General features: G+C 42.9%; 1 protein-coding gene across 1 annotated transcript; it reads left to right on the forward strand.

Annotated features, from left to right (window-relative positions):
- The first annotated feature begins 4514 nt into the window (after positions 1 to 4514).
- On the forward strand, positions 4515 to 49249 carry LOC115137197 (ATP-binding cassette sub-family G member 1-like). The gene is made up of 15 exons (XM_029673343.2): positions 4515 to 4853; positions 7262 to 7505; positions 27999 to 28116; positions 28583 to 28715; positions 30550 to 30600; positions 31184 to 31329; positions 40365 to 40488; positions 40917 to 41031; positions 41303 to 41448; positions 41637 to 41738; positions 42166 to 42334; positions 42507 to 42607; positions 43378 to 43536; positions 44128 to 44246; positions 46007 to 49249. Exons 1-15 carry the CDS (start codon positions 4791 to 4793, stop codon positions 46233 to 46235), a joined length of 2019 nt encoding a protein of 672 aa, XP_029529203.1. The 5' UTR covers positions 4515 to 4790; the 3' UTR covers positions 46236 to 49249.
- The last annotated feature ends 22840 nt before the right edge of the window (positions 49250 to 72089 follow it).

Genomic DNA, 72089 nt, shown 5'->3' on the forward strand with positions numbered 1-72089 from the left:
GAACATCTAGCTGAACTGTAACTAGTTGAAATTGTTCCATGTTGTGTTTAGATTTTTGTTTAGTATAGTTGCAGTCCCTGGTATAAATATTCATGAACACTAGGCAAACATGACTGATGCAATGGTTGTTTGCACAACTATCCACAAGAGGGAGTGTTAAGATTTTACTGTCCTCGATTCTAAACCTGTTGACTGACCTGGGAGCCCTGTTCCCCATATAAACATTTTTGTCCATGAAAAATATATTCTATAGCCTATCACAAGAGAACACAAGATGAATGTTGCCTATAATCTTAGGATGATCCTTTCCTATGTAATATTTAATGGGAATATCATCAAAACTATAATTGATATGTTTTTAGAACAATTTTGCTTCCCATTTTTATGGAGTTTCCTTAGTAGCTGAGGAATGTTCAATTCCGTTCTTTTGAGACAGAGTTTAGTAGACCTATTGATAATTGGTTGAGGGATTTGATAGCAACAACATTGAGTGGCCATCTGTTGATTGGCCTACCCCACTGGGCAGTTTGTTCCAATTTGGTTCAAAGTAATTTCATTCAAATGAAGTGGTAACAACGTTTATTCAACCAGTGTGCACCCAGTGGGTAGACCTACTTGTAAAAATGGCAATTCTGAAAACGCTTACCTGTAGCCTAACTATGTATGTCCTGTAGGGTACTAGGGGGTAACTGCCCCCCCATAATTCACATTAAGAATACCAGATGTCACCAAATTATTTCTCAAAACACTTTCTCTGGCTACCAATGCTATCTCATTACAACTTTAGGAAAAATATTTTATGGTACGTTTATCAATTTTTTTAAGTTTTGAAAAAGTTTAGATATATTCCAATGAAGATATAGAGTGACTTGCAAAAGTGTTAATCACCCTGGTGTTTTTCCTATTTTGTTGCATTACAACCTGTTATTAAATTGATTTTTATTTTAATTTCATGTAATGGACATACACAAAATTGTCCAAATTGGTGAAGTGAAATAAAAACAATTACTTGTTTTTAAAAATTCAACAAAAAAAAAACAGAAAAGTGCGTGCATATGTATTCACCCCTTTGCTATGAAGCCCCTAAATAAGATCTGGTGCGACCAATTACCTTCAGAAGTGACATAAATGGACATTTCCACCTGACCTAATTAAAGCGCCCCTGGCCCAGCTGAGCAAGTGGCCATAAATTAAAGGATTCTTCCACCAACTCCATGGGTCTTTTCTACAGCCACCCCGGAAATGTGTTAAATTCCACACTCCTCAAAAAGGCACATTGCTCCCCGTCCTCTGTCATCTCAGGTAGAGGAGTTAGTTGAGCAACTGGCCGGATATATGTCTGGTTCTTTAACTGGATCTCCAATGATCTAACACGACCATCGGTCCCAGGCATGCTCTTAGTGATATGGCCCACCGGCTAGGAGGCTCGAGGCAGCTGAGGGTCCACTATAATTACAACTTGGCCAGTTTCCAGGCTGGCCGTTTCTTTCTGCCATTTCCCTCTGTGCTGTAGGCTTGGTAGGTAATCCCGAATTAATCGGGCCCAGAAATGGTCAGCCAAGAGTTGGCTGTGTCGCCACCAGCGTCTGCCAAACAAGGTTGGTATCAGAATACATGGTTTGAGGAAGTGATGCATCTCGGCGTCCCATCAAGAACATATTCGGTGTAACCGGATTGGGGCCAGCGATGTCTGCAAAGAGATATGCCAAGGGTTTGGAGTTCAGTATCCCTTCCACCTTTATCAGGACGGTCCGCAAGACAGTTTCAGTGACAGTTTGATCCCCCAGGACGACTCGCAAGACCGTCTTTACAGATTTGATCTCTCGCTCCAATGTTCCTCCAAAATGAGGAGCTCCTGGAGGGTTACATTTGAATGAGATTTGTTGGTCCATCAGCTGATCCTGGAGGCTGGGTTCCATGGCTTGGAAGGCTTCCTCCAACCTGGCTTCTCCTGCCTTGAAGTTTGTGCCCCTGTCAGCCAGGATCTCGTAGGGTTTCCCCCATCGGGAGATAAACCGCCGTAGGGCCATGAGGAAGGCTTCAGTATCCAAACTCTCCAGTAGGTTCAGGTGGACACATGTAGTTGTCAAACACTTGAAAAGATTGCCCCAGCGCTTTTCCACTCAACGACCTAGCTTGATCGTCAAGGGGCCAAAACGAATCTACTCATTTACCAGAAGGGTGGTTTGAGGAGGCGCAAGCGAGCAGGGGGTAAATCTGCCATTTTGGGCACAGTGGCTCTGGCCCGCCATCTCTGACATTCCACGCAGGCGTATGGGTGCTTATGAATGGCTCCTCGTCCTCCAAGTATCCAGTACTTCCGCCTCATCTCCCCATAGACTCTCTCTGGCCCTGGGTGGAGAAGCCTCTCATCATAACTCTTGATGAGGAGGCTGGTAATAAGGTGTCTGGAGTCAAGGATAATTGGGTGGATAGCATTGGGATACAAGATTTCTGCTTGGCGCAGCATCCCTCCGACTCTGATCACTCTGAGGATTTGGTCATATTCTGGGGCAAGAGAGAGAAGCCGGCTGTCCTTAGCCACTTCTCTACCGGCTTTCAGAGCTTTTAGCTCCTCAGGGAAACTAACTGCTTGTGCATGCTGGAGGAGTAGTGTCTCTGCCGCGAGGGAGGTGAGTATGGAAGCCACCCCATCTGAGGTCTGGTTTGTGGCGGCGATCAGATCTGGCAGTGTTTGTGCTGGATTGTGCTAGGTCGGGGAGAGCTGTTGTTGGTTCCGTTGAGATGCTGTAGCATTGGGCGGACATCCTTAACTCATGAGCTTCAGTTGGTTGCGGAGGGGCCGTGCGACTGGGGGCTATCGGCCACTCGTTCTCTGGTTGGGACAAGAATGGTGGTCCCAAGCTCCAGCGATGGGGTTGAGCCAGTTCCCTAAGGGTCTTCACGAGTAATGTCATCAGCAGGATTGTTTACACTGTCAACATACCTCCATTCCTGGACTTCTGTTAGGTCTTGGATTTCCGCAATGCGAGTTCTGACGAACACTTTATACAGTTGAAGTCAGAAGTTTACATACACCTTAATCAAATACATTTAAACTCAGTTTTTCACAATTCCTGACATTAATTTAATCCTAGTCAAAAATTCCCTGTCTTAGGTCAGTTAGGATCACCACTTTATTTTAAGAAAGTGAAATGTCAGAATAATAGTTGAGGAATGATTTATTTCAGCTTTTATTTCATTCATCACATTCCCAGTGGGTCAGAAGTTTACATACACTCAATTAGTATTTGGTAGCATTGCCTTTAAATTTATTAACTTGGGTCAAATGTTTTGGGTAGTCTTCCACAAGGTTCCCACAATAAATTGGCCCATTCCTCCTGACAGAGCTGGTGCAACTGAGTCAGGTTAGTTGGCCTACTTGCTCGCACACACTTTTTCAGTTCTGCCCACACATTTTCTATAGGCTTGAGGTCAGGGCTTTGTGATGGCCACTCCAACATCTTGACTTTGTCCATTTGGAAGACCCTTTTGCGACCAAGCTTTAACTGATGTCTTGAGATGTTGCTTCAATATATCCACATAATTTTCCTGCCTCATGATGCCATTTATTTTGTGAAGTGCACCAGTCCCTCCTGCAGCAAAGGACCCCCACAACATGATGCTGCCACCCCATGTGCTTCACGGTTGGGATGGTGATCTTCGGCTTGCAAGCCTTCAGCATCTTCACAAGGTCCTTTGCTATTGTTCTGGGATTAAGTTGCACTTTTCGCACCAAAATACGTTCATCTCTAGGAGACAGAACACATCTCCTTGCTGAGCGGTATGACATCTGCGTTGTCCTATGGTGTTTATACTTGCGTACTATTGTTTGTACAGATGAATGTGGTGCCCTCAGGCATTTGGAAATTGCTCCCAAGGATGAACCAGACTTGTAGAAGTTCACCATTTGTTTCTGAGGTATTGGCTGATTTCTTTTGTTTTTCCCCATGATGTCAAGCAAAGATGCACTGATTTTGAAGGTAGGCCTTGAAATACATCCACAGGGGCAACTCCAATTGACTCAAATGATGTCAATTAGCCTATCAGAAGCTTCTAAAGCCATGACAACATTTTCTGGAATTTTCCAAGCTGTTTAAAGGCACAGTCAACATAGTGTATGTAAACTTTTGACCCACTGGAATTGTAATACAGTGATTTGGAAATGAAATAATCTGTCTGTAAACAATTGTAGGAAAATTACTTGTGTCATGCACAAAGTAGATGTCCTAAACGACTTGCCAAAACTATAGTTTGTTAACAAGAAATTTGTGGAGTGGTTGAAAAACGAGTTTTAATGACTCCAACCTGCAGGACTCTGTCTTGAGCAAGGTCGAATCACTCCAGTAGTTCTCAACTCCGTCTCGGTATAAAATAACGAAATTGAGTTTAGTAGCCTATAATACGTTTTGTATTGTAGGCCTACACCGTGACCGGCAAGCTGGTGCGTATTGACATGCGTATTGTGCAATTCCACAAGCATTTACCTAGAGACAGGCGATAATTTTTGTGCGGGTTTGCTCCTTCCACCCGTAGACCTCCAGTCGCCGTCGGTCCGGTGTGTGACGTCACATTTTAAACACGTTGGCTGGTTGTGCGCTTGTAAACAACAGGCTACTGATTTCGTCCTGGGCACAGGGCAGGTAAGACACGCGGGAGAGAACGTAACTAGGAAGAGTGAACACCTTTTTTAGGTGCTCAGCGCATACCAAGCGGCGATGCAACAGATTTGTGCAGGTTTTTAGGTGGAATATTTTTGTCCATTTATTGGATCCATTTTTGGAGGGGGAATGGCATGTCTTATGGCAGCATTTTCTGTGAATAACGCCACTGTCACTAACTCCATCCTAATGGTAAGAAAACGCTCTTATTCATTAAAAATGAAAATGTGATTGTGTCAATGTGTTGTGATAATATTGATGGTATTTTCTTTAATGACATATTTTTTTATCCTTTTATTTATCCTTTATTTTTTAACCAGGCAAGTTGATTAAGAAAAAATGCTTATTTACAACGAAGGGCTGGCAAGTTGTGCATTTCTTTAAATGAAAATGTTTGATCAGCATTTTGCTATCAGTTCTTCTTGTTCATCATAATGTCCAAAACTGTTCATCATAATAGGCAGCTTTGATGAGAATATGAACTGTAATATCCCCTCGCCAAATGATTGAAATGCATTATGATCAGTGGTATAAAGTATTTAAGTAAAAATACTTTAAAGTGCTACTTCAGTAGTTTTTGTGGTATCTGTACTTTACTATTTCGATTTTTGACAACTTTTACTTTTACTACATTCCTAAAGAAAGTTATGTACTTCTTACTCCATACATTTTCACTGACACCCAAAAGTACTCATTACATTTTGAATGCTTAGCAGGACAGAAATGAACGATTTCACGCACTTATCAAGAGAACATCCCTGGTCATCTCTACCAGTCTCTGATCTGGTGACTCACTAAACACATTGCTTTGTTTTCTAAAGTATGTCTGAGTATTGGAGTGTGCCCCTGGCTATCCGTAAAAAAACAAAAACATGAACAATTGTGCCATCTGGTTCGCTTAATATTAGGAATTTGAAATGATTTATACTTTTACATTTGATACTTAAGTTCATTTTTGCAATTACATTTAGTTTTGATACTTGAGTATATTTAAAACCAAATACTTTTAGACTTTTACTTAAGTATTATGTTACTGGGTGACTTTCACTTTATTTCTTGAGTCATTTCCTATTTCCTTTTACTCATGTATGACTATTGGGTACTTTTTCCACCACTGATTATGATTGTATTAATACTATGTGGGAAATACTTTAATATATGTTTTGCGTTTTCAAATCATGATAATTACAAGAACGATAACAGTATTTGCTCATTATTAGGCAACATATATCAATCTGCAAGTTTTTCATTTAATCAGTTTTGTTTAACCTGGTGGCAATAAATGCTGGGTTAAAAACAATCCAATTTGGGTCATTTGGTAACCCAGCACTGGGTAAATATTGGATAAAACACATGCTGGGTTATTTTGACCAGCCAGTTGGGTATCTTTTACTTTCATGCTTGGTTGACCTAGCATCTGGGTATTTTTTTATGTAATTCCTAGGTTATTTTCAGGAGGTGTGGCTTTCAGATATAACTTATTAATGGCAACCCGTGAGAGTAAATGTCATTCCTGTTCACCATGTTAAGTTTACATATTGCAAATAAAATGTTTTCTAAAAATGAATATTAGGAATACTTATTACATATTATAATAAAGTGGTATCTATCCCAACAGTGTGATTTGTATAGGCTTTTAGGGAACTCATACACTTCTGTAAGCCTCATGGAATACCAAAACCCCCTACCAAAACTACATATAGTACACATTTTAATAACCCAGCATCAACAACCTAACTGTGCTCTTTTTAAAGAAAACAATCCAACTATGTGACCTAATGCCTGCAACCCGGCAGTTGGGTCAACCAAACAACCCAACATTCTTTTGTGAATGAACCATAGATTCGAATGACTGCCGTCTTTCTTCAATAATCAATTTTTTTTATTACTCAAATGTGTATATGTAATTAACACATACCATGTAGTTCATCAGTATTATTGCATGGCTGTTGTTTTTCTTTGTGCTCAGAGTAAGCTTTGTCCGATAGTAACCTCGGCACTCTGCCTATAGATAGAAACAGATTAGGCGACTCTGCAGTAGCCTACAGTATCCTATGCCAATATGCACTTTGCCTAAATCGTATTCTGAAAGGGAAATGATCAGAAATGTACATGCATATGTACATCTCATATCAATGAATTGTGTTATAAGATATCTTTATTGTATTCAAGTTTGATTGTTGTCTACAATCTGGGATATTTTCAGTGGTCAAATTACAATTATTGACCTTGATTCTTGAAGAATATAACTTAGAAATTCCTCTCAGGCTCAGCACAACTGTCTTGGTCTATCATAAGCCAAAATATGTTTTTTTTTACTCCATTGTTTAAGAATATCAAGATCGGAAATGAACAATGCATAGCATCACGTTTCAAACATATCACTTCCATCACAAACATTGTCTATGGATTTGAGAGGGGTTACATTTTCTTAGTCTCATCTCTCAACTTTTAATATCAAAACAAGTGGCGAGGCTGCCATTTTTCAATTCACAGTTTTAATGGTGTAACCTACCCCACTTTGTTTGCCAATGTTTTGATAATTCAATAATTTTTATACCCCAAACCATCTGTTGTACCTCTCTCTCCATCACCACCAGAACACCAATGGGCCTCCTGATCTGATGCTGGACCCCAGGACTGTATGTGTATCTCTTGATGAAGTGGTATCCAATCATTTGAGCAGTCAACATACTCCATTATTAAATGGGCATCTCAAGAAAGTGGAGAACAGTCTAACTGAAGCCCAACGTTTTTCCTACCTGCCACACCGACCAGCAGTTAACATTGAATTCAAAGATGTCAGCTACTCAGTTCCAGAGGGACCATGGTGGAGAAAGAAAGGTGGGTGCATTATAGGCGTTTCTCAGGAATCTTATTTTTCAAATCAAATCACATTTTATCTGTCACATGCTTTGTAAACAACAGGTGTAGACTAACAGTAAAATGCTTATGGGCCCTTCCCAACAATGCAGAGAGAAAAATAGTTAGAGAGTAATGAAGTATAAATACAGTTTCCCACAATAAGTTGGCCCATTCCTCCTGACAGAGCTGGTGCAACTGAGTTAAGTTAGTTGGCCTCCTTGCTCGCACACACTTTTTCAGTTCTGCCCACACATTTTCTATGGGATTGAGGTCAGGGCTTTGTGATGGCCACTCCAATACGTTGACTTTGTTGTCCCTGCCACAACTTTGGAATTATGCTTGGGGTCATTGTCCAGTTGGAAGACCCATTTGCGACCAAGCTTTAACTTCCTGACTGATGTCTTGAGATGTTGCTTCAATATATCCACATAATTTTCCTCCCTCATGAAGCCATCTATTTTGTGAAGTGCACCAGTCCCTCCTGCAGCAAAGCACCTCCACAACATGATGCTGCTGCCCCGTGCTTCACGGTTGGGATGGTGTTATTCAGCTTGCAAGCCTCCCCCTTTTTCCTCCAAACATAACGATGGTCATTATGGCCAAACAGTTATATTTTTGTTTCATCAGACCAGTCGATATTTCTCCAAAAAGTACGATCTGGTGTTTTTATGGTGATTTTGGAACAGTGGCTTCTTCCTTGCTGAGCGGTCTTTCAGGGTATGTCACTATGGGACTCGTTTCATTGTGGATATAGATACTTTTGTACCTGTTTCCTCCAGCATCTTAACAAGGTCCTTTGCTGTTGTTCTGGGATTAAGTTGCACTTTTCGCACCAAAGTACGTTCATCTTTATGAAACATAACGCGTCTCCTTGCTGAGCGGTATGACGTCTGCGTAGTCCCATGGTGTTTATACTTGCGTACTATTGTTTGTACAGATGTACGAGGTACCTTCAGGCGTTTGGAAATTGCTCCCAAGGATGAACCATTTTCTTTCTGAGGTCATGGCTGATTTCTTTTAATCTTCCCATGATGTCAAGCAACGAGGCACTGAGTTTGAAGGTAGGCCTTGAAATACATCCACAGGTACACCTCCAATTGACTCAAATGATGTCAATTAGCCTATCAGAAGATTCTAAAGCCATGACATTTTTCTGGAATTTTCCAAGCTGTTTAAAGGCACAGTCAACTTTGTGTATGTAAACTTTTGACCCACAGTGAATTATAAGTCTGTAAACAATTGTTGGAAAAAGTACTTGTGTCATTCTAATGGTATCCCTCGTCATCTGAGGAAGAGTAGTCAAGATCGGACCAAAATGCAGTGTGGTACGTGTCCATGTTAATGTTTATTTAAACTGAACACAAAACAACAAGAGAACGAATGAAAACTAAAAAGTTTTGTCTGGTGCAGACACAGAGACAGAAAACAACTACCCACAAATCATAGGCAGCCTGTTTTCCCACTAAGTATGGTTCTCAATCAGAGACAACAATTGACAGCTGCCTCTGATTGGGAACCATACCAGGCCAAAAACAGAAATACAAAACATAGAACAAAAACATAGAATGCCCACCCCAACTCACGCCCTGACCAAACTAAAATAGAGACATAAAAAAGGAACTAAGGACAGGACGTGACAGTCATGCACGGTCCCTGAGGGGCCGCCATATGAGGGTCAGCGTGCTGGATGTGTTGTTGCCTACAGCTGGTGCTTTCATGCATGGTTCAGTGTTGCTTGTCTCGGAGCGAGCATAGAAGGAATTTAGCATGTCAGGTAGGCTGGCGTCAATAGGCAGCTCACAGCCGCATTTCCTTTTGTAATCCGTGATCGTTTTCAAACCCTGCCACATTCGACGAACATCAGAGTCAGTGTAGTATGATTCAATCTTAGTTCTGTATTGATGTCTTGCCTGTTTGATGGCTCGTCCGAGATTGTAGCATTATTTTTTTAAATAAGCGTCTGGATTAGTGTCCTGCTCCTTGAAAGCGGTTGCTTTCATGGCTTCTGTTTGGGTTATGTACGTACGGTCACTTTGGGTATGACGACATTGATGCACTTATTAATGAAGCGTGTGACTGATGTGGTAATGTTATCGGATGATTCCCAGAACATATTCCAGTCTGTGCTAGCGAAACAGTCCTGTAGCAGCCGCTTCATCTGACCACTTGCGCTAAATACAGATCACTGGTACTTCCTGTTTGAATTTTTGCTTGTAAGCAGGAAGAAGGAGGATAGCGTTATGGTCAGATTTGCCAAAAGGAGGGCGAGGGAGAGCCTTGTATGTGTTTCTGTGTGTGGAGTAAAGGTGATAAAGAGTTTGTCACCTCTAGTTTCAAAGTTGACATGCTGGTATAAATTTGGTAAAATGGATTTCAGTTTCCCTACATTCCCTTCACCAGTTTATTTGAATATTAAGTCAATCAATAGTAGGTCAATTGTTACAATTATGTACTTACATTTGGGGAGGCAGGTAGCCTAGTGCTTAGAGCGTTGGGCCAGTAACCAAAAGGTTGTAACCGAAAGGAATCCCTGATCTGACAAGGTAAAAATCTGTCATTCTGCAAGGCAGTTAACCCACGGTTGACACATTTCAGTACAATCAGTTGGACAACTGACTAGGTATCCCCCTTTCCAACTGAAAGTGTAATTATTTTCCTCTGTATGTAGTGTACTACAGAAAACTGCAGCCTAGTGAAATTCTACGTACCGCTTGCTCTTCAAATTTTGCTGGCAATTTTTAAAATTAAATTAGACATAATGATTGCTTTGTCTGGTGGATTATCATAAATAAATGCAGATTTGCATATTTGTAGGAAGAAATAGCTAGGTTTGATTTAGCATGGATCTTATTGTGGTTCAGTGAAGCTTGTACTAGTGTTCAGATAACACATACTGTAAGCTCCAGTTAGGAACCTCAAATCACCTTTTAGAGAAATCAGCTGCCTGACAACACTCCGATCCCACTGAGTATTTTAAGAATCACCAACCATTATAAAAGTCTGATTTGATGTTGAGAGGGATGGAAGGCTATTGCTTCAAAGATGTGCCATCATACAAATTACTGTAAACAAAGTAAGATATTATTTGGTAGCCTTTTGAATAGGCGCATCATTACTCCCTCTGGGTAAGTGATGGCTCTCCCACAAGACCAGAGTGAGAGAGTTGTTAGCGAGGTTGCTTTACGTTTGGGATTGGGTGCTGGTGATAGTGTTTCTGTGAATCTGTGTTGACAGAACTGCACAGCTGGCTAGTTACTCTGGCATTTCTTCACTGGAGGGGCCCTCCTCCCATCACAGCAAAGCACTGTTGTCTTCATTAGCACTCTCCATCTGGATGTTCATTGGCATGCAGACCTGTGCCTGCGTCTCCTTCTCCTTCTCGAAGCGTAGACTAGATCAGAGAAACATACAGACAACATTAAGATAAAAATTTGCAGAGAATACAAACATGTAATCTAATCATTAAAAGTCAGCCTACAGTTAGATGCAGTGATGCACATGTATTAATGTTTTATATATATATAAATTCATCAACCATGAGCATGGAGGAAACGCAGGTCATATAAATTGATTGGACATTTGATTTAGATAATGGGAACTTCTGTCTGACCTTGTGGACTTGACGGGATGCCGTTGTCCCTGCCAGGCTTTAGGTCTGGGCAACATTACAGCCTGTATTGTTCCTGGTTGACTGAAATGGAAACCGGGCCGCCGAGCTGTCCTGCAAATCTTGGTAATACATAAGATAAGGAAACTGAGAAAAACTCTGTAGCAAGTCATCTGCAGCAGCAACTAAGAGAGTCTGAGTTGCTCTCAGCCGGTTACTATCGGTCAGCAAACTGCAGTAACCCAGATGCAGTGGGGGTGGGGCTGATGATAACACAGCAGGATGCCATGGGCTTTGCACTCACAAAGATACAAACTAAAAAGGATGCCTCTTGAGCTGCCTTTCATCTCTTAAAAGAGCCATGACTAGTTTTTTTTTTGCATTAACATGTCTTATGCTTCAATTCTTAATTGACCGATGGAGCTGGTTGCATCATAAAATTCACTAATAATAATACATCTATAACGTTAATTTTAGATGTCAAATCGACCTCAACCACATTTCAATTCATTATGTCACTTTATTTACTGTAGAACACACATTTATTTGCATAGCTAGTTGTGATGATGGCTTGAACACAAATGTTCAACCTTAATATTCATGATCTCCAGCACTACTCCAACATCAACAATGTACAGTATGTGAATCATGTGATTTTAACCAATTAGTAGGTAATGACTACTCACAATTGATTAAAATCACATGATTCACACCAGATGATGCCATTGGAAAAAATGATCTTGCTGTATCTTTTTTTACTACAAAACATAGACATTTAAATATCCGTTTAACCAGACCCAGACCTACAGTTTAGTGCATTGATGTGACCTGACCTTGTTTTCTGACTGACCATCTGTCTAACTGATAGGATGACGAGGCATGGCTATCACCCTGGAAATCCATTAGATGACATGTCAGTTAGCGCTTTAAAGACCTGATGCATTTCACCTAGGCTGAACCCTCCAGACATACAGACATTCTGTTACTCTGCCGTTTACACCAAATAGTATTGGTGGTGACGAAAGTGTGTGTGCTTGCTTGTGTGCATGTCTGTGCCTGTGTGCGAGTGAGCGAGCGAGCATGACTAAATGTTTTGCTCCCCGTTTTTAAAGTGCATCAGAGGACTAATATTCAAGGGATTAGGCCACTGTAAGCTTTTGTTTGTTGGCATGGCTCTATATAGCTTTTTTTAGAAACGTTTGTGTAAGGGGTCTGCTCAATGGTTTTTATTAGACTTCACACAATTGAGTCACATACTCTTTTAATGTCAGCTTTGGTTGAAAAGAAAAACAGCTCTGCCCTGGTTATAATCTCGATCTTTCAGGACAATCTTTCAAGATCTGTCAGGATCATGGGAAAGATTTTTAACAGGGTAGTACAACTCAGTCACTGTCACGAAGGGTTGTCAGCATCTACAATATGTCTGGCAGAGCATGGGCACCTGTGCTGGGGACCCTGGGGATTGGATTACTCTCAGATTTGTGCCACTGAGGATCCCTGTGATATCCTGTCAACTTTAGCAAGGTGTTCAGATCTACATTTAGATGTATTTATTTTATTTTATTTAACCTTTATTTAACTAGGCAAGTCAGTTAAACTCTTAAGTCGACCCTCTACTTTTTTGAACATTCTGTTAAAAATCGCGCAACATTTCAGCGCCCTGCTACTCATGCCAGGAATATAGTATATGCATTTGCTTAGTCTGTGTGGATAGAAAACACTCAGACGTTTATAAAACTGGTTAAATCACTGCTGTGGCTTTACCAGAACGGCATTTACATCGAAAAGCACAGGAAAAACTGATCACTGAAAATGGGAAAATATATCCATGCGCTACTTGAACCCATTGATAAAGGTGAACCACAATTAATTGACTGAGGTTGCAGTACCTACAGCTTCCACACGGTGTCTAGAGTCTTGTCATTTCCCTTCGAGTTTTTTCTTGGTCAAACACATGCAGGGCACCGTATCTCCTCAGGTCTAGGACCGGATATTTTCGTTGAGTTTCTAGCGGGACATTTTTCCAGACGGACAGCTAATGATCTTTACATCGCCTCCTGATGAATTTTATCGCTTATTAACGTTTACTAATACCTAAAGTTGCATTACAAACGTATTTCGAAGTGTTTTGTGAAAGTTTATCGTCGACTTTTTGAATTTTAAAAAATGACGTTACGTTTTGAAACGATGTTTTTTTCGTTTATCACACAGTCTACATATAACGATATCTAGGCTTTATATGGACCGATTTAATCGAAATAAAGACCCAAATAGTGTTTATGGGACATCTAGGAGTGCCAACAAAGAAGATGGTGAAAGGTAATGAATGTTTTCTATTTTATTGTGCGGTTTGTGTAACGCCGAAATGCTAATTATTTTGTTTACGTCCCCTGTGGGTCTTTTGGGGTGTTACATGCTATCAGATAATAGCTTCTCATGCTTTCGCCGAAAAGCATTTTAAAAATCTGACTTGTTCCCTGGATTCACAACGAGTGTAGCTTTAATTCGATACCCTGCATGTGTATTTTAATGAACTTTTGAGTTTTAACTAATACTATTAGCATTTAGCGTAGCGCATTTGCATTTCCAGAGCTCTAGTTGGGACGCAAGCGTCCCGAGTAGAAGCAAGAGGTTAAAACCTCTTAACCTGTTGACGGTACAGGTTCCCCAAGGGGTACCACACCCCCCCGCTCAACTGAAACAGTGGCGCACAGAATGCAAAAATATTCTTAGAAATATTTAACCTCCACACATTAATAAGTCCAATAGCTCAAATGAAAGATAAACACCTTGTTCATCTAGCCAGCGTGTCAGATTTCTAAAATGTTTTACGGCGAAAACATAGCACATATTTATGTCAAACCACCACCAAAGACACAGACGATATACAGCCATTTTGTCGAACAAAAGATGCAATCACAAATGCAGGATTAAAAGAAAAATAATTCACTAACCTTTTGAAAATCTTCATCAGATGACAGTAATAGGACATGTTACACAGTACATTTATGTTTTTTTCAATAATATGCTATTTATATCCATAAATCTCCGTTTACATTGACGCCATGTTCAGAAAATGCAAAAAAAATTCCGGAGAAATTATAGATAACTCCGCCAGATAACAGCAATACACATCATAAACTTTGACTAAATATACATGTTCTACATATAGTTAGAAAGATACACTGCTTCTTAATGCAATCGCTTTGTCACATTTATTTTTAACGTTACAGAAATCGTTCACTATTCAATAATCTGAGACGGCGCTCAGACATAAGCAATATTTCTCCGCTATGTTGGAGTCAACAGAAACACAAAATTACAACATAAATATTCCCTTACCTTTGATGGTCTTCGATCAGAATGTAGTGGAAGGAGTCATACTTACCCAAAACATCGTTTGGTTTCAAGTCGTGTGTCTTTGTATTAGCATATGCTTCAAGTTTCAGCTGAAATGCATCCAAAATGACTTCTGGTCTCGAACAGTTGCGCATCAGAACTTCAAAATGACATATTATATGTCGACTAAACTGGTCAAACTAAGTGCAGAATCAAGCTTTAGGATGTTCTAAACGTACAAAACAATTCTCAAATCTATCGCAACAATCGTGCTTCTTCTCAGGCATTCTGGAACAAAGGAAGGTGTGTCCTAAAAGCGCGCTCTAGTCTCCAGGTATTTTCTCGCGACATCCACTCTTTCGCCTCCGAAAGGGTCAAAACTCGCGGGATTTGCACAATTAAACGCTGTACTGAATGAGGACATCTAGTGGAAGACATAGAAAGTGTCTCCAGATCCATAGCTGGTTGGGAAGGGTGGGGGCGACGGCGTCAAAGTTGCCCCAAGTTTCAGGCTCCCAAAAATAGTTTGGGAGATTGCCTGCCCTGTGAGTTCTGCTATACTTACAGACAAAATTCAAACGGTTTTAGAAGCTTTAGAGTGTTTTCTATCCAATAATAATTATTATATGCATATATTAGCAATTTTGGACAGATTTTTTTTCAGTTTACTATGGGCACGCAATTCATCCAAAGGGGGCAGTATTCTGCCCTAGCCCTAACAGGTTTTAAAGCTAGGGGGCAGAATTTTCACTTTTGGATAAATAGCGTGCCCAATTTCAACTTCCTGCTACTCATGCCAGAATAGAAGATATGCATATTATTCATATATTTGGACATTAAACACTCTGAAGTTTCTAAAACTGTTTGAATCATGTCTGTGAGTATAACAGAACTGATGTAGCAGGCAAAACCCAGAGGACTAACTGTTCAGAATAGTTTTTTCCCCCTCTCTGTTCCCTATATTGTCTTTGCCATTGGATATTTAATAGGAACCTAGTTTCGGTTCCTAGCGCTTCCACTGGATGTCGCCAGTCTTTGGAATATGGTTGAGGTTATTCCTTTGTGCTATGAAGAAGTAGGCCAACTCGGGACTGGAGACACTTTTGTGAGTTGAGCAAGACGTGAAAAGCAGTGCTGGTTTCTTTTCTTTCCTGTATTGAATACAGATTGCCCCGTCTACAATTTGATCGATTATTAACGTTTAAAAATACCTAACGTTGTATTACAAAAGTAGTTTGAAATATTTTGGCAAAGTTTATAAGCAACTTTTGAAATATTTTGTAGTGACGTTGCGTTTTTGTAAGAGGTTTTTTTCTGGATCAAACGCGCTTTATAAATGGACATTTTCGATATATATATATGGACGGAATTAATCAAACAAAAATACCAATTGTGATGTTTATGGGACATATTGGAGTGCCAACAAAAGAAGCTCGTCAAAGGTAATGCATGTTTTATATTTTATTTCAGCATTTTGTGTAGCGCCTTCTATGCTAGCTCCTTTGTTTACTGCTGGTGCAGGCTATCAGATAATAGCTTCTTATGCTTTCGCCGAAAAGCATTTTTAAAATCTGACACGTTGGCTGGATTCACAACGAGTGTAGCTTTAATTGAGTATCTTACATGTGTGATTTAATGAAAGTTTGAATTTTATAGCATTTTATTTGAATCTGGCGCTCTGCATTTCCCCCAGCAATTGGCCAGTTGAGACGTTAGCGTCTCGCCTATCCATAAGAAGTTTTAAGAACAAATTCTAATTTACAATGACGGCCTACCAAAAGGCAAAAGGCCTCCTGCGGGCAAGGGGGCCTGGGATTAAAAATTAATTATAAATACAATATAAATATAGGACAAAACACACATCACGACAAGAGAGACAACACTACACTACATAAAAAGAGACCTTAGACAACAACACAGCATGGTAGCAACACAACAAAACAACAACATGGTAGCAACACAGCATGGTATCAGCACAAAACATGGTACAAACATTATTGGGCACAGACAACAGCAAAAAAGGGCAAAAAGGTAGACAACAATACATCACACAGAGCAGCCACAACTGTCAGTAAGAGTGTCCATGATTGAGTCTTTGAATGAAGAGATTGAGATAATACTGTCCAGTTTGAGTGTTTGTTGCAGCTCGTTCCAGTCGCTAGCTGCAGCGAACTGAAAAGAGGAGCGACCCAGGGATGTGTGTGCTTTGGGGACCTTTAACAGAATGTGACTGGCAGCACGAGTGTTGTATGTGGAGGGTGAGGGTTGCAGTGGACATCTCAGATAGGGGGAGTGAGGCCTAAGAGGGTTTCATAAAAAAGCGACGTATAGAGTGCAGTGATGTGTCCTATAAGGAGCATTGGTGGCAAATCTGATGGCCGAATGGTAAAGAACATCTAGCTGCTCAAGAGCACCATTACCTGCCGATCTATAAATTATGTCTCCATAATCTTAATAATCTTAATAATCACCTTCTGATGACCAGGTGGCGAATCGCATCTCTGCATGTCTGGCAGACATATCAGTGTGGATGACGGATCACCACCTCAAGCTGAACCTCGGCAAGACGGAGCTGCTCTTCCTTCCCGGGGAAGGACTGCCCATTCCATGATCTCGCCATCACGGTTGACAACTCCATTGTGTCCTCCTCCCAGAGCGCTAAGAACCTTGGCGTGATCCTGGACAACACCCTGTCGTTCTCAACTAACATCAAGGCGGTGGCCCGTTCTTGTAGGTTCATGCTCTACAACATCCGCAGAGTACGACCCTGCCTCACACAGGAAGCAGCGCAGGTCCTAATCCAGGCACTTGTCATCTCCCGTCTGGATTACTGCAACTCGCTGTTGGCTGGGCTCCCTGCCTGTGCCATTAAACCCCTACAACTCATCCAGAACGCCGCAGCCCGTCTGGTGTTCAACCTTCCCAAGTTCTCTCACGTCACCCCGCTCCTCCGCTCTCTCCACTGGCTTCCAGTTGAAGCTCGCATCCGCTACAAGACCATGGTGCTTGCCTACGGAGCTGTGAGGGGAACGGCACCTCAGTACCTCCAGGCTCTGATCAGGCCCTACACCCAAACAAGGGCACTGCGTTCATCCACCTCTGGCCTGCTCGCCTCCCTACCACTGAGGAAGTACAGTTCCTGCGCAGCCCAGTCAAAACTGTTCGCTGCTCTGGCCCCCCAATGGTGGAACAAACTCCCTCACGACGCCAGGACAGCGGAGTCAATCACCACCTTCCGGAGACACCTGAAACCCCACCTCTTTCAGGAATACCTAGGATAGGATAAAGTAATCCTTCTCACCCCCCTTAAAAGATTTAGATGCACTATTGTAAAGTGGCTGTTCCACTGGATGTCTTAAGGTGAACGCACCAATTTGTAAGTCGCTCTGGATAAGAGCGTCTGCTAAATGACTTAAATGTAAATGTAAATGTAATAATCTAGCATGGGTAGGATGGTCATCTGAATCAGGGTTAGTTTGGCAGCTGGGGTGAAAGAGGAGCGATTACGATAGAAGAAACCAAGTCTAGATTTAACTTTAGCCTGCAACTTTGATATGTGCTGAGAGAAGGACAGTGCACCATCTAGCCATACTCCCAAGTACTTGTATGAAGCTAAGCTCTAAACCCTCAGAGGTAGTAATAACACCTGTGGGAGGAGGGGCATTCTTCTTACCAAACAACCTTTGTTTTGGAGGTGTTCAGAACAAGGTTAGGGGTAGAGAAAGCTTGTTGGACACTAAGCAAGCTTTATTGTAGAGCATTTAACACAACATCTGGGGAGGGGCCAGCTGAGTATAAGACTGTATCATCTGCCTATAAATGGATGAGAGAGCTCCCTACTGCCTGAGCTATGTTGTTGATGTAAATTGAGAAGAGCGTGGGGCCTAGGATTGGGCCTAAGATCGAGCCTTGGGGTACTGCCTTGGTGACAGTCAGTGGCTGTCAGTTTTCTGACTTTATACACTGCAATCTTTGAGAGAGGTAGTTAGCAAACCAGGCCAAAAAATCAAAAGCTTTGCCCAAGTCAATAGAAATAGCAGCACAATATTGCTTAGAATCAAGGGCAACGGTGACATCATTGAGGACCCTTAAGGTTGCAGTGACACATCCATAACCTGAGCGGAAACCAGATTGCATACCCGAGAGAATACTATATCAAGAAAACCAGTCAGTTGATTATTGACACGTTTTTCCAACACTTTAGATAAACAGGGAAAAATAGAAATAGGCCTATAACATTTAGGATCAGCTTGATCTCCCCCTTTAAATAATGGATGAACCGTGGCTGCCTTCCAAGCAATGGGAACCTCTCCAGAAAGGAGACAGGTAAAAAATGTTGCCGATAGGCTTGGCAATGATAGGGGCAGCAACCTTAAAGATGAATGTTAAATTAATACCTTCTTATAGCACTCAGTTAGTGAGAGAAAGAGAGATGGTGTCTTTAAACTCGCACTTGTCTTTTCTAACTAGCACTGATTTTGTAGATTTTCTGAAGAAGGGTTTTGGTTGCTGTGCTGAGCTGCTCTTCTTCCAGTGTATTTTATCATCCATGACTGGAGACCCAGTTGAGTAGACGCATCACCCTGACAATGATGTCTTGTGACTTAAGCAGTACAGCAGTCTCTCCTTGATGGCCCATATTCTCAAAGTTTCTCAGGGTAGGCGTAGCCTACCGATCTAGAATCAGTTTTGCCTTTCAGATCACAGATCACAGGGGGGACATGATCCAACGGTGCATTCGGGAAGTATTCAGACTCCTTGACCTTTTCCACATTTTGTTATGTTACGGCCTAAAATTGATTAAATAGTCCCCCCACCCATCAATCTACACACAATACCATATAATGACAAAGCAAAAACAGTTTTTTAGATTTTTTTGCAAATTTATAAAGAATAAAAGCTGAAATCACATGTACATAAGTATTCAGACCCCATCGGGTTCAAGTCTGGGCTCTGGCTGGGCCACTGAAGGGTATTCAGAGATTTGTCCCGAAGCCGATCCTGCTCTGTCTTGGCTAAATGCTTAGGGTCATTGTCCTGTTGGAAGGTGAACCTTCGCTCCAGTCTGAGGTCCTGAGCTCTTTGGAGCAGGTTTTCATCAAGGATCTCTCTGTACTTTGCTCCGTTCATCTTTCCCTCGATCCTGACAAGGCTCCCAGTCCTTGTTGCTAAACAACATCCCCACAGCATGATGCTGCCACCACCATACTTCACCGTAGGGATGGTGCCAGGTTTCCTTCCGACGTGACGCTTGGAATTCAGGCCAAACAGTTCAATCTTGGTTTCATCAGACCAGAGAATCTAGTTTGTCATGGTCTGAGAGTCCTTTAGGTGACTTTTGGCAAACTCTAAGTGGGCTGTCATGTGCTTTTTACTGATTAGTGGCTTCCGTCTGGCCACTCTACCATAAAGGCCTGATTGGTGGAGTGCTGCAGAGAGTTGGGCTTCTGGAAGGTTCTCTCATCTCCAAAGAGGAGCTCTGTCAGAGTGACCTTCAGGTTCTTGGTCACCTCCATGAGATTGCTCAGTTTGGCCGAGCGGCCAGCTCTAGAAAGTGTCTTGGTGGTTCCAAAGTTCTTCCATTTAAGAATGATGGAGGCCACTGTATTCTAGGGGACCTTCAATGCCGCAGAAATGTTTTGGTACCGTTCCCCAGATCTGTGCCTCGACACAATCCTGTCTTGGAGCTCCACGGACAATTCCTTTGACCTCATGGCTTGGTTTTTGCTCTGACATGCACTGTCAACTGTGGGACCTTATATAGACAGGTGTGTCCAATCAATTGAATTTAGCACAAGTGGACTCCAATCAAGTTGTAGAATCATCTCAAGGATGACTTTGTAAACAGGAGGCGGTTAACTTTTCTGTAATACGATTGGTCAACAACTCAGATTTTCAATCAATCAAATTTATTTATAAAGCCCTTCTTACATCAGCTGATGTGTCACGCCCTGACCTTAGTTATCTTTGTTTTCTTTATTATTTTGGTTAGGTCAGGGTGTGACAAGGGTGGTTGGTTTAGTTTTTGTATTGTCTATGTGTAGTTGCCTGTCAGCACTTGTGTCTTATAGCTTCACGTTCGTTTTGTTGTTTTGTTAGTTTGTTTAGTGTTCTTTGTGTAAATAAAGAAGAATGTATTCTTATCGTACTGCGCCTTGGTCTCCTCGTTTTGACGAACGTGATTTGATGTCACAAATTGCTGTACAGAAACCCAGCCTAAAACTCCAAACAGCAAGCAATGCAGGTGTAGAAGCACGGTGGCTAGGAAAAACTCCCTAGAAAGGACAGGACCTAGGAAGAAACCTAGAGAGGAACCAGGCTATGAGGCATGGACAGTCCTCTTCTGGCTGTGCCGGGTGGAGATTATAACAGAACATGGCCAAGATGTTCAAATGTTCATAGATGACCAGCAGGGTCAAATAATAATAATCACAGTGGTTGTAGAGGGTGCAACAGGTCAGCAACTCAGGAGTAAATGTCAGTTGGCTTTTCATGGCCGATCATTCAGAGTATCTCTACTGCTCCTGCTGTCTCTAGAGAGTTGAAAACAGCAGGTCTGGGACAGCTAGCATGTCCGGTGAATAGTTGAAACTGGAGCAGCAGCACGGCCAGGTGGACTGGGGGCAGCAAGGAGTCATCATGCCAGGTAGTCCTGAGGCATGGTCCTAGGGCTCAGGTCCTCCGAGAGAGAGAAGTAAAGAAGGAAAGAAGGGGGGAGAGAGAGAGAGAGAGAGCATACTTACATTCACACAGGACACTGGATAAGACCGGAGAAATATTCCATGATATAACAGACTGACCCTAGCCCCCCGACACAAACTACTGCAGCATAAATACTGGAAGCTGAGACAGGAGGGTCGGGAGACACTGTGGCCCCGTCCGACGATACCCCCGGACGGGGCCACACCGCTCACCTCTCTTGCTCCCTCACTATCTCCCCTCTCTTCTTGCAGCTGCTCACTGATACAGATGGACATACATTAAATAGCAACTGTTTCACCTCTTTTTAGACCATCTTTAATTTTCCCCACACACATCTGAAATATATTTTTGGACCATACAGGTCAGTTGGAAAGCACTTAATGCAACTTTATTGCATTTATATGATAATTTACTTATCTGAACATAAGAAGACTATGTATTAGGATCCACTTATTTAGCTGCCAACTCATTCCCACCCTAAAATCCATTGACTCTGTAACGGCTTTCTAATGGTGAAGGAGAGTCGGACCAAACTGCAGCGTGTCTATTGTGATTCATCTTTAATAAACAAACGTAACACACAACAAAACACTAACACTACAAAACGAAAACCGAAAACAGCCTATACAAGTGTCTACTAACCTCTAACCAGGACATCAAGACACACAGGACAATCACCCACAATACAACCAAAGAATATGGCTGCCTAAATATGGTTCCCAATCAGAGACAACGGTGGTAAACACCTGCCTCTGATTGAGAACCACTTCAGACAGCCATAGACTCTCCTAGAACACCCCACTAAGCTACAATCCCACTATACACACATTCCAAAATCCCAAGACAAAAACACACCACAATACAAAAACTCTATGCCACACCCTGGCCTGACCCAATACATGAAGAAAACACAAAATACTTAGACCAGGGCGTGACAGAACCCCCCCCCCTAAAGGTGCGGACTCCCGAACGCACCTCAAAACAAATAGGGAGAGTCCGGGTGGGCGTCTGTCCATGGTGGCGGTTCCGGCGCGGGACGTGGACCCCACTCAATTAATGTCTTAGTCCCCTCTCCTCGCGTCCCTGGATAGTCCACCCTCGCCGCCGACCATGGCCTAGTAGTCCTCACCCAGAAACCCACTGGATTGAGGAGCAGATCGGGACTGAGGGGCAGCAGCTCGGGACTGAGGCAGCTCGGGACTGAGGGAGAAGCTCGGGGGAGTGAGAGGAAGCTCGGGAGTGAGAGGAAGCTCGGGAGTGAGAGGAAGCTCGGGAGTGAGAGGAAGCTCGGGAGTGAGAGGAAGCTCGGGAGTGAGAGGAATCTCAGGCAGGTTAATGGATCTACCAGATCCTGGCTGGCTGGTGGTTCCGACAGATCCTGGCTGACTGGCAGATCCTGGTTGACTGGCGGATCCTGGCTGACTGGCGGATCCTGGCTGACTGGCGGATCCTGGCTGACTGGCGGATCCTGGCTGATCCTGGCTGACTGGCGGATCTGGCAGATCCTGGCTGACTGGCGGATCTGGCAGATCCTGGCTGACTGGCGGATCCTGGCTGACTGGCGGATCCTGGCTGACTAGCGGATCTGGCAGATCCTGGCTGACTGGCAGATCCTGGCTGACTGACGTATCCTGGCTGACAAGCGGATCTGGCAGATCCTGGCTGACTGGCGGATCCTGGCTGACTAGCGGTTCTGGCAGATCCTGGCCGACTGGTGGATCCTGGCTGACTAGCGGATCTGGCAGATCCTGGCCGACTGGCGGATCCTGGCTGACTAGCGGATCTGGCAGATCCTGGCTGACTGGCACTTCTGGCGGATCCTGGCAGACTGGCGGATCCTTGCTGACTGGCGGATCCTGGCACACTGGCGGATCCTGGCTGAATGGCGGATCCTGGCTGAATGGCGGCACTGGTGGCGCTGGGCAGACTGGTAGCTCAGGCGGCGCTGGGCAGACTGGCGGCACTGGCGGCGCTGGGCAGACGGGTGGCTCAGACGGCGCTGGGCAGACTGGCGGCGCTGGGCAGACTGGCGGCGCTGGGCAGACTGGCGGCGCTGGGCAGACTGGCGGCGCTGGGCAGACTGGCGGCGCTGGGCGCACTGGCGGCGCTGGGCAGACTGGGAGCACTGGCGGCGCTGGGCAGACTGGGAGCACTGGCGGCGCTGGGCAGACTGGCGATGCTGGGCAGACTGGCGGTGCTGGGCAGACTGGCGGCACTGGCGGCGCTGGGCAGACTGGCGGCGCTGGGCAGACTGGCAGCTCAGGCGGCGCTGGGCAGACTGGCGGAACTGGCGGCGCTGGGCAGACGGGTGGCACTGGCGGCGCTGGGCAGACGGGTAGCTCAGACGGCGCTGGGCAGACGGGTAGCTCAGACGGCGCTGGGCAGACGGGTAGCTCAGACGGCGCTGGGCCGACTAACAGCTCTGGATGCTTCATGCAGGCTGACAGCTCTGGCTGCGCTGAACAGAGGAGTACTGGTGCCTCTGGAATGAGGGGCTCTGGCGCCTCTGGCATGAGGGGCGGTAGCTCTGACAGCGCCGGACAGGCGGGACGCTCCGGCAGCGGCGCCCGGACAGGCGGGAGCGGGACGCTCCGGCAGCGGGAGGCGCCGGACAGGCGGGAGGCTCCGGCAGCGGCGCCGGACAGGCGGGACGCTCCCGGACAGGCGGCGCCGGCAGCGCTGGACAGGCGGGACACACTGTAGGCCTGATGCGTGGTGCTGGCACTGGTGGTAATGAACCGAGGACACGCACAGGAAGCCTGGTGCGGGAGCTGCTACCGGAGGGCTGGGGTGTGGAGGTGGTACTGGATAGACCGGACCGTGCAGGCGCACTGGAGCTCTTGAGCACCGAGCCTGCCCAACCTTACCTGGCTCGATGCCCACTCTAGCCCGGCCGATACGAGGAGCTGGAATATACCGCACCGGGCTACGCACCCGACTGGGGACACCGTGCGCACCACTGCATAACAAGGTGCCTGCCCGGTCTCTCTAGCCCCCGGTAACCACAGGAAGTTAGCGTAGGTCTCCTACCTAGCGTAGCCATACTCCCTGTGAGCCCCCCAAGAAATTTTTGGGGCTGACTCTCAGGCTTCCATCCGCTCTGCCGTGCTAGCTCCTCATAATGCCGCCTCTCTGCTTTTGCTGCCTCCAGCTCGGCTTTGGGGCGACAATAATCTCCAGGCTGATCCCAGGGTCCTTTACCGTCCAGTACCTCCTCCCATGTCCATTTCTCCAGGTAGTGCAATCTCTCCCACTGTAGCTGCTGCTCTGGCATGAGGGGCGGTAGCTCTGACAGCGCCGGACAGGCGGGACGCTCCGGCAGCGGCGCCGGACAGGCGGGACGCTCCGGCAGCGGCGCCGGACAGGCGGGAGGCTCCGGCAGCGGCGCCGGACAGGCGGGACGCTCCGGCAGCGGCGCCGGACAGGCGGGAGGCTCCGGGCGGGCAGCTCCGGCAGCGCGCCGGACAGGCGGGAGGCTCCGGCAGCGGCGCCGGACAGGCGGGAGGCTCCGGCAGCGGCGCCGGACAGGCGGGACGCTCCGGCAGCGGCGCCGGACAGGCGGGAGGCTCCGGCAGCGGCGCCGGACAGGCGGGAGGCTCCGGCAGCGGCGCCGGACAGGCGGGACGCTCCGGCAGCGGCGCCGGACAGGCGGGACGCTCCGGCAGCGGCGCCGGACAGGCGGGAGGCTCCGGCGCCAGACAGGCGGGAGGCTCCGGCAGCGCTGGACAGGCGGGACGCACTGTAGGCCTGATGCGTGGTGCTGGCACTGGTATGCCGTGCATACTATGCCACGCCAACAGCTTTCTTTCTACTCTGTCCACTACATCCTCCACACTCTCAGACTCAGTACTCTGCTTCGCCGACAGCTCCAATTCCATCCATGGCTCTGCCCAGGGTCCTTTTCCGTCAAGGATCTCCTCCCAAGTCCATTTATCCAAAGAGTGCAGCCTCTCCCACTGCTGCTGCTGCCTCTGTTGCTTCTCCTGCTGCTGCCTTTGCTGCTGCTGCTGTTGCTCCTGCTGCACCTGTCGCTTCTCCTGTGGCTCCTGCCTGTTGACACGCTGCTTGGTCCTGTGGTGGGTGATTCTGTAACGGCTTTCTAATGGTGAAGGAGAGTCGGACCAAACTGCAGCGTGTCTATTGTGATTCATCTTTAATAAACAAACGTAACACACAACAAAACACACAACACTACAAAACGAAAAAAACAGCCTATACAAGTGTCTACTAACCTCTAACCAGGACATCAAGACACACAGGACAATCACCCACAATACAACCAAAGAATATGGCTGCCTAAATATGGTTCCCAATCAGAGACAACGGTAAACACCTGCCTCTGATTGAGAACCACTTCAGACAGCCATAGACTCTCCTAGAACACCCCACTAAGCTACAATCCCACTATACACACATTCCAAAATCCCAAGACAAAAACACACCACAATACAAAAACTCTATGCCACACCCTGGCCTGACCCAATACATGAAGAAAACACAAAATACTTAGACCAGGGCGTGACAGACTCAAATTGTTCAACTTGAATTAAATGGATAATAAATACTTGTTATCCTCTTCCAAAGCTCAGATTTTATGCAGTGTGTGATTTCAACTTTTCTGTGTAGCCTACTTTGTCATTGGTCTTTCAGTGAATGCACCTAATCCAATCAACTGTGATTAATCCTATTGTTTACTGTGCTGATTGGGTGTAACACAAGTCTTTGCCCAATTTGGTTACCTGCCTTATTTTTACCAGGTTTGTTTGATTCTGAGGGGCTTACATACACATTTTTGACCATTTTTATCCAATACCATGCACATATGGACACCGAACAACTATGACGTTCCATGTTGTCATGCTTTGGACTCAAATAATTGAATGGAATTGATTTGTTTACCTCAGTTTTTCTCCCTTTCAGACTAGGATAAATTGATGGAACTTGAATTTGTTTCTCACGTTTGTTCAGTTTTCTTGCTGTAACATGCTGACAATTGCCACGACTCATTCAATGTTAGCCTCCTGAGCTAAAGACTAGGCATTAGCTTTAGTCTCAGACAAATGGTATCGTATAGTGTCACAAGGTTTGCATAACTTTTCACTTGTCTGTTGAAGGATGTAGTTACCATTTATAGTGGTATTCAACACCAACTAGACATATAACATACTGCAAGCACAAATATTTGTTTTTTGTTTAGCAAATTGTTTTTTATTCTTCTTCCGGATCCACATCCTAGTGCATTTATATCATCACTCAATGCTTCCCCCCGCCCCCCCAAAAACATACCCGTATTGGAATTAAGCCGTGAAATGAACAAGTTATGAACATGCCCTTCCTGAACCAGTCAATTACTGTCTGTGCAACCACTGTCTGTGCATGGCTTACACACTGTGTCCTCACAAGGGAGAGGTTACTAAAGTGCATCCTCTCCTAGCAGGGAACTTACATTCCATTAAAAGAGGACAGAAAAGGTTGGAGGTATTTGTGTATCGCTCTGAAGGATTATACCAGAAAATCCAAATAAACTGGCAGCCACTGCAATCAACTGGATTAGCGTTCAGATGGTTGTGTCCATTAGATAAATAGCAGGTTACTATAGGCCATTCCACTGGCTTATGGCTTATGGCTAGGCAATTATTCAATTTCCATTTTATTTACAGTGTTATCACATACGATAGATTAAGAGTGAGACACTCTAGTACTGAGACCATGGACCCTGGGTTCGCACATTTCTGTTCTAGCCCAGCTCTAACACACTGGATCCAAATCATTACATTTACATTTACATTTAAGTCATTTAGCAGACACTCTTATCCAGAGCGACTTACAAATTGGTGCGTTCACCTTAAGACATCCAGTGGAACAGCCACTTTACAATAGTGCATCTAAATCTTTTAAGGGGGGTGAGAAGGATTACTTTATCCTATCCTAGGTATTCCTGAAAGAGGTGGGGTTTCAGGTGTCTCCGGAAGGTGGTGATTGACTCCGCTGTCCTGGCGTCGTGAGGGAGTTTGTTCCACCATTGGGGGGCCAGAGCAGCGAACAGTTTTGACTGGGCTGCGCGGGAACTGTACTTCCTCAGTGGTAGGGAGGCGAGCAGGCCAGAGGTGGATGAACGCAGTGCCCTTGTTTGGGTGTAGGGCCTGATCAGAGCCTGGAGGTACTGAGGTGCCGTTCCCCTCACAGCTCCGTAGGCAAGCACCATGGTCTTGTAGCGGATGCGAGCTTCAACTGGAAGCCAGTGGAGAGAGCGGAGGAGCGGGGTGACGTGAGAGAACAAATCATCAAGGTCATGAATTGGGTGTGCTAGTTCTGGGCTAGAACAGCAGTGTGTTCACTGTTTACACGAATGTGCTGTTCAAACAGAATAGATAAGCGGCTCATTTTAAAATGTGAATTAATTCTAAAATGTATGACAATAACTTTATTTATAAAGCATATTTTATGAATGCAGCTCAAAGTGCTTCTCAATAAGCACCCCAAAAAACAGTGTGTGTTGATTTGAATCACTCCATGGGCATGTTTGGGTGGGAACCCGGCTAAAACCAGCTTGTTCTGGGGTCTGAAAGGTGAGCATGAGGAGATTTAAAATGTAATAGACACCCAACCAGATGGGTGCATTCACTCAGAAATACAATAAAATCAAAATACCCCCCTTTAACCCGAAACACAAAGAGGGTTTTATCTGAGGAGGAGAGAATGCATGGTTTGGACATTTAAGCAGGTTTAAGCAGATACTGTGTGAAGCTTAAAGCCTGAAGTGCCATTGTGAGGCTGATGGAGGGTTTTATATGGTTCTGCTTTCTTTTGTACCCGGCTCTTAGGTTACAAGACTCTGCTGAAAGGGATCTCTGGAAAATTCACCAGCGGCTGCCTGGTGGCCATCATGGGTCCCTCAGGAGCTGGGAAATCTACGCTGATGAACATTCTGGCCGGCTACAGGTGAGCCACAGGCCCGACACTTAACAACCAAGAGGTGTACAAGGACACTGATAGACGATTAACTTCTACTAACAAGTATCACGCCACACCCACAGTTCTGGGCATTAAAAAGTTGTCATTACAAAAAGCCTTGCTGCAGCTTGCAGTTACCTTGCTGTGACTTTCGCAGGGTGACGCCAAGCGCCAAGTTAATTTGAAATCATTTAACAATGACCCAAGTCATGAAATACATTTTTGAGAATGATTACTGTATGCATTTTTATATATATTCCATTTTTATTGTATGTGTATGTTTTCATGTTTTAAACTCTTTTAAACTTTGGAAATATGTGTTGTTCATGTTTACATGAATGTATTAGCTGTTCCCTATTGTTTCAATTGTTCATATTTCTTTTAAACCCAGAAATAAATAAATTCTATCATATGGATCAAATGCGTAACCCAGGTATGGCTTTGCCCTCTGTAGAGAGACAGGGATGAAGGGGGAGATCTTGATCAATGGGCAGCCTCGTGACCTACGCTCTTTCAGGAAGGTCTCGTGCTACATCATGCAGGACGACATGCTTCTGCCTCACCTCACAGTACAGGAAGCCATGATGGTAATTTAAAAAAATTATATATTTAACCTTTATTTATCCAGGAAGTCCCATTGAGGCCGGAAGACCTCTTTTACAAAGGAGACCTGGCCAGAGTGCAGGTCAATAGATTAAACACATTGCAGTGCATACACAATGGAAATGAATGCTTCTGGAAGTAAACAATAGGTTAATTTAAAAAATGTATTTCACTTTTATTTAACCAGGTAGGCCAGTTGAGAACAAGTTCTCATTTACAACTGCGACCTGGCCAAGATAAAGTAAAGCAGTGCGACAAAAACAACAACACAGAGTTACATATGGGATAAACAATCGTATAGTCAATAACAGAATGGAAAAATATGTGTACAGTGTGTGTAAATGAAGTAAGGAGGTAAGGCAATCGATAGGCCAATAGTGGTGAAGTAATTACAATTTAGCAATTTACACTGGAGTGATATATGTGCAGATGAGGATATGTAAGTAGAAATACTGGTGTGCAAAAGAGCAGAAAAACATATGGGGATGAGGTAGGTAGTTGGTTGGATGGGCTATTTACAGATGGGCTGTGTACAACTGCAGCGATCGGTAAGCTGCTCTGACAGCTGACGCTTAAAGTTAGTGAGGGAGATATAAGTCTCCAACTTCAGTGATTTTTGCAATTCGTTCCAGTCATTGGCAGCAGTGAACTGGAAGGAAAGGTGGCCAAAGGAAGTGTTGGCTTTGGGGATGACCAGTGAAATATACCTGCTGGAGCGTGGGCTACGGGTGGGTGTTGCTATGGTGACCAGTGAGCTGAGATAAGCCGGAGCTTTACCTAGCAAAGACTTATAGATGACCTGGAGCCAGTGGGTTTGGCGACGAATATGTAGTGAGGACCAGCCAACGAGAGCATACAGGTCACAGTTGGGAGTAGTACAGTGGGACAAAAAAGTATTTCGTCAGCCACCAATTGTGCAAGTTCTCCCACTTAAAAAGATGAGAGAGGCCTGTAATTTTCATCATATGTACACTTCAACTATGACAGACAAAATGAGAAAAAGAAATCCATAAAATCACATTGTAGGATTTTTAATGAATTTATTTGCAAAGTATGGTGGAAAATAAGTATTTGGTCAATAACAAAAGTTTCTCAATACTTTGTTATATACCCTTTGTTGGCAATGACAGAGGTCAAATGTTTTCTGTATGTCTTCACAAGGTTTTCACACACTGTTGCTGGTATTTTGGCCCATTCCTCCATGCATATCTCTGATGTGGGGGGTGCAGAGCTGTTGGCCAGGGTTGGTGTAGCCAGGCGGAAAGCATGGCCAGCCGTAGAGAAATGCTTATTGAAATGCTAAATTATCGTGGATTTATCAGTGGTGACAGTGTTTCCTAGTCTCATGGACTTTACAGTGTCCAGAACATTTTGGAATTAGTGCTGCAGGATGCAAATTTCTGTTTGAATAAGCTAGCCTTTGCTTTCCTAACTGACTGTGTGTATTGGTTCCTGACTTCCCTGAAAAGTTGCATATCGCAGGGACTATTCGAAGCTAGTGCAGTACGCCACATGGTGTTTTTGTGCTGGTCAAGGGCAGTCTGGAGTGGAGTTAAACTGGTGAAATGTTTATAAAGCTGCAAATACAATGTAATAGAGCAGTCAGAATGAATTATTCCACATGATGTCTGTTCTACATAATGCATTTATATGTGACATGGTGCCCTTCTAAACTGTGTCTTTCTTCACATTGATAAGATACATCTTCTCTCTACATGGTTGCTTCTGAGACATGAAAGATTCTATGCATGTAGGCGTCGTTTCTCTTCTTTGGGACGCAGCCGTAGTGTGAACTAAATCTTACTCTCTCTCTGCTAGGTGTCTGCTAATCTGAAGCTCCAGGAAAAGGATGAGGGCAAGAGAGACATGGTGAGAGAGTTGCATGGGAACGGCTTCAGAATCTTCCCTCACCTTAATCTCGTACATGTTCCCTGACCCTCGAACTGGAAATGAGGACAAGTTACTATTTCAGCACTGGAGTTTTGCCACTAGTGCAGTCAGTACTGGCTTTAAACAGGCTGGAATGGATGTAAAGTGATATGATGATTGTGCCTGGGAAGGTGTATGTGTGTAGATGTTGCTACTAACCACTGATGCAGGGTCAGATATGATTTCCTCCCCATTATGTTTAAAAGGATCATTCGGGATTTTGCCAATGAAGCTCTTTATCTACTTCCCCAGAGGTAGATGACCTAGTGGATACTATTTGTATGTCTCTGTGTCCAGTATGAAAGAAGTTAGAGGTAGTTTCACTGCTAACTAGCGTTACCCATAGACTGTTAGTCATTGTGCTATCTGCTAGCTTGCTAGTAGTTACCCATAGACTTCCAGTCATTGCGCTAACTTTAGTTAGCATTGACCCTAGATCTGTGATTAATGTAGAAATATGTCACATTGCCAAGAGGGAGGGATGTGGTTATAGGTGTTTGTAATCATCCTGTGTTGTTTTTAGGTGAGGGAGATCCTGACGGCCCTGGGCCTGCTTGAGTGTGCGAAAACCCGAACGTCACATCTATCAGGGGGGCAGAGGAAAAGGCTGGCTATCGCCCTGGAGCTTGTCAACAACCCTCCCGTCATGTTTTTTGACGAACCCACCAGGTCAGAAGCTCCCATTGCACATCGTATAGAACACATGCATGTGTGTCCGTGGCAAGGAAAGTCTTGACGTGACTATGGATTATAACGTGCCACTGTCTAAGCACACTGTACAGTCCATATTTTAGAGGCAATGCTATTCTTTCATGAGATGTACAAGGCAATATGACGTTGTTGAGTGCAGGTGTTAGTTGTGTTCCATTTTGTGTGTGTTTTTTTCAGTCTTGTTTGTGTCCCCACTGAAAGTAATCTGAAAGAAAAGTTCCAAGGTTAACCTGTCCTCTTTTGGAACAGAGGATGCAATTGAATATCATCTCTCCCAGTTGGCTTCTGGTTAGGAAAGACTAGAGTCTCACCAGGGGACACAAATGAGTCCCAAAGTCCTTAATGACCAAAAAGCAGCCATTTGTCTCCCTTTGGTTTACATTTGTACCATCTGTAGGGATTAGCCTACTCCTGAAGCTTAACATCTGCTAACCATGTGTATGTGACCAATAAAATGTGATTTGATTTGAGGTCCCTCAGTCAAGTTTTATTTGTATTTTTTATTTTTACTTCACCTTCATTTAACCAGGTAGGCTAGTTGAGAACAAGTTCTCATTTACAACTGCGACCTGGCCAAGATAAAGCATAGCAGTGTGAACAGACAGCAACACAGAGTTACACATGGAGTAAACAATAAACAAGTCAATAACACAGAAAAAAAGGGGGAAAAAGGAGTCTATATACATTGTGTGCAAAAGGCATGAGGAGGTAGGCGAATAATACATTTTTTAGCAGATTAACACAAGTGATAAATGATCACATGGTCATGTGCAGGTAGAGATACTGGTAGGTAAATTGGGTGGGCTATTTACCGATGGACTATGTACAGCTGCAGCGATCGGTTAGCTGCTCAGATAGCAGATGTTTGAAGTTGGTGAGGGAGATAAAAGTCTCCAACTTCAACGATTTTTGCAATTCGTTCCAGTCACAGGCAGCAGAGAACTGGAAGGAAAGGCGGCCAAATGAGGTGTTGGCTTTAGGGATGATCAGTGAGATACACCTGCTGGAGCGCGTGCTACGGGTGGGTGTTGCCATCGTGACCAGTGAACTGAGATAAGGCGGAGCTTTACCTAGCATGGAATTGTAGATGACCTGGAGCCAGTGGGTCTGGCGACGAATATGTAGCGAGGGCCAGCCGACTAGAGCATGCATACAGGTCGTAGTGGTGGGTGGTATAAGGTGCTTTAGTAACAAAGCAGATGGCACTGTGATAAACTGCATCCAGTTTTCTGATTAGAGTATTGGAAGCCATTTTGTAGATGACATCGCCGAAGTCGAGGATCGGTAGGATAGTCAGTTTTACTAGGGTAAGTTTGGTGGTGTGAGTGAAGGATTGTTGCGAAATAGAAAGCCGATTCTAGATTTGATTTTGGATTGGAGATGTTTGATATGAGTCTGGAAGGAGAGTTTACAGTCTAGCCAGACACCTTGGTACTTATAGATGTCAACATATTCTAGGTCGGAACCATCCAGGGTGGTGATGCTAGTCGGGCGTGCGGGTGCAGGCAGCGAACAGTTGAAAAGCATGCATTTGGTTTTACTAGCGTTTAAGAGCAGTTGGAGGCCACGGAAGGAGTGTTGTATGGCGCTGAAGCTTGTTTGGAGGTTAGATAACACAGTGTCCAAGGAAGGGCCAAGAAGTATACAGAATGGTGTCGTCTGCGTAGAGGTGCATCAGGGAATCGCCCGCAGCAAGAGCAACATCATTGATATATACAGAGAAAAGAGTCGGCCCGAGAATTGATGACCAGGTGGCGAATCGCATCTCTGCATGTCTGGCAGACATATCAGTGTGGATGACGGATCACCACCTCAAGCTGAACCTCGGCAAGACGGAGCTGCTCTTCCTCCCGGGGAAGGACTGCCCGTTCCATGATCTCGCCATCACGGTTGACAACTCCATTGTGTCCTCCTCCCAGAGCGCTAAGAACCTTGGCGTGATCCTGGACAACACCCTGTCGTTCTCAACTAACATCAAGGCGGTGGCCCGTTCTTGTAGGTTCATGCTCTACAACATCCGCAGAGTACGACCCTGCCTCACACAGGAAGCAGCGCAGGTCCTAATCCAGGCACTTGTCATCTCCCGTCTGGATTACTGCAACTCGCTGTTGGCTGGGCTCCCTGCCTGTGCCATTAAACCCCTACAACTCATCCAGAACGCCGCAGCCCGTCTGGTGTTCAACCTTCCCAAGTTCTCTCACGTCACCCCGCTCCTCCGCTCTCTCCACTGGCTTCCAGTTGAAGCTCGCATCCGCTACAAGACCATGGTGCTTGCCTACGGAGCTGTGAGGGGAACGGCACCTCAGTACCTCCAGGCTCTGATCAGGCCCTACACCCAAACAAGGGCACTGCGTTCATCCACCTCTGGCCTGCTCGCCTCCCTACCACTGAGGAAGTACAGTTCCCGCGCAGCCCAGTCAAAACTGTTCGCTGCTCTGGCCCCCCAATGGTGGAACAAACACCCTCACGACGCCAGGACAGCGGAGTCAATCACCACCTTCCGGAGACACCTGAAACCCCACCTCTTTCAGGAATACCTAGGATAGGATAAAGTAATCCTTCTCACCCCCTTAAAAGATTTAGATGCACTATTGTAAAGTGGCTGTTCCACTGGATGTCTTAAGGTGAACGCACCAATTTGTAAGTCGCTCTGGATAAGAGCGTCTGCTAAATGACTTAAATGTAAATGTAAATTGAACCCTGTGGCACCCCCATAGAGACTGCCAGAGGACCGGACAACATGCCCTCCGATTTGACACACTGAACTCTGTCTGCAAAGTAGTTGGTGAACCAGGCAAGGCAGTCATTAGCAAAACCGAGGCTACTGAGTCTGCCGATAAGAATATGGTGATTGACAGAGTCGAAAGCCTTGGCCAGGTCGATGAAGACGGCTGCACAGTACTGTCTTTTATCGATGGCGGTTATGATATCGTTTAGTACCTTGAGCGGGCTGAGGTGCACCCGTGACCGGCTCGGAAACCAGATTGCACAGCGGAGAAGGTACGGTGGGATTCGAGATGGTCAGTGATCTGTTTATTGACTTGGCTTTCGAAGACCTTAGATAGGCAGGGCAGGATGGATATATGTCTGTAACAGTTTGGGTCCAGGGTGTCTCCCCCTTTGAAGAGGCAGCTTTCCAGTCCTTGGGGGATCTCAGACGATATGAAAGAGAGGTTGAACAGGCTGGTAATAGGGGTTGCGACAATAGCGGCAGATAGTTTCAGAAATAGAGGGTCCAGATTGTTAAGCCCAGCTGATTTGTACGGGTCCAGGTTTTGCAGCTTTTTCAGAACATCTGCCATCTGGATTTGGGTAAAGGAGAAGCTGCATTTCAAGTATTGCATTTCAAGCACAGATTCATCTACAAAGACTCATCTACAAAGACCAGGGAGCTTTTCGAAAGCCTCATAAAGAAGGGCAGTGATTGGGAGATGGGTAACAATAACAAATAAGACATTGAATATACTGTATCTTTAAGCATGGTCAAGTTAAAACTTCTTGTGACTCTCAAACCCGGATCCGGGAGCATAATCATAGCCTCAAACAAATTAGCATAACGCAGCGGACATAAATACCCCTAGAAAATGTTCCTATTCATGAAAATCACAAATGAAATATATTGAGACACAGCTTAGCCTTTTGTTAATCACACTGTCATCTCAAATTTTCTAAATATGCTTTACAGCCAACGCTAGACAAGCATTTGTGTAAGTTTATCATGGCATAATGCTATGCTAGGCTCTGCTGACAGCAGGCAACATTTTCACGAAAATAAGAAAGGCAATCAAATTAAATCATTTACCTTTGAAGAACTTCGGATGTTTTCACTCAGGAGACTCCCAGTTAGATAGCAAATGTTCCTTTTTTCCAAAAATATTATTTTTGTAGGCGAAATAGCTCCCGTTTGTTCATCACACTTGGCTGAGAAATCGACCGGAAAATGCTGTCACTAGAACACCAAACTTTTTTCCAAATTAGCTCCATAATATCGACAGAAACATGGCAAACGTTGTTTAGAATCAATCCTCAAGGTGTTTTTAACATATCTATTCGATAACATATCCGTCGAGACAATTGGTTTCTCATAAGAAGCGATATTGGAAAAATGGCTACCTCAGTATTTTACGCAAGATTTTCTGCGGGAGACATCATGTGACCACTTGCTAAATGTGGTCCCTTACGGCTATTCTTCAACATAAATGCGTAAAAAGACGTCACAATGCTGTAGACACCTTGGGGAATACGTAGAAAACGTAAGCTCATTCACAGCCATATAAGGAGTCATTGGCATGAGGCAGTTTCAAAAAATGCGGCACTTCCTGATTGGATTTTTATCTGGATTTCGCCTGTAACATCAGTTCTGTTGCACTCACAGACAATATCTTTGCAGTTTTGGAAACGTCAGAGTGTTTTCTATCCAAAGCTGTCAATTATATGCATAGTCGAGCAACTTTTCGTGACAAAATATCTTGTTTAAAACGGGAACGTTTTTTATCCAAAAATTAAAATCCTGTCCCCTAGTCGTAAAAGGTTAATACTTATGTTGTGGTTGGTGTTAAAACCACCCAGACACATCATAGATGCAGTTATCCTTCTGAACTGAGCTGCAGGACAGGAAGGAAACTGCTTAGGGATGTCACCATGAGGCCATTGGTGATTTTAAAACAGCTACAGAGTTCATTGGCTGTGATAAGAGAAAACTGAGGATGGATCGGCAGGTAGCCTAGTGGTTAGAGTGTTGGACCAGTAACCGAGAGGTAGCTAGCTCGAATCCCCAAGCTGACAAGGTAAAACTATGTTGTTCTGCCCCTGAACAAGGCACTTAACCCACTGTTCCTAGGCCATAATTGTAAATAAGAATGTGTTCTTAACTAACTTGCCTAGTGAAATAAAGGTTAAGTATCAGTAAGTATCAACAACATAGTGCTGACTCCACAATATGAAAAGAAGAATAATTTTTTGTATGTATGCAAAAAGGCACTAAAGTATTATTTCCAAGGAATACATTTTTTGGCCTAAATGCAAAGCCTTATGTTTGGGGCCAACACAACACTTCACTGAGTAGTTGCCTCTTTATTTTCAAGCACGGTGGTGGTGGCTGCAACATGGTATGGGTATGCTTGACATTGGCAAAGACTGGGGGAGTCTCTCAGGAGGAAAAGAAACGGGATGGAGTTAAGCACAGGCAAAATCCTAGAGGAAAACCTGCTTCAGTCTGCTTTACACCAGACACTGAGAGAGGATTTCACCTTTCAGCAGGACAATAACCTACAATGCAAAGCAAAATCTACACTGGAGTTGCTTACCAGGAAAATGATGAATGTTCCTGAGTGGCCAAGTTACAGTGTTTACTTAAATATGCTTAAAAATCTATGGCAAGACTTGAAAATTGCTGTCTAGCCATGATCCCTAACACCTTGACAAAGCTTTAAGAATTTTGAAAAGAATAATGGGAAAATATTGCACAATACAGATGTGTAGTAAAGCTCTTATGAGACTTACCCAAGAAGACTCATGTATTGACTCAGGTATATTCGTTTTATGTTTAATAAATCTTAAAAAATGAATATCTCTCTTCCACTTTGACATTAGAGTATTTTGTGTAGGTCGTTGATAAAAAAAAAAGACAGTTCACCCATTACAATCTAAGCCTTGTCTAAGCCCGGAGATGGGGAAGGGTTCTACTAAGCTACAGTGGGGCAAACAAGTATTTAGTCAGCCACCAATTGTGCAAGTTCTCCCACTTAAAAATATGAGAGAGGACTGTAATTTTCATCATAGGTACACTTCAACTATGACAGACAAAATTAGAAAAAAAATCCAGAAAATCACATTGTAGGATTTTTAATTAATTTATTTTCAAATTATGGTGGAAAATAAGTATTTGGTCACCTACAAACATGCAAGATTTCTGGCTCTCACAGACCTGTAACTTCTTTAAGAGGCTCCTCTGTCCTCCACTCGTTACCTGTATTAATCGCACCTGTTTTGAACTTGTTATCAGTATAAAAGACACCTGTTCACAACTTCAAACAGTCACACTCCAAACTCCACTATGGCCAAGACCAAAGAGCTGTCAAAGGACACCAGAAACAAAACTGTAGACCTGCACCAGGCTGGGAAGACTGAATCTGCAATAGGTAAGCAGCTTGGTTTGAAGAAATCAACTGTGGGAGCAATTATTAGGAAATGGAAGACATACAAGACCACTGATAATCTCTCTCGATCTGGGGCTCCACGCAAGATCTCACCCCGTGGGGTCAAAATGATCACAAGAACGGTGAGCAAAAATCCCAGAACCACACGGGGGGACATAGTGAATGACCTGCAGAGAGCTGGACCAAAGTAACAAAGCCTACCATCAGTAACACACTACGCCGCCAGGGACTCAAATCCTGCAGTGCCAGACGTGTCCCCCTGCTTAAGCCAGTACATGTCCAGGCCCGTCTGAAGTTTGCTAGAGAGCATTTGGATGATCCAGAAGAAGATTGGAAGAATGTCATATGGTCAGATGAAACCAAAATATAACTTTTTGGTAAAAACTCAACTCGTCGTGTTTGGAGGACAAAGAATGCTGAGTTGCATCCAAAGAACACCATACCTACTGTGAAGCATGGGGGTGGAAACATCATGCTTTGGGGCTGTTTGTCTGCAAAGGGACCAGGACGACTGATCCGTGTAATGGAAAGAATGAATGGGGCCATGAGATTTTGAGTGAAAACCTCCTTCCATCAGCAAGGGCTTTGAAGATGAAACGTGGCTGGGTCTTTCAGCATGACAATGATCCCAAACACACCGCCCAGGCAACGAAGGAGTGGCTTCGTAAGAAGCATTTCAAGGTCCTGGAGTGGCCTAGCCAGTCTCCAGATCTCAACCCCATAGAAAATCTTTGGAGGGAGTTGAAAGTCCGTGTTGCCCAGAAACAGCCCCAAAACATCACTGCTCTAGAGGAGATCTGCATGGAGGAATTGGCCAAAATACCAGCAACAGTGTGTGAAAACCTTGTGAAGACTTACAGAAAACGTTTGACCTCAGTCATTGCCAACAAAGGGTAAATAACAAAGTATTGAGATAAACTTTTGTTATTGACCAAATACTTATTTTCCACCATAATTTGCAAATAAATTCATTAAAAATCCTACAATGTGATTTTCTGGATTTTTTTTCTCATTTTGTCTGTCATAGTTGAAGTGTACCTATGATGAAAATGACAGGCCTCTCATCTTTTTAAGTGGGAGAACTTGCACAATTGGTGGCTGACTAAATAATTTTTTGCCCCACTGTATATGGAATTGTTTTAAGAAGGTCATACCAAGGATACTTCCGCTATTTGATTTGGAATTTTAAGACCCCTTGAGGTATGATGGATGCCACTGTGTTTTGGGGGCCTACAATGCTGCAGAATTATTTTGGTACCCTTCCCCAGATCTGTGCTTCGACACAATCCTGTCTCAGAACTCTATGGACAATTCCTTCAACCTCATGGCTTGGTTTTTGCTCTGATATGCACTGTCAACTGTGGGATCTTATATAGACAGGTGTGTGCCTTTCCAAATCATGTCCAATCAATTGAATCAAGTTGTAGAAATATCTGAAGGATGATCAATGGAAACAGGATACATCTGAGCTCATTTTCAAGTCTCATAACAAAGGGTCTGAATACTTATGTAAATAAGATGTTCTATTTTTTAATTTGATCCATTTTAGATTAAGACTGTAACGTAACAAAATGTGGAAAAGGTCAGGTGGTCTGAATACTTTCCGAATGCACTGTAATTCCAATACATTTTTTTTCAACGTCCTAGAGCAACAACCATCATGTGCGTGTTCGTGAGTCTCACCTTTCCACAGAGGCGTCATAATACATAAGATTTTGTGAGAAGACCGATTTTCGGGATGTCTCATAGTCTAACAATCACCGCTCTCCTAGCTCTGTCACCTTTAACCGCAAGTGCCACATTGCGGTAGATTGAGACACATCGAATGCAAACAAAACTGATAACTCTAGTTTAAACTGATGGATTTGAATCGACTCTAGGGGGTTGAATCCATTTTAATCCCACTTTGTAACAGAAATCCAAAAGAAATCCAAGGCGGTTGTAGATTATCTATAGGCACTGTAAATATTCCAAGCATCTGAAATGGTATCTTCTAAAGTCAATCTGACAACATATGGGACTGAGATAGGGCAGCTGGAAAGTCCCTGACAAATACAATCGATAAACAGCAGAGTACTGTAGAGCTACCACATTTGCTAACCTTAACATAAAGGTGGTCTTGTTATTTAAGGCTCAATGTTGTTTTTAGGGTACATTGTCCACTGTTATTAGAGATAGAGATGTGTCTGAAACAGGATTTGGGTCAATTTGAATTGTCAGCCAATTCATGTAGAGTAGTAAACTGAAATTCCAATTCAATATTTGAGAAAACATTTTATTTTCAATGACTTCTCAATAAATCAAAAAGGAGAAACTATTTATTTTAAAATGTTAAAATTCCTTCCTGAATTGACTGACTTCAATTTGAATTGACCCTGGTCAAAAACTGGAATGATGTCATAGTTTTTGAGAGCAGCAGCGTGATACAACACGTAAAGGGGATTTACTCCTGATGCCCATTCCTCTCTCAGTCACCTCTGACTGCTTAACTGCACTGTGATACACACTCAATCCAAAGAGTCTTCTCACCTGGTCAAAATCACTGACATATGATTCATATCAGTGTCCAGTGATAAGCCATTAGATCAGTTACAGAACATGTGTGCAGAAAAAAATATGTTAAATTCAGTAGCTCACGTTAGTGTTTGTTGCTTTGTCATATAGTGCAAGTTTATGCAATGTGCTGGAGTCCTTCTACCAGTTCACTTCACTAGTTTGCTTCTCCTCCGTATTGATGATCTAAGATGTTACTTTAGGTGTACAAAAGCAAATCTATTCTTTGCTTTGACATTGTCCACCATATACTAACCTTGGCCCCTATACCCTGTTTTGCAGTGGCCTGGACAGTTCCTCCTGCTTCCAGGTGTTGTCTCTGCTGAAGGCCCTGGCCCATGGTGGCCGCACCGTCATCTGCACCATCCACCAGCCCAGCGCCAAGCTCTTTGAGCTCTTCAACAAGGTCAGCCTCCAACCTGGCCTTCTGTTAGCCTGAGTCCCAGATCTGTTTGAGTTGTCTTACCAACTCCTACGCCATTGGCATGAAAAACATAAACAGATCTGGGACTCAGGCTAGCCTAATGCATGGGAATCAATGAAAGGCACAATTATACCAAAGGATCACAGTTGGAAATTAGATATGTAGCTAGCTATACATGTGGCACAATACTTATGCATGGTCCCCAACAAATAAACAAATCAACAGGCTAATTTAGTTGTTTAACAAAGTAAAAACAAACTGTGTATGCTTGGTATATAAAGTACCTAGTGTGACTAACCCTTTCCCCTAATGTCAATGATTCCAATACTATTTTGATAACTAAATGAATGGTCTGCTAAATGAATGTACTGTATCCTGATTGCTTCGTGCCCCTGTGTTTCCCTCCCTAGCTGTATGTCCTTAGTCAGGGCCAGTGTATCTACAGAGGGAATGTACCTAACCTGGTCCCCTATCTTAGAGAGCTGGGGCTCAACTGCCCAACGTACCACAACCCTGCAGACTTTGGTGAGAAACTCTTACCAGTTTAATAAGAAACAAGTAAAGTGTGTTGTCATCATTGTTATAATAACCTTATTTGCACATGCATATCAGTGTATTCAGGAATCTGCCTTATTTTCTTAGAATAACTGTCCCAGGAAGTTCTAGAAACTAAACTATTCTTTCTATTAGTTCAACTGAAAATACATTTTCTCAGAATAGCTTTTACAGATGGTTCCCATGCAATAATCACTGGGCTTTCTGTGACATGCGTACCTCTCTCTCCATTTGATCCCAGTGATGGAGGTGGCGTCTGGGGAGTACGGAGATCAGACGGCGCGTCTGGTGAAGGCCGTGCAGGAGAGGAAATGTGAGCAGGTCTACAGGACAGACATGAACAATGGACCCCTCAATCCCTTCCTGTGGCACAAATCGTCTGAGCAGGTAAAGGGGGGATTAGTGTATTACTACAGCTCTCAATGGGTTGAAATTAAGAATCTCACTGAAGTTTTATTTTCAGAGTCAAAGCATTTCATTTCAATGTTTCAGGAAATTTATGTTGAGAAGTCTTAGCACTTCAGGTTGTTCAGTCTCTGTTTCTCTCTCTCTATGTTGCTCTCCAATCCTTTCAGGACTCCTCTTCCAGTGAGGGCTGCCACAGTTTCTCGGCCAGTTGTCTGACTCAGTTCTGCATCCTGTTCAAAAGGACGTTTCAAAGCATTATTAGAGATACGGTAAGACACACTGCCACCTACTGTTTTGTTTTTATACTGCAACAGCTTCCTTTTTAAAATAGCCAAATGTTATGTAATGAACCCAAAACATTTTAATATGATTCAAAAGCAAATGAAAAGGATAAGAGGAAAAAACTAAGTTCAACAAATTGATATGAGAATGTCATAACACAAACAAAAAATAGATCTATTCATACCATACTTTGCATAGCCATTCCATTTTCCCTCTTCCTCTCTGCCCTCCTTCCTCTCAATCAAATATATTTTATAAAGCCAAATGTATTTTTACATCAGCAGTTGTCACAATGTGCTTTACATATACCTGGCATAAAACCCCAAAGAGCAAGCAATGCAGATGCAGAAGCGCAATGGATAGGAAAATATATAAACAAAAAAATTCTCTTTTTCTCCTGATCTGGTCCTACAGGTGCTGACTCACCTAAGAATCTGCTCTCACATTGGAATTGGGATTCTGATTGGCCTGCTCTACCTGGGCATCGGCAACGACGCCAAGAAAGTGCTCAGCAACTCTGGCTTCCTCTTCTTCTCCATGCTCTTCCTCATGTTTGCTGCTCTAATGCCTACTGTTCTGACCTGTGAGTATTCTCTGCTCTTCTTACTGACAGGCATCTGCGTGCATTGATTTAGTGCATGAAGTCGGAAGCCATTGCATACAGTATGTTAGGAGTAGACTGTGCTGGGATTTACCTTGGCTCTGATTACTTAAATGAGATTACTATGACGCTGTTTCCTCCGTCTCTAATGCAGTCCCTTTAGAGATGGGAGTTTTCCTAAGAGAGCACTTGAACTACTGGTACAGTCTGAAGGCTTACTATCTGGCCAAGACTATGGCGGACCTCCCCTTCCAGGTAATTACAAATGTCACATAGAACTCTAGAGGGTCATTTTTAGTAGTTTTGTGTCCCAAAAAAGGTCTAAGTTGGTATTTCATCAAAATGTAAAAGACAAGAGAAAAAAACAACAAAACCATTATGATTCTATCATTCACTGAAAAGAGCAAAGGTATTGATTGTAACTCAAGAAACCTGTTATGGGAGCTCAAAGTGGCTTTAGCATTAAAGTGGCTTTAGCATCAAAGCAATTCTGTCTGTCAGATTTGGACAAATCCCACAATAACATTACATAAGGAGGCTTTACGCGTCACCAGACATCGCCCTGTGCTCTAAATTTAAAGTGACGAAGGTTTACTGCATGTTTTCATTTATTGTATTGAATTTGTATTGCATATCTAATTTGGCTTTTTTCAACAATTTCAAAATGATTATTTCAAAGCACAAATAGCTTGGCCTTTATTCTCCACATGAAGTGTTTTAGTTTGATGTTTTAATGATACTCAATGCGTTTTCCATGGTGTGATATTGTTGGCTGAACATGAGGAATGTGAGGTGGCCGTATCACAATCTTAGATAACAACAGCTTCTCCCGCTGTTGTGCCCTTCAGCAAGGCACTTAACCACCTAGACAACCCTGGGGTGCTGCACTGACACTATCCTTATAATCTGTCAATGTGTGGTTGGGCTTGTGTGGAACTGTACGTGCGTGTGCATGAAAGAAAAGCTGACAGGACAAATGTGTCCACAAATGGACAATCAAGTATTTGTCTTATTTTGCTTCACAGATAGTGTTCCCAGTCGCCTATTGCAGCATCGTCTACTGGATGACGTCCCAGCCGCCTGACGCTGTGCGTTTCATCCTTTTCTTGGCCCTGGGAGTCCTCACCTCTCTTGTGGCTCAGTCTCTGGGCCTGCTGATAGGAGCGGCTTCCACCTCTCTACAGGTACATCCTCCATTCAATGCTAACACGCAATAATAACTGCTACCCCTATTGTTTGCAGTTTGAGATTTGCAAATAAACTCTATTGTGACCATTCCAGCAGAGTATTGATATTATTAGCAAATTACGGCTGAGTATTGACATTATTAGCAAATTACGACTGAGTATTGATATTACTTGCTCTTAAAAAATATATTTTGTGCTTGTGGCTGGTCTAAGGGTAGTGCCGCCCCGTACCACATATGCCCCTAGAGGCAGCGTTTCAATCCCCTGTTCCACCTTCCACTCTCTCTACTGTATTCCTCTCTTCTGTCCCCCCCCCCATCTACATTTATAACTTGTATCTGTAAATACAACTTTTTAGAATTAAACAAATATTTATACATATATTTTTAACTGTATTTCCTGGCACAATCACACCAACCACATTGTATTTACACAGTACCCACCTGTAGTATATGAATATAATTCTATGTTTCTCAGAGTGGTACCCAGTTTTATTCTAAGCAGACACTATAAACCGCAGTATCTTCATGTAACATGGTTACAGTGAGTCACGTCCTGCCTCTGATGTTGCACTTGTCCATGTCTCAGGTTGCCACGTTTGTAGGTCCGGTGACTGCCATACCCGTACTGCTTTTCTCTGGCTTCTTCGTCAGTTTCGACACAATTCCGTGGTATCTTCAGTGGATGTCATACATTTCATATGTCAGGTAAATCGTTTTTCAGATACTTTTTCCTGAGCATGTGACCTGCCCCTAATACTGAGAAAGTGGCATGTATTCAGCACTTGAACAGTAGGGGAAAGGGGGATATGTTGAGCCAAAGGGTTAATTCACCACCCCTTGTTTCTAGGAAACCATACACAAAATGAATCATGTGACCAAAGAAGTGGTAATCATTTCATGAAGTCTGTGACAGAAGAAACCATGTGGAAAAAGTGATAAGCAAGTTATGTACAAAAAACAGATTTTCCCAAAGTCAAATTAATTTGTGTTATAGATTTCATGATGCTTGTATCTAAACCAAAGTACATTGTTTTATACAATCAGTTGAGGTCTATATAAGCTACAATATGAGGTCCTAAACCTAGCATGAAAGTGCATCCTTGTAACTGTGTGGGCTAATAGTCAAAATGTCAGTTTAACACATAATATGCATTTTTATTTTTGGATTCTGTCATGCATATGAATTCAAGAGTGCATTTGTATTGTTACAGAGCCGACATCATCATGCGCCGTGTACACAAATGTAAAACAAGCCGGGGTCTAGTCCCCATTGAGGTTCTTGACAGAGCAGCCAAAGAAGTGAGAAAAGTGAAGTCCATTTGAGCAGCAGCAAGGGATGAAAAAAATAGACTTAATGACACTGAAGAGGTACATTGGGAGAAAAAAAAACGGACATGCATCTGTGCGAAAGGGAGGCTATGATAGAAGAGCAGAGGCACACAAGGTCTTATTGGATGACATGGAGTCTGGCACTGGGCCAATCGTGTCTCCCGGTTGCAGATGGCTACAACACAGCTTAGCTTGCATGCGAAGCAGTGCCTTAGACCGCTGCGACACTTGGAGGCCCACCCTATGCTTAACTTACCCCATACCAGGGGTAAGTTGTGCCAAGTGACCACATTTTTTGGACAAGCTATGTTTTCAAAACTGTTATGTTTACATGAATTTGGATTATTTCCAGGGATACACAACATCCTGAAATATATGTAGATATCTTTCTTAGAAATAATTATATATACACACTGAACAAAAAATATAAATGCAACATGCAACAATTTAAAAGATTTTACTGAGTTACAGTTCATATGAGGAAATCAGTCAATTAAAATGTATTCATTAGGTTCTAATCTATGGATTTCAGGTGACTGTTGGTCACAGATACCTTTTTTTTATTTAAATGGCCCTCACAATGGGCCTCAGGATCACGTCACGGTATTTCTGTGCATTCAAATTGCCATTGCGTTTGTTGTCCGTAGCTTATATCTGCCCATACAGTACCATAACCCCACTGCCACCATGGGGCACTCTGTTCACAACGTTGACATCAGCAAACCGCTCGGCCCACACAACGCCATACACATGGTCTGCTGTTGTGAGGCCAGTTGGACATACTGTCAAATTCTCTAAAATTAAATTGAGGCAGCTTATGGTAGAGAAATGAATGTTAAATTCTCTGGCAAAAGCTCTGATGAATGTTTGCGCAGTCAGCATGCCAATTGCACACTCCCTCAAAACTTGAGACATTTGTGGCATTGTTGTGTGACAAAACTGCATATGGAACATTTCTGGGATCTTTTATTTCAGCTCATGAAACATGGGACCAACACTTTACATGTTCCGTTTATATTTTTGTTCGGTGTATTTCCATTGACGTAGGGATGCTGAATGTAAGACATGTCTCAACTTACCCCACTACTGTTCATCCTCTTTAGCAGCACCATAAAGCAGTTCCTATTATTTTGTAGGTATGGCTTTGAAGGTGTCATCCTCTCCATCTATGGCCTGGACCGGGAGGACCTCCACTGCAACAAGGATGAAACATGCCATTTCCAGAAGTCGGAGGCCATCTTGAAAGAGCTTGACGTGGAAGATGCCAAACTGTATCTTGACTTCATAGTGCTCGGCATGTTCTTTGTGAGCCTCCGCCTCCTCGCATACTTTGTGCTGCGCTATAAGATCAGTGCAGAGAGGTAGACTGGAGAGTGAGGGTAGGAGGAAGAAGGCCTAGATCGCTTGCATGCTGGAATACCGCTTCTGGAGACCTCCAGGCAGTGACCAGAAACACACCATGCACCCTGCAGAAATTATGGGTACACTATGTGGCGGTGGCACGAAAGGGCTGGATTTTGACACTTGACTGGCCAATCAGAACATTCTCCATGGCTAAATATGTGTTTTGCATTGTCATCAACGCCAATTTGAATGTCAGTCCGCTATAGCCTAGTTTGTTAAATAGCCTATAGAAACAAACTAACTAAATGTAGGCCTACCCATCTTTCCTAAATATATTGAACATGTTGGCAGTCCACATTGCTCTATGTAATTGCATTGCTTCAATATGGAAATATATTAAACATAGCATTCACACTGATATGAGCTAGGCCTACTGTAAATGTCATTATGGCTGAGCCATGGACATGCCAAACGTTGTCAATAAGCAAGATGTAATTCACTATTGATGAGGCCTAAAAAGAGTGAATCATTCTAATCAAATTCTAATCAAAAGAAAAAGTTGTTTTAAGTAGGCTGTCTAAATACATGTTTAAATGTTTTGTAGTAAACAAGTGTTTCCAATGACATCATCAACCAATTAGTAGACCATTAGTAGGCAATGTTTACTCACAATTGGTCAAAATCACATTATGCACACTGAAGTTGTCATTGGAAACACTTATCTTCCTCTATCTTTTTTTTTACAACAAAACATAGAAACTCACCATTTTCACATGTTGATGTTGGGGTGATGATGAATATGAAGTTGGAAAAAAATGTGGTGTTTCCCTTTAAGGGTAGACTACAGGATGGCTTGGTTTGTAATAATATGAAACGGAAAACAAGCAATTGTTACAGGAAAAAAAGTTCTAAAGGGTCACCAGCATTATCTCATCTCTCCTTTCATGATGGGCATATGGACACAAGTAGCCTGCCTGGAGTTTATTTTAATTTTACGCACGTCCAAAACGGGAGCTGGCTAAAATAACATACATACATATATTATATTATATAAAGGGATGTCCACTTACTGTTTTTTCTGTTTTTCTGCTCCCAAAGGTTCATTTTTAATTAAGCTTTGTTGGTTAAGATGTATTTCAAAGCGGTCTCACTAGCGAAACCCTTTATTGTTAGGCTTGGCTACTTGGCGAACGCATTGGGCAGGACAAAACAACTGCCTTCATTGAGAGGAAGGGAGGATTATGCACAATTTTTTATCAAATTAAACCAAATGAGAAAACATATCCTCTCTTCTTCCATGAGTATACGGGTCACAGCTGGATAGGTTGCGCTTCAGCTCACAAAATCCTTGCCATTACCAACCGCAAAGACCGGCTTTTCATTGGTCTTAAGTCTCCGGATATGCGCTGCATGAAATAGTCACGTTTGAACTTGTTTTCAAGGGCACGCCTAAAATATTTACACAGCGCAAGCAAGCTGATATTAGACTGAAAGCGACAGTTTTTACATGCTGAATTTGTGCGTTTGGCACTTGTGCCGCGTAGCTCCAGCCGAAAATAGAGCTTATTCTCTTTTGATAGGTTTGCTCCCTGTGAAAAGGAAATGATATGACCTCATGGCATCTTGTCAATATACATGGATTTCATTTGTTTACCATAGTGAGAGGAACATGCACTGGCCACATGTGTAAACCTCAAAAATATTGGAATGAATAGCAAAGGAATGCATTAAAGGGATAGTTCACCCAAATTAAATTAATTAAAAAATTACATTGGTTTACCATTACCCTGTAAGTAGTCTATGGACAAGTTAAGACAGCAATCCATGCTTTGGTTTTGTTTATTTGACCACTGTCTCCAAATGCTAACTTTTTAGCATTCATGTCATAATTACAATATGTCGTTAGGGTGAACTATCCCTTTAAGTTGTGAATTAGGCATTAAAACGATGTACAGGTTGCATAACATGACAGCAGAACTGCATGAAACAAATTAAGCTGCTTAATCTCTTTAGTGGTTTACTTATATGGCCTGAAAAATATACTTTATATATTTTTAATTAAATATCAGTAGAAAGTATGATGAATTAAAAAAAACTTGAAAACAAATTACACACTCTAATGTGATACTGCAAATATCAATGCAAAACCTTTTGTAAAACATGATAATATGCTTTTGTAGATTGGTATGTTTTTGTCATTACTTTATTTTGTGTTGCAATATTTCACACACAGAGGTTGAAACTCTAATAAAACACTGCAGAGGAAATGTTGCATGTTACACTATTTCAAAGCTATGTTTTAATGGCAGTGTTATGAACATGTTTTCAGTACATAGGATAGTATTATTAAATATGTTTCATTGGCTTGCTGGGGAGGAGGCTTTAAAAGTTTCATGTTTAGACAAACCCCACTCTGAAGTTCTGAACTCATTGGAACAGCTTTCTATCAAGAATGTGGGGCATTACCAAATTATTTTTTGTACATTGGTTTGTTTTTCCAATTGTTTAGCTTTTCCTCCTTTGAATCCTCTTTATATCTACACGATACACTGATTATACAAAACATTAAGAACACCCACCTAATATTGAGTTGCACCTCTTCCTCAGAACAGCCTCAATTTGTTGAGCCATGGACTCTAATGTATCAAACCTTAAAAATCCCTCTTTAACCTGTCTCCTCCCCTTCGTCTACATTGATTGAAGTGGATTGAACAAGTGACATCAATAAGGGATCATAGCTTTCACCTGGTCAGTCTGTCATGGAAAGAGGAGGTGTCCTTAATGTTTTGTATACTCAGTGTAGATTACCTCATGGTAAACTGCAGACCCTTTTATCTACCAAAATAATCTACATCCCACTCCATAATGTTTTGTAGGTCGATTCTTGCATCAAACTAAAGCTGTATTTGAATAATGTTTTATTTTCAAGTGTTGAGATACTCAGTTTATAGCTCATATTTTCTTCAACGTGTGAACTGGTACGTACTGACATCGTAGATGAATGAAATTAATAAAGTTGCAATATTTTTCACATGGCCTGTCTTGATTAGTCTATTTATATCCCCACATAATTGTATTGGGTACTAGGGGTGGGTTATAGGTTTCACACACTCAAAAACAAACATGACAGATCAACATGCCAGACAAAAAAATATCCAGGACAAACTCAACCCTGATAGGCACACATTTCTATGTTGATGACATCTAAACAATGATAAAGTAACCATCCTCATGGTTTTATTATTTTGAAGTTCATTGAATGCCAAACATTTCAATTCATGACATTCTTTTTAGCACCCTTTAAGCATGCTTGCCCTTATCTTTCTCTCAGAACTTCAAATTCTCATTGATGTGAGCAGGCGGTTTCAGGACAGGAAGATGATCTACCTACCTCGCTCATTAGTAGTAATTCAAAGGGTAAACAATCCAAAGACAGTATTTTTACATTTCTGAACAATATCTCAGTTTTTTATGCCCCATGGGATCCTTGTTATTCATCAGTAAATATAATCCAACCACTGTCTAAACAGGGCACTTCCTCTTTTGGCTTATTTGGATAGGCTAAGAGAACTATAACAGAAAAGTCATTTCCAACATATGATTGCTTGTAGATTGAGTACATTTTGTCTGGGATCTTTTGATAGGTGATTGTATGTTTTCAAAGTAGCACGGTATAGATAACGGTACACATGATACAATCTATTATGGCAGGGAATAGAAAACAAATGTGTATGGCTGCATTTCAGATATATTTTTTAACAGTAGGACCTACAGTAGAAATAAATGTTTTCTGTCTGGTGCTTTAGCGTTTGAGTGAGAGAGAGAGAAGGAGAACTCTGGGTTTTCAGTGAATTTATGTAAATAAACGAGGCTCATTTGAATTTCCTGCAGCACAGGAATATTCTTTGCGACAACAGAGTGATCAAATTAGGATAGGCTCTGTCCCACTTTGTGCAATCATCAAACTCGAGGATCGCTCAGTGATGTGTAGGACACCCATGCATGTACCACAACATATCACCAGATGGCATAATTATCAAACTAATCAGTTTGCCCACAATACGGACCCCAAACTGGCCACCAAACGCAACCATTTTTCTATGTAGTTTGGCTTCGTGGAGTTTGCAATTTAAACCAAAGCATCAAGCATCTGCTCAGCAACGCAGATGCTTTCGAGCAGCGTGGTTTAAATGACTTATTAACATATACTGGTTAAATTATTTTGCAATGCTATCACAACCAACGTTGCCGGTTTGGGGTCCGTGTAGGATATCGTGTGAACCAAAAGGCATGTAAATTATGATTTCTGTATGCTTTTGATTGCTGTTATAGTTGCTCTTCCAGGTGAAGTACAGTTGGGCTATGTGTGCCCATGCACCCTTATCAGAGCTCCTTAGCATGTGGTATTAATTACTCATTATTTTTGTCAATGTAGAAACTGTCAACCATACATGCAGCACTTTATTACATGGAACCCTCCTAGTCAGTATATGAAGTGTAGAGTACATTTCATTTCAAGTTACTATATCCAAGAGTGAGATTAAAATCTCTCTTGGGGTCCAAGATATATGGAGGACAAAACCTGCCATAATTATAAATAAATAAATAAATAAATGCACACATAATTAGATACAGTGGGGCAAAAAAGTATTTAGTCAGCCACCAATTGTGCAAGTTCTCCCACTCTTGGAGGAAATTATAGTTGAAATGACTAATTATGTATACATTTATATTAGAACCATTTATTTTAATACTATTATGTTATGGTATGAAATGTATGGGTTCTTGGTTAAACTAGGACTGAAAATGTAAGTAAAACGAATTAATTGTCTGTACCTTGCGGGTTTAAGGGAGAGGGATGGCATATCTCTTTAGACAGATAAAAATGTGTGTTTGATGTTCCATTAGTGGAGAAGAGTATATCTTTTAGACAGATTGGAATGTTTGTTTTATGAGGGGAGTAGAAGACAATCTCCAGACCTGAAGACACTGTGCTATTGTGTGGATCGGAGAGAGTGTGAGAAACTGATGACGTCATTTTTATCTTCTCTCTTTAAAATGTAATGTTCTTTGTATTTTGGGTCAGTACTCTCTTAAACGCTGTTACCTGACTGTTAAGACTGGTCTCGATCTATTTCATGCAAAAATGATAAACTTACAACTTATTATGAAATAGATAGAGTGTGAATTTGGTTTTGGGTGCAAAACATATAGGAATTTAGAATTCCTCTTACACCCACTTAAAAAGATGAGAGGCCTGTAATTTTCATCATAGGTACACTTCAACTATGACAGACAAAATTAGAAAAAAAAATCCAGAAAATCACATTGTAGAATTTATTTGCAAATTATGGTGGAAAACAAGTATTTGGTCAATATCAAAAGTTTATCTCAATACTTTGTTATATACCCTTTGTTGGCAATGACAGAGGTCAAATGTTTTCTGTAAGTCTTCACTGTCACACCCTGACCATAGTTTGTTTTGTATGTTTATATGTTTTGTTTGGTCAGGGTGTGATCTGAGTGGGCATTCTATGTTACATGTCTAGTTTGTCTATTTCTATGTTTGGCCTGATATGGTTCTCAATCAGAGGCAGGTGTTAGTCATTGTCTCTGATTGGGAACCATATTTAGGTAGCCTGTTTGGTGTTGGGTTTTGTGGGTGATTGTTCCTGTCTCTGTGTTTGCACCAGATAGGGCTGTTTTGGTTTTTCACGTTTCTTGTTTTGTTAGTTTGTTCATGTGTAGAGTCTTTATTAAAGAACCATGAATAGAAACCACGCTGCATTTTGGTCCGCCTCTCCTTCAACTCAAGAAAACCGTTACAGAATCACCCACCACAACAGGACCAAGCGGCGTGGTAACGGGCAACAGCGGCGCAAAGAGGAATGGACATGGGATGATGTATTGGACGGCAAGGGTTGCTACACATGGGAGGAGATCCTGGCGGGAAAGGATCGCCTTCCATGGGAACAAGTGGAGGCAGCTAGGAGAGCAGAGGCAGCCGGAGAGAGGAGCCGGCGATATGAGGGAACACGGCTGGCAAGGAAGCCCGAGAGGCAGCCCCAAAAATGTATTGGGGGGTGGCACACAGGAACTATGGCGAAGCCAGGTAGGAGACCTGAGCCAACTTCCTGTGCTTACCGGGGGGCGAGAGAGACCGGGCAGGCACCGTGTTATGCTGTGAAGCGCACGGTGTCCCCAGTGCGGGTGCATAGCCCAGTGCGGTACATTCCAGCTCCGCGTATCGGCCGGGCTAGAGTGGGCATCGAGCCAAGTGCCATGAAGCCGGCTCTACGCATCTGGTCTCCTTGGGCCGGCTTACATGGCACCAGCCTTGCGCACGGTGTCCCTGGTTCGCCTGCATAGCCCAGTGCGGGCTATTCCACCTCGCCGCACTAGCAGGGCGACCGGGACCATTCAACCAGGTAAGGTTGGGCAGGCTCGGTGCTCAAGAGCTCCAGTGCTCCTGCACGGTCCGGTCTATCCGGTACCACCTCCACGCACCAGCCCTCCGGGGGCAGCCCCCCGCACCAGGCTGTCTCTCCGTCTCATCCTTACAAGTGCTCCCGCCTGTCCAGCGCAGCCGGAGTCTCCCGCCTCTCCGGCACTGCTAGAGCCTTCCTCCTCTCCAGCGCAGCCGGAGTCTCCCGCCTGTTCGGCGCTGCCAGAGTTCCCTTCCCTCATTCCAGAGGCGCCAGAGCCCCTCATTCCAGAGGCGCCAGAGCTCCTCAGTCCAGCGCTGCCAGAGCCTTCCTCTCCAGCGTTGCCGGAGCTTCCCGCCTGCCCAGCGCCGCCTGAGCTGCCAGTCAGCCAGGGGCCGCCAGTGCCGCCAGAGCCCCTCAGCCCAGAGGCGCCAGAGCCCCTCAGCCCCTCAGCCCAGAGGCGCCAGAGCCCCTCAGCCCCCCTGTCCCGAGCCCCCGCCCCTCTGTCCCGAGCCGCCGCCCCTCTGTCCCGAGCTGCCCCTCTGTCTAGTGGGGTCATTTAACGTGGTTAGGAGGCCACGGAAGCGGACAATTGGGCAGACTAAGACTATGGTGAAGTGGGGGCCACGTCCAGCACCAGAGCCACCACCGCGGACAGATGCCCACCCAGATCCTCCCCAATAGGTTCAGGTTTTGCGGCCGGAGTCCGCACCTTGGGGTACTGTCACACCCTGACCATAGTTTGCTTTGTATGTTTCTATGTTTTGTTTGGTCAGGGTGTGATCTGAGTGGGCATTCTGTTACATGTCTTGTTTGTCTATTTCTATGTTTGGCCTGATATGGTTCTCAATCAGAGGCAGGTGTTAGTCATTGTCTCTGATTGGGAACCATATTTAGGTAGCCTGTTTGGTGTTGGGTTTTGTGGGTGATTGTTCCTGTCTCTGTGTTTGCACCAGATAGGGCTGTTTTGGTTTTTCACGTTTCTTGTTTTGTTAGTTTGTTCATGTGTAGAGTCTTTATTAAAGAACCATGAATAGAAACCACGCTGCATTTTGGTTCGCCTCTCCTTCAACTCAAGAAAACCGTTACATTCACAAGGTTTTCACACACTGTTGCAGGTATTTTGGCCCATTCCTCCATGCAGATCTCCTCTAGAGCAATGATGTTTTGGGGCTGTTGCGGGGCAACACGGACCCTCAACTCCCTCCAAAGATTTTCTATGGGGTTGAGACTGGCTAGGCCACTCCAGGACCTTGAAATGCATGTACTTAAAAAAAATACACACAACTTTATTTCATATGATCTCATTAAAAAAAACCTTCAATACATTTCTGTACTCTTCCTCCAATATGATAACAAGGGGGTGTCAAGCAAACGTATGTAGGTGGTATCTAATACAAAAGTGGTTGATCAATGCAGCAGTGCGTTGCTCGATTGCATGTGCCGATGGTGCGTTCAGTGCGACATGTGTTTCACATTAGCACCTCACAAACAATTATGTATCAATATCATATGTCACTTTTTTATTCAACATTGGAAATCGGAGATAAAATAGATTACATGCTGTGTGGCACACGCACCATAAAAACACAAAAATATAAAATTGTACATTGCAATAAGGAACCGGACTACAGCTGTATAGTTTTGAACCTTAAAGGAGTCGACCGGGATTGGTGAGAAGAATGTCGAGTTGGCCAGAAAAGCATGGTAAGCTAACGTTACACTAGTGTTAAGGGTTGCGCCAATCGAATTATGGTATCAGGATAAGTATGACACTGAGTCACCGAATTGTTTACTATGTACTTTTTATTAGCTAAGCAATAAGTGGTAAATGCAATTTTCGTATATACGGGCAAATATATATATATCAGGGCAAACAGAGAACTAACTTGTTCCTTACAAAGTTATAATTATATACTCTGACAGAAGTTGTTCCTGCTTCCGAGTCGGCCTGTCAGAGTAGAGACTGGGCGTGGTTTAAACTCACCCAGCCTATCGTTGATTGTTGGCGCAAATAAAAGATAGGGGCTCTAAACAGAATCCACCACTTTCCCAACAGAGAACCATGGGTCATTTTTGGCGAGCCCCATCTTTCTCTCAGAATCTGAGTCAGAGTCTGCACCGCCTCTGGAGCCTCCAGGAGAGGCATCATACTGGCAGCATGCACATCTGTAACATATTTATTCAAACAAGGGATTATACAGGCAGCACAACACATCAATAACAAAAACACAAGAATTAGGGTCAGAAATCCAGTAACCACCAGTGATACTTACTTACACCCCCATCCAATACATCCAGCCAGACTCCTCCACCTCAGCCATGCCCGTCATTTCAACTGAGAGCTTTTCCAACCCAACCAATTCTTTTGATATACTCCCATCAGGACTGGTATTATTAGGTATAAATGTACAACATTGTTCACCAAACATTTTGCAAACCCCTCCTTGGCTGGCCAGGATCATATCTAAAGCCAATCTATTCTGCCTGGCGGTCCTGGTAGTAGCCTCCAATTGCTCAGCCATACCAGTAAGGGCAGAGCGGGTATAGTTAACAAAACGTTGTTGATTATAGTATATATAATTTATCCATGAGGTCTGTTTGGCATCCACAATAGCGGGGCCAAGAATTGGTAGTAGATGCAATAAACCATCATTCCTGTTTAGCGCCTGGAATTGCTGAGGAACACCTACTGGCACACCTAGTAGGTTGATATGTATATTATCTGTTATCTCAGACCAAGGTGCATCACGCTTATATCTGGAGTATGGGTGAACAGCATTAGGTGCTTTTCTAGTTGATCCCAGGAGCTGATTAGCTGTAACTTCAATAATGGTTAGTGGTATTATCAGACTGGCTAAAGCACACGTACCCTGTCAGTCACCTCTAAGGACAGGTGTTAAATGCCTGTTTGGGCCACATATCCACCATACATCAGCAACACCCTTAGTTTGATTCAAGCCTTTCACTGGCCAGGTGGCATTAATGGTTATGTTACTATTACAATCTGCTGCAACCGCCCATAGTCAAAACCCCTACCTGTACCAGTGATGCAACTGTAGTTACCTCCGTATGGCTTAACACCCCATGGAGCCTTTTGAGGAGGGACTTCCCGGGGAACACTAGAGACAGAGCCTTACAAAGGGTGGAGTTGGGTTTAACATGGTAAAAACTTTCCAGTATACACCTCCATCCTTCCCCCTTTCCCAAGGCAAATGGATGAGTAGCCAATATAGGCCTAGTATGGCCACAAATAACACAGTCCTTCCTTTGTAATGTCTTGGCAGTATATCGCATGTATGCCAACCACATATTTTCCCTACCGTCATATCTAGTTTCAGTACCCAATTGGTCGCTATCTGTGATATCCTTAATATTAATTACCTGGATAGGGTTTGATATTTTGGTTGGTGGAGGCAGGGTTGGGCCTGGAGTGGTGGAGGAGTGTGTCTGGCTCAGGCTCTGGTTCATCTGGGACCGCTGTGGCTTCGGCAGAATTTTTACAGAGAACACACCCATCGTGTCAGCCCCATTTCTTTACAGACCGAGGGTGTAGGTTCCTGCATCAGAAAGCTTAATGGACCTAATGGTTAGTAGGATTTCATCACCTTTACAGAGTTCAACAGTGCTCACAGGTTTTCTCCATATCATGGAAAACCTATCCACCTTTGTGGGATCCCCTATGCTATAAGGATACCCTCTTCTCCAATCCCAAAATCATGTAATCCCCATACGGACACCCTCGCCCATTACACAGGTACACTGGTACCCTCCTATACACAGGTGTTAAAACCAAACATAAATATCTCAATTTCTTCCCTGTTTATCCAGATTAAGTGATCCCACATGCTTGGTTAATATATCGCTATATCACATTTGACATTGTCCGTAAGCTTGAGTTCATTTGTACACAAAAAATCATACATTTGATGGCAAGACCTATGTGTTGTCCTTGATAAAGCAGACAGAAACGAGCTCCAACTTCTTAATCATAGCCTCAATTTTGTCCCGCACATTGAAAATAGTTGCGGAGAGTCCCTGTTATCCTAGATTCAGATCATTCAGGCGAGAAAAATTCCCCCAGAGAGACCAGTCGTGTGGGAAACTCATCATCATGCAAGTGGTCAGACAAGTGAAAATTATGGTCAGTAAAGAAAACTTTAAGCTTGTCTCTCAATTCAAAAAAACATGTTTATACTTTGACTCTTGATAACCAGTGCAGTGTATTTCATTTTTAAATTTTAAATTTTACCTTTATTTTACTAGGCAAATCAGTTAAGAACAAATTCTTCTTTTCAATGACGGCCTAGGAACAGCAGGTTACCTACCTTGTTCAGGGGAAGAATGACAGATTTCTTTTACCTTGTCAGCTTGGTGTTTCGATCCACCAACCTTTTGGTCATGGCTCAATGCTCCTACCACTAGGCTACCTGCCACCCCCCTTGTTGAAGCACCGTTGCCAGTGATTACAGCCTTGTGTCTTCTTGGGTATGATGCTACAAGCTTGGCACACTTGTATATGGGGAGTAATCCCATTCTTCTCTGCAGATCCTCTCAAGCTCTGTCAGGTTAGATGGGGAGCATTGCTGCACAGCTGTTTTCAGGTCTCTCCAGAGATGTTCAATTGGGTTCAAGTCCGGGCTCTGGCTGACATTCAGAGACTTGTCCCAAAGCCATTCCTGTGTTGTCTTGGCTGTGCTCTTAGGGTAATTGTCCTGTTGGAAGGTGAATCTTTGCCCCAGTCTAGGCCATCATTGTAAATAAGAATTTCTTCTTAACTGACTTGCCTAGGTAAATAAAGGTAAAAGCAAAGGGTAATTATGTAAATGAGATGTCAGTTGTTTCTTTTATAATTGTCTAAAAACCTGTTTTTACTTTGTCATTATGGGGTATTGTGTGTAGATTGATGAGTAAAAAATGATTTAATCCATTTTCAAATAACATTTGGAAAATGTAGGTCTGAAATGTAGGTCTGAATACTTTCTGATTGCACTATATGTTAAGAATATAAATGTATCAATGAGATAAGATGATAATTAATACCTTTTTACCCCCAAAATTTGTGTTGGCTATTTAGAATTTTATCAGAGTAGCCTAGTCAGTTCAAAATGGAGAGCCAACATAAACCGTATTGAAAAGTGGATCACCAGATAAACAAACTATTTTAAATCTTTAAGGTTTCAGACTACTTCATTCTTCTCTCCATACCCTATCAAGGTTTAAGAGGGTACACTACACTACTAAACCATGTGTGTTGTTTTTTTTACTATGCGCTAAAGGGCTCAAGAGGGTACTAGTCCTACGCTTTGCCATTGCAGAGCAAGTAGTCAATATTGCATTTTGTGAGTACCATAAATTACTACGTTGTTGGTCACTTTACCTGAACAATGGTGGGACACAGACCATCATAATACATTTTTAACAACTACCATGCTTTCATGTTTCCCTACATGCTGCTAGTACAAAACCACAATATTTTTGGTTCATTTTTGGTTCATTTTTGGACCATGGTAGTTTTGGTTCATTTTTGGTTCATTTTTGGACCATGGTAGTTTGTACAATGTTTTTGTGGTTACTACCTTGGAAGTAATAGTAATTCAAATGCTGTCAATAAGGCAAAATAGCAGGCTGCACAAATAGGGCAGCGCTATCTAACTATCTAGAATCCATGTGGATGTGACAGACCTAATGTGATTCTAAGTCAGCTTGGATATAACTAGCTTGATTTAACTCTGTATGCTGTTTTGTCTAACGCTAGTTTAGTTTTAGCAAATATTTTTTTACAAGTTAACCAAGATAGACCACAGCCTGTCCTTGGAGAGGTGAGGAGTCATATATTCCAATTAGGAATGAGAGGAATGATTAGGTGTCCATGATGAAATGTGGCCAGGTTGGGAATTTAGCCATGATACCAAGGTGAACACCCCTACTCTTACAATATGCGCTGTGGAATTTTAATTGACCACAGAGAGTCAGGACACCCATTTTAACGTCCCGTCCGAAAGACGGCAACCTACTATGATTATGTTTACTATGATTATGTTTCAGTCAAATATTATATCTGTTTAGGCTTCTTGCGGAAAATTGGCCCGCAGCTGAATATAGTTGATGATCCCTGGCCTATACAGTAGTTTACATCAGAATGCACTACCCTTCAGTTCTGTAAGGGGTTCTTTATCTTGTCATTCCTACTCTGATGCAGCACTTGTTGATTGTTTTTTAAAAGCAGGACAGAAATGAAGCAAATTATTTTTTACAACGATGGCCTGGCAAGAGGCCTCCTGTGGGGATGGTGGCTGGGATAACATTAAACAAAGTTAGAAAGGATGGACCCCCTACAGTCACAGCAAACCGTATATCTGACATCGCTCCTAATATTGGTTTGACATAATAACTCACAATGTTAGTGGCTGTGTAAATACTGTACATGATGTTGTGAACATCTTATAGAATTCTGGAGTTGGTATATTATACTACATGTACATAACGCTTTTATCAAATACTGTCTAATTTAGAATGTTGGTCAATTTTGTCAGACAAGGCAGCTTTACTGAGTAATAGGCAAATCATAACTGCATAATGTTTGCAGAATCTTTTTTCACTAACATTTCATTTTGTAACAAGTCGTATGTATAGTTGTAATTGAATAGAAAATATCACGCAACTGCTAGGTCTCCCGAGGTGCACATGTAGAGCACATATTATTTAGTCCTCAGTAAGTTACTTCTATTAACTGCATACACAAAATGACCTTTCATGCTTTGTGGTCACCGTGTTGCATGCAGATTTCCCCTCCCCCATTAGTGGTGGTGCAAAAGCAGATTTTCCCCATCCAAACTAGTCGCATCAACGCAGATCCCCAACACTGGCAGGGTGTTCAAAAGCTTCTCGGGCTCATGCTTGTGATGACATTGCTGCTTGCGCTCATGATCGCACTGCTCTGTTACTAGTCTCTAGGTGGAGTAGTCTCAGTACAACTGGAACTAGCAAGAAGCAACCACGAAACAGCATATGCAAATTTGAGTAGATTACTTTGAAAAAAAAACGATCTTGGATGCTGTCTCCAGTTCCTTATACCTCAGTGGGTGTATGTGTATTATACCTCAGTAGGTGAATTTGTACGCCAGTCATATCAGTGCACTGTCACAACTGTTGGCTGTTTTCAAGGTGTTAATCCTGAATGGGCCTGCCAAACTAAATATTGTCCACTTGCCAAAATGTGTCCACCCCTGCGTCACAATGTGATCGATTAGTTGTTAGCATCCGTTGCTATATCAACGGTGTGATGAGTTTATACTTTGAATTTTGGATCAAAGCCAAAATGATTTTTTTTTCATCCCTGCTATGTAAACAAAGCTGATTTCGGCCACAATATCGCCACTAAAACAATTTTTGTTTAGCTAAGAAGATGAATACATTACTTCAATATATTTTTGACTACCTTGTTAACATTTCAACATTAAAATCAATGTTCTAAATGTTTCTATGATTTGAAATACATAGCAAAGAAACGTGTAAACTACACAATAACTTACCTTTCGAATAACAAAATGAGCTGCAGCTATTATCGCTTCATTCATGTGCATATCATTTAAATTCATACACTGGTTCGTCTGGCTGGCATGTTTTTATTTTGAGCTCATTCTACACTAAAGTATGCTATTAGTCCTATTATGATAATTTTTTCCTATCTCCCTTCCTCCACTACATGGCATAAGCATACCTCAGTACTACACTTGTGGTTGAATATAATGCTGGACACAACATATAATGTGAGACACAACAGGCAGTTGAATAATGTTGAACTCACAAATACCAAAAAGGGACTTACAACAATTAATGAATTAAATGAACACCCTGTGAAAACCAACCTGGCAATATTTAAGATTGAAACATGAAAATGTTTGTTGAACAGGTGTGTCATGAACTTGTTTATTTGATTTAATATACCCAGTTATAGACTGAAATACATGCCTCGGGTGGTTCTGCCAGTCACTTTCCCTCGACAGGCAGCCAGTCTCGGAAGGGTAAACTGAAGAGTCCAGGCACAGCTGATCTCTTTGCTCTTGGAGTGTTTGCAGTGCTAGTGTATCTAGTGTGTCCAGGATGATATGGCAAGCACAGTTTCTTATCAGATTAGGCAACATGATAATAACAGTAGCTTTAGATAATGTAATGAAAAGTGGGATCTTGGAGGGTGGGTGGTCATGGAGGACATCAGGTGGAGTCTGAGGAAGGGATACGGTAGGCTTTTTGGATAATGGCAGAACCCCTAGATAAAGGGTAAAGGGGAGGAGATAGAGGCATTGAAGGATGCAGAAATAAATGACACAGGTTACGGGTAGATTAGTGGCACATTGAGCAGGGTACAATGTTTTGGCGCATTCAGATAGAAATCTGTTACGTAGAACAAACATTCCTCTCCGACATGTAGAACATCCCAGTCCTTGGAGGATGTAGTACACTCACATACGCTGGGCTCCATTAGCTCCATCTTGCCCTCTGATAGGACAGGTAGAATTGTCACCATATTGCTTACACCTATCCAATCTGCATAAGTTTATTTGCCTTTGATTATTCGCGTCTTTTCTTTTCACCTCCTTGGAGGATTGCAGGAGAATATCTAAGGTTCCGAGCAAGACCTTTTTTCTCCTAAGCAATATGGAATTGTTTTAAGAAGTTCATACCAAGGATCATTAGCTATTCGATTTAGAATTTTAAAACCACTTGAAGTATAAAAACAATATATATCCAAAAATGATTTGATGAAAGAAATGTTTGGGCCTTACTACTATTAGCCCATTCAAACACATTAAATAACAGATTCACTACATGGAACAACAGATAGTCCCCACAAAACAATCTAAAGGAAGTTTGTTCTGAAGTGTCTGTCCTATATCTGAGAGATATAAGAAAGATCCGTTTTTTAACATTTTTAACATAATTTTTTAAAACATGTATTTAACCCCTTATTTTCCACTCAACAGTCTCTATATACCACCATTCATTTTTTTCAAGTAGTACAGGGGGACCTTCAGACAAGTCTTGTAAGACTTGCAAGTGTCCTAGAGCAAAACAACCAACATTTACAGTGCTATTTAAAGTATTTAGACCCCTTGACTTTTTTCACATTTTGTTACATTCCAGCTGCATTCTAAAATGTATTAAATAAATAAAAAATCATCAATCTACACACAATATCCCATTATAAAAAAGCGAAAAACAGTTTGCAGATTTATGAAAAAACAAACAAAACAGAAATACCTTATTTACATAAGTATTCAGACCCTCTGCTATGAGACTTGAAATTGAGCTAAGGTGCATCCTGTTTCTATTGATCATGTTTCTACAACTTGATTGGAGTCCACCTGGGGTAAATTAAATTGATTGGACATGATTTGGAAAAGCACACACCTGTTCCCATAAGCTCCCAAAGTTGACAATGCATGTCAGAGCCAAAACCAAGCCACGAGGTCAAAGGAATTGTCCATTGAGCTCCGAGAGAGAATTGTGTCGAGGCACAGATCCGGGGAAAGGTACCAAAAGATTTCTGCAGCATTGAAGGTCCCCAAGAACACAGTGGCCGCCTTCTTAAATGGAAGAAGTTTGGAACCCCCAAGACTCTTCCTAGAGCTGGCCGCCTGTCGGAACTGAGCAATCGGGGGAGAGGGCCTTGGTCAGGGAGGTGACCAAGAACCCGATGGACACTCTGACAGAGCTACAGAGTTCCTCTGTGGAGATGGGAGAAGGAAGGAAACCAGTCCTCAGTAAAAGGCACATGACAGACCACTTGGAGTTTGCCAAAAGGCACCTAAAGACTCTCAGACCATAAGAAACAAGATTCTCTGCTCTGATGAAACCAAGATTGAACTCTTTGGCCTGAATGCCAAGCGTCACGTCTGGAGGAAACCTGGCACCATCCCTACGGTGAAGCATGATGGGAGTAGCATCATGCTGTGGGGATGTTTGTCATAATAAGGCTGTAATGTAAGAAAATGTGGAAAAAGTCAATGGGTCTGAAGACTTTCCGAATGCACTGTATGTGACAATACATGTTTTTTATTAACTCTTTGATGCATTGGCGCTCTGTAGAGTTGCTATTTTCTTGAGTTTTCTCATGTCAATTAGCTTGTGACATTCCTTAATTACTCATTACACTAATAAAGTCCCATTTAATCAACAAATACAATAGTCCGTTTTTAAAAGGTTAAGGGTACAGGACTGTGTACACATCAGGCTGTGTTGGCAAAATCACTACATATTCCATCAAGCTAAGGGGGGAGAGGCTGCCCGTTGTCACAGTTCTAAGACCAGACAGACACTTCCAGCTAACCCTACGCCAATGACGCCGGTGGATTTCAAAACTGAACTTGGATCCGCATTTAAGTAGCAATGATATAATTCGAGATATCTGTCGTGTCAGACAATGGTGGCGAACCAGTCATGAAAATTCAATAAAACAATAAATCATTTTCAAGTTTCATTCCAGATAATTTCTTAGTAACATGACTGCATAACTAGCAAATGAGTTTGGAAGTTGAGGGTGCAGTAATTATGAAGTTTGGCAATGAGGACGAAATATAGCATAGTTCAGCTAGTTTAGCCAGGGACAACTGGGGATACAAGCTCGGGTCAGGATATTCAGTGCCTTCATAAAGTATTCTCACCCCTTGGCTTTTTACACATTTGATTGTGTTTCAGTCTGAATTTAAAATGGTTTATTATAGAGATCTTTTTGTCACTGGCCTACACACAATATTCCATAATGTCAAAGTGGAGTCATGTTTTTTCGATTTATTTATTTTTTATTTCAAATGAAAAGCTGAAATGTCTTGAGTCCTTAAATATTCAACCTCGAAATGTGCTTAACAAAGTGACACGGGTGGCCATTTGATAAATTTTTCAGCAGTCTTATGTCTAGGGGGTAGAAGCTGTTAAGGAACCTTTTTGGTCCTATACCTGGCACTCCGGAACCACTTTCCTTGCGGTAGCAGAGAAAACAGTCTATGACTTGGATGACTGGAGTCTTTGACAAATTTTTGGGCTTTTCTCTGACATCGCCTAGTATATAGGTCCTGGATGGCAGAAAGCTTGGCCCCAGTGATGTACTGGGCCATACGCACTACCCTCTGTAGTGCCTTACGGTCAGATGCGGGCCACTTACCATACCAGGCGGTGATGCAACCGGTCAGGAGGCTCTCGATGGTGCAGCTGTAGAACTTTTTGAGGATTTGAGGACCCATGCCAAATCTTTTCAGTCTCCTCAGGTGTTATCGTGCCCTCTTCGTGACTGTCTTGGACTGTTTGGACCATGATAGTTCGTTGGTGATGTGGAAACCAAGGAACTTGGAACTCCCGAACCGCTCCACTACAGCCCCGTCGATGTTAATGGCGGCCTGTTCAGCCCGCCTTTTCCTGTAGTCCACGATCAGCTCCTTTGTCTTGCTCACATTGAGAGAGGTTGTTGTCCTGGCACCACACTGCCAGGCCTCAGCCTATAGTGAGGTCAGTCTCATCGTTGTTGGTGATCATGCCTACCACTGTTGTGTCGTAAGAAAACTTAATGATGGTGTTGGAGATATGTTTGGCCACGCAGTCATGGGTGAACGGGGAGTACAGGAGGGGACTAAGCACACACCCCTGAGGGGCCCCAGTGTTGAGGATCAGCATAGCATACGTGTTGTTTCCTACCCTTACAACCTGGGGGCGGTCCGTCAGGAAGTCCAGGATCCAGTTGCAGACTGGGGGTATCATCGGATGGGGCCACAGTGTCTCCTGACCTCTCCTGTCTCAGCCTCCAATATTTATGCTGCAGTAGTTCATGTGTCGGGGGGCTAGGGTCAGTTTGTTATATCTGGAGTACTTCTCCTGTCCTATCTGGTGTCCTGTGTGAATTTAAGTATACTCTCTCTAATTCTCTCTTTCTTTCTCTCTCTCGGAGGACCTAAGCCCTAGGACCATGCCTCAGGACTACCTGGCATGATGACTCCTTGATGTCCCCAGTCCACCTGGCTGTGCTGCTGCTCCAGTTCAACTGTTCGGCCTGAGGCTATGGAACCCTGACCTGTTCACCGGACGTGCTACCTGTCCCAGATCTGCTGTTTTCAACTCTCTAGCGACAGCAGGAGCGGTAGAGATACTCTTAATGATCGGCTATGAAAAGGTAACTGACATTTACTCCTGAGGTGTTGACTTGCTGCACACTCGACAACTACTGTGATTATTAATATTTGACCATGCTGGACAATTATCAACATTTGAACATTTTTTTTACCTTTATTTTACTAGGCAAGTCAGTTAAGAAGAAATTCTTATTTTCAATGACGGCCTAGGAACAGTGGGTTAACTGCCTGTTCAGGGGCAGAACGACAGATTTGTACCTTGTCAGCTCGGGGATTTGAACTTGTAACCTTCTGATTACTAGTCCAATGCTCTAACCACTAGGCTACCCTGCCGCCCCAGTTGGCCATGTTCTGTTATAATCTCCACCCTGCACAGCCCGAAGAGGACTGGCCACCCCACATAGCCTGGTTCCTCTCTAGGTTTCTTCCTAGGTTTTGGCCATTCTAGGGAGTTTTACCTAGCCACCGTGCTTCTACACCTGCATTGCTTGCTGTTTGGGGTTTTACGCTGGGTTTCTGTACAGCAATTTGGGATATCAGCTGATGTAAGAAGGGCTATATAAATCGTGGCCAAAAGTTTTGAGAATGACACAAATATTAATTTCCACAAAGTTTGCCTTTTCAGTGTGTTTAGATATTTTTGTCAGATGTTACTATGGAATGCTGAAGTATAATTACAAGCATTTCATAATTGTCAAAGGCTTTTATTGACAATTACATGAAGTTGATGCAAAGAGAAATATTTGCAGTGTTGACCCTTCTCTTTCAAGACCTCTGCAATCTGCCCTGGCATGCTGTCAATTAACATCTGGGCCACATCCTGACTGATGGCAGCCCATTCTTGCATAATCAATGCTTGGAGTTCGTCAGAATTTGTAGGTTTTCGTTTGTCCACCCGCCTCTTGAGGATTGACCACAAGTTCTCAATGGGATTAAGGTGTGGGGAGTTTCCTGACACTGGACCCAAAATATTGATGTTTTGTTCCCCGAGCAACTTAGTTATCACTTTTGCCTTATGGCAAGGTGCTCCATCATGCTGGAAAAAGCATTGTTCATCACCAAACTGTTCCTGGATGGTTGGGAGAAGTTTCTCTCGGAGGATGTGTTGGTACCATTCTTTATTCATGGCTGTGTTCTTAAGCAAAATTGTGAGTGAGCCCACTCCCTTGGCTGAGAAGCAACCCCACACATGAATGGTCTCAGGATGCTTTACTGTTGGCATGACACAGGACTGATGGTAGCGCTCACCTTGTCTTCTCCGGGACAAGCTTTTTTCCAGATGCCCCAAATAATCGGAAATGGGATTCATCAGAGAAAATGACTTTACCCCAGTCCAATCCCTGTACCTGTTGCAGAATATCAGTCTGTCCCTGATGTTTTTCCTGGAGAGAAGTGGCTTCTTTGCTGCCCTTCTTGACACCAGGTCATCCACCAAAAGTCTTTGCCTCACTGTGTGTGCAGATGCATTTCCTGCTGCCATTCCTGAGCAAGCTCTGTACTGGTGGTTCCCCAATCCCGCAGCTGAATCAACTTTAGGAGACGGTCCTGGCGCTTGCTGGACTTTCTTGAAACCTTCTTCACAACAATTGAACCGCTCTCCTTGAAGTTCTTGATGATCCGATAAATGGTTGATTTAGGTGCAATCTTACTGGCAGCAATATCCTTTTTGTGCAAAGCAATGATGACGGCACGTGTTTCCTTGCAGGTAACCATGGTTGACAGAGGAAGAACAATGATTCCAAGCACCACCCTCCTTTTGAAGCTTCCAGTCTGTTATTCCAACTCAATCAGCATGACAGAGTGATCTCCAGCCTTGTCCTCGTCAACACTCACACCTGTGTTAACGAGAGAATCACTGGCATGATGTCAGCTGGTCCTTTTGTGTCAGGGCTGAAATGCAGTTAATTTGCATGGCAAAGAGGGACTTTGCAATTAATTGCAATTCATCTGATCACTTTTCATAACATTCTGGAGTATATGCAAATTGCCATCATACAAACTGAGGCAGCAGACTTTGTGAAAATGACTAATTATGTCATTCTCAAAACTTTTGGCCACAACTGTACTCCGGTGGTCTCCTTGAAACATGTAGGTATTACAGACTCGGTCAGGGAGAGGTTGAAAATGTCAGTGAAGACACTTGTCAGTTAGTCCGTGCATGCTTTGAGTACACGTCCTGGTAATCAGTCTGTCCTCGTGGCTTTGTGAATGTTGACCTGTTTAACGGTCTTGCTCACATCGGCTACCGAGAGAGAACAGCTGGTGCTCTCATGCATGCTTCAGTGTTGCTTGCCTCGAAGCGAGCATAAAAGGCATTTAGCTTGTCTGGTTGGCTCGCGTCACTGGGCAGCTCGCAGCTGGGTTTTCCTTAGTTTTCAAGCCATGCCACATCCGACGAGCTTCAGAGCCGAAGTAGTAGGATTCAATCTTAATCCTGTATTGACACTTTTCCTATTCGATGGTTCAGGATTCTTACCACCCTCCGGATTAGTGTCCCGCACCTTGAAAGTGGCACCTCTAGCCTTTAGTTCGACGCGGATGTTGTCTGTAATTCATGGCTTCTGGTTGGGATATGTACGTACAGTCACTGTGGGGACGAAGTCGTCGATCCACTTATTGATGATGCCGATGACCGGGGTGGTATACTCCTCAATGCCATTTGATGAATCCCGGAACATATTCCAGTCTGTGCTAGCAAAACAGTTCTGTAGCGTAGCATCCGCGTCATCTGACCACTTCTGTATTGAGCGAGTCACTGGTACTCACTGCTTTAGTTTTTGCTTGTTTTGCAGGAATCAGGATGATAGAATTATGGTCAGATTTGTATCTCTGTGTGTGGAGTAAAGCTGGTCTAGAGTTATTTTTCCTCTGGTTGCACATGTGACATGCTGGTAGAAATGAGATCAAACGGATTTAAGTTTGCCTGCATTAAAGTCCCCGGCCACTAGGAGCGCCGCATCTGGATGAGCATTTTGTTGTTTGCTGATGGACTTATACAGCTGGTTGAGTGCAGTCTTAGTGTCAGCATCAGTTTGTGGTGTTAAATAGACGGCTTTGAATAATATAGGATGAGAACTCTCTTGGTAGATAGTGTGGTCTACAGCTTATCATGAGGTACTCTACCTCAGGTGAGCATTTCCTCGAGACTTCTTTAATATTAGACATCACTCACCAGCTGTTATTGACAAATAGACACACACTCCTGCCCCTCGTCTTACCAGACGTAGCTTCTCTGTCTTGCCAGTGCATGGAGAATTCTGCAGCTCTGTATTATCCGTGTTGTCGTTCAGCCACAACTCTGAAACATAAGATGTTACCGTTTTTAATGTCTCATTGGTAGTATAATATTGATTGTAGGTCATCCATTTAATTTTCCAATTATTGCATGTTGTATAACGGATGACAGTGGGAGTTTACTTGTTCGCCAACAAATTCTCAAGAAGGCAGTCCGACCTCCGCCCCCTTTTTCTCTGTTTTTCTTCACGCAAATGTCGGGAATTTGGGCCCGTTCCTGAGAAAGCAATATATCCTTCCCGTCGGGCTCGTTAAAGAAAATGTATTCTTCCAGTACGAAGTGAGTAATCACTGTTCTGACGTCCAGGAGTTATTAACGGTCATAAGAGACGGTAGCAGCAACATTATGTACAAAATAAGTTCAACAAAAAAGAAGTTACAAACAACGTTAAAAAAAAACCGAACAAAATGGTTAGGAGCACGTAAAACGTCAGCCATCCCCTCCGGTGACATTTCAATGTGTGTCTTAACTCTAGTGACTCCCTATCCCGGGTGCGGGAGTGTAATCGTCGACTGACACTAATTAGCATAACGCAACGGACATAAATATTCCTAGAAAATATTCCTATTTATGAAAATCACAAGTGAAATATATTGAGACACAGCTTAGCCTTTTGTTAATCACCCTGTCATCTCAGATTTCCCAAATATGCTTTACAGCCAAAGCTAGACAAGCATTTGTGTAAGTTTATCGATAGCCTAGCATAGCATTTTGTCCAGCTAGCAACAGGTAACTTGGTCACGGAAATCAGAAAAGCAATCAAATTAAATCGTTTACCTTTGATGAGCTTCGGATGTTTTCACTTTACGAGACTCCCAGTTAGATAGGCAATGTTCCTTTTTTCCCAAAATATTATTTTTGTAGGCGAAATAGCTCCATTTTTTCTTCACGTTTGGCTGAGAAAACGCCCGGAAATTGCACTCACGAAAACCCTGAAAAATATTCCAAATTAGCTCCGTAATATCGACAGAAACATGGCAAATGTTGTTTATAATCAATCCTCAAGGTGTTTTTCAAATATCTATTCGATAATATATCTACCCAGACAATAGGTTTTTCAGTAGGACCGATTGGAATAATGGCTACCTTTGTATTTTACGCGAGAATCACTCTGGGAGCCATCAGGTGACCAGTTGCGCAATGTAGCCACTTATGGGTATTCTTCAACATAAATGCATAAAACTACGTCACAATGCTGTAGACACCTTGGGGAATACGGAGAAAAAGTAATCTGGCTGATAGCCCATTCACTGCTCAATAGGGACGCATTGGAACGCAGAGCTTTCAAAAGATGAGTCACTTCCGGATTGGATTTTTCTCAGGCTTTCGCCTGCAATATCAGTTCTGTTGTACTCACAGACAATATATTTTACAGTTTTTCTATCCTAAGCTGTAAATTATATGCATATTCTAGCATCTTGTCCTGACAAAATATCTCGTTTACTACGGGAACGTTATTTTTCCAAAAATGAAAATACTGCCCCCTAGTCACAAAAGGTTATGTAGTTTTCTGGGGTATCTGTACTTAACTTTACTATTTATATTTTTGACAACTTTTACTATTTATATTTTTGACAACTTTTACTATTCATGTTTTTGACAACTTTTACTTTTACTTCACTACATTCCTAAAGAAAATAATGTACTTTTTACATCCAATTTCCCTGACACTCAAAAGTACATGGTACATTTTGAATGCTTAGCAGGACAGGAAAATGGTCCATTTCACACACTTATCAAGAGAACATGCCTGGTCATCACTACTGGTTCTGATCTGGCCAACTCACTAAACACAAATTCTTTGTTTGTAAATGATGTCTGAGTATTTTGGGGCGCACCGTTCACTGGGGATGGGGACCCCACATTTTGAAATAGCATTTTTATCCCCCCCAGTTTTATAATTGGAATGTGATACAAAACGAGGCAACGGTGTGCTTTAGGACCATGCGGATGCCTTCGAGCAGTCGGGTAGGATGTTTGGAGTGTTTATCCAACTATCTCCCCCACTTCTATATCCAAAGTTTCGCCGCTACCCCTGGCTATCAGTAAACAGTTTGCAACAAGAAAATTGTGCTGTCTGGTTTGCTTAATATAAACAATTTGAAATGTATACTTTTTTTATACTTAAGTATATTTAAAACCAAATACCTTTTAGACTTTTAGTCAAGTAGTATTTTAATGAGTGACTTTCACTTTTACTTGAGTCATTTTTTATTAAGGTACCTTTACTTTTACTCAAGTATGACAATTGCGTACTTTTTCCACTACTGAATAAAGGTGATGTATCTGTAACACACCAAAATGTGGAATAAGTCAAGGGGTCTGAATGCTTTCTGAAGGTACCGTATTTACATATCTACCTCAACTACCTCTTACCCCTGCACATCGACTCGGGACTGGTACCCCGTGTATATAAGTTATTACTCATTGTGTATTTATTCCTTCTGTTATTAATTTTACATTTTTTCCACATTCTTATTTTAAACATTTACACGATTTCAAATGTTTTTCTCTCTGCATTGTTGGTAAGGGTCCATATGTGAGCATTTCACTGTTAGTCTACACCTGTTGTTTACAAAGCATGTGACAAATATAATTGTATGTATTTTTTCTCCCACCACCTTTAGGACTTGAGGGGCTGAAACATGAGCATACGCTGACTGTTCGACTGCAAAAGCAGGACACCTCTCGATGCTGTATTTTTGCAGGATTCTGTGAAATGGCTTAACCACTGGAAAGCTTGGGATTTCCTCATCATATTAGTGTTGGGCATTCTGAGATCTTTTCGGTGAGCCGCATGATTTGGCTCCGTTTACATAAAAGTCATGAATTTGGCTTCCAAACTGCTTTTCATTCAAAATGCTTGAAGATTGACCTAGAACCATGAAGAAAATACACATTATCTAACGTAATGTGGACGGACCACTAGAGGGCAGGCTGGGCTCATGGATAGTTGCCCAACAGAGCCTGGGAGACAAGGTAACCAGAGTCAATTAAGCACAGCTGACGGTACTAATGAGATACTCTCCTTCCCCTATAAAAGAGAGAATGGAACCAGAAGAGAGGGGGGAAACTATCTCTGGAAGATGGCCACCGAGAGAGAGAAGCTGTGCTGAAAGAACCACTAAGACGGTGACAAAACCGTGATTTATGTTTGTTGTAGTTTAAAGATTATCCTATTGTGTTCTTGTTTCATCTGGAGAAGAAGATGTGTGTTTTTCCTTGGAAGATTTTTCATTGATTATGTTTGAATGTTTTTGTTGACAAAATACTCTCAATAGAGAACCGTGTTCAATCAGAAAACCCTTTTTCCTGACTCGTTTATTCCACCTTCCCGCTCTAGAGTGACGCCTAATTACTTGGTACGCTCACAGTAAAGACAAAAAAGTATGCTTGGATTATGTCATATCATGAAATGCATGTTCAAATAAATGTTTACATGTCCAAATTATTCGATCAGCTGCAAAGAAACGTACTGCAGAAATGGGGGTGGACCCGAATGATGTGCTCTCCCCGCTATTTATTGTTTCTACAGTGAGGATTCACCATCTTCAGAGAATGATTTTGTAACTTATGTTCAGAAGCTACAGAAGCTGTAGTAGCAGTATGCAAATCTGGGGGCCAAATGAACGACTCTGTCACCGATGCAATTCAGTTCCCAACGTTCACCAAAAAGAGCCGTTCAAAACGAGTGTGAATCCAAAATAAGTGCTTCTCATCCGCTCCCTCGCTCTCTCCTTACCTCGATCCCATCTCTCTTGCTCTAGCCTTCCTTTTCTCTATTTCACCTTCCTTCTCTCGCTTCTCCCTTTTATTTTTGATTTACATTTATTTAAACAGGGAACCCCATTGAGATCAAGGCCTCTTTTTAAAGGGGAGGCACAATCATACACAATCATACAAATTCACAATATTTACAATAAAAACATACAATATTTTCAATTTAAGAGAAGTAACTTGCAGCACACTATCATGAAAGACAAACACATTCCTCAATAAAAATGTATCAACCAGCCACCTGAACTGCCCTAGC

This window comes from Oncorhynchus nerka, linkage group LG11, assembly GCF_034236695.1.
Source record: "Oncorhynchus nerka isolate Pitt River linkage group LG11, Oner_Uvic_2.0, whole genome shotgun sequence".
Lineage (NCBI taxonomy): Eukaryota > Metazoa > Chordata > Actinopteri > Salmoniformes > Salmonidae > Oncorhynchus > Oncorhynchus nerka.

Coding starts and splice junctions, on each gene's coding strand:
- LOC115137197 (XM_029673343.2), top strand. CDS start 4,791: ATGGCATGTCTTATGGCAGCATTTTCTGTGAATAACGCCACTGTCACT. Junction 31,330..40,364: donor TTTTTTGACGAACCCACCAG/GTCAGAAGCTCC, acceptor CCTGTTTTGCAG/TGGCCTGGACAGTTCCTCCT. Junction 43,537..44,127: donor CGGCTTCCACCTCTCTACAG/GTACATCCTCCA, acceptor TCCATGTCTCAG/GTTGCCACGTTTGTAGGTCC.